Raw genomic sequence first — 72089 nt, 5'->3', positions numbered from 1 at the left:
CATAAAAACATTAGAAAAACACATATGTGGGTTTGGTGCCTACCTGTTTACTGAACATATAAGGAGTAGTTAATGTTTATAATCATCAGACAACGTTAAAGACGTTGTTTTTGGTACCTGTCTGTTTCCCAGATATATTCATACGTGTGTGAATGGGTCAATGAGAGGCAACAAGGATGTGTGAGACACTCCATCTCACTCCTATTGCCTCTCCTCCTGTCCGTATCCCACCTCAGTGCTTCACAGGTAGTGCTCCTGCACATGTATATGCGTCCCCTTCTGACTATTACAGGACTGAATTCTACAAAGTTATGGATGTTATTGACATGCAGCTTGGAGAAAGATTTGAGCAGGAGGGAATGCAAATGTTAAGGCATCTGGAACAAGTTCTCTGAACTGGAAAGACCACATCCATCCCCCACACTTTTGAAAAGCTTGCTACGCCCCTGCTTATGAAGAAGTTATTCTAACTGATACCAAAAACTAATGCACACATTAACTTTAATGTAACCGCAAAGTAACTATTATTGCCTTATAATTTATAGGGTTGATATCAGTTATGAGTAGATCGAAATAATGCACAAAATAAGCACATATGCACATATTGCAATAATGGCATTGCAACAACTGCTGAATTACTCATAATTGTATAAGGATGTAGTGCCAATATTTTTTTAAATGTCAAGTAGCAATAGTAATAGCAGTGGGAATTTGGGTCCTCACCATCAGTAGAATTAAGATTTCCAACTGCTGCAGAACAGAATCTGGCAATGAAATCTTCACAGTTGAACTTCCTTCCCATGAATCGAAGTCTGGAGACAGGAAAGCCCAGAACATTGCAAAGGTGATTAAGATATTGTACTGGAGCAATAGAAGAACCTAGATGTAATAGTACATGTATTATAGCCCATTCTCTTCTGTTTTAAAAGTGTTAATGGTTATGCACTTTAGATGTAGGCTACCATACACACATATTGGAGTATATGACTCCTTGACATGGTGAAGTTGAGTTATTTGTAGGAAATAAATCCATAATATCAAGTAAGTCCATAAGATAGTTTTGTTTTCCTGTTTGGAGAGCAGGAAGATTGAGTGATTGAGGTGTGGAAGCTGTGGGACCAGATGGCCAGCAACATTGTGGACACAGAGGTGAGTACCAGAATAAACAGTACAGTTTTCTGTACCAGTCCCTTAAATTCAAGTTTGTTCATATGTTGAAAAACAATTCTTAATATCAAATACATCGATCCAAAAATAATTTTGTGATTTCAGTTCAATTCAGTTCAATTTTATTTGTGTAAGGCCATATCATAACACAAGTTATCTCAGGGCACTTTCCATAGAGAGCAGGTCTAGGGTTACCTGCCTCGACTGGTTCACTTGAGAGAAAGAGAAGGAGAGAGAGAACACACAGAAACAAACAACAGAACTGATCATACTAATACAGTAGTGATAACAGTCAATAGGCGATATGAGGGGGGTTGCTGTCCCCCTTGTTAGCAAAATTACCAAAAAGCATCCCCCTTGTTAACCTGCCATTACTCTCCATCCCCTAGTAGCAGATAGTGTGTTACAAATCACAAGTGGCCGCGATCAGCTCCGGATCAGCTCCGGCGCACAGTGGAGTCGAGCCGTGCACGGCTGCTTTGCATTTTGACTATTTTGACGGAAGCCGCAACAAGCTGCAAAGAGCAGATCACGCCGGCAGGAATGGCAGAGACACAGGAATGGCATAGAGCATCTGGTCAATTTTCAAAATAAAACACCCTGTGCAGACTCCTGATTGTATAAAAATGAAAAATGACTGGATCAACAAAATCTGAGCAAGTCAACAAATTTGGGCAGACAAAAGGCTCAGCTTCTGAAACGCTCCCACTGGGGTTCTCTCAAATGATTTTCACAGACTTGTTCTTTATTCATAGACTCCATTCCCTTTGCTGGTTATATCAGGGGTGCAAATATTTCATGTTTATTTTCAAATCAAATCAAATCAAATCAAATTTTATTTGTATAGCCCAAATTCACAAATCACAGTTTGCCTCAGAGGGCTTTACAATCTGTACAGAGACGACACCCTCTGTCCTTCGACCCTTCAGTAATGTTCAAGTTTTTTCAGAGATTAGTTTTTTCTGACAGTTTAATATCAATAGTAACTTTGCCATTTATGTTCTAAAACTAAAAGTTACTTTTTATAAGTGTTTTTAGTGTGCCTGTTCAGAACATGGTGGTTTATGTTATGTTGGTAATTGTCATTTTTTAGTGAGGTAGCTGTTACATTTCCTGACACCAGCTGTTTTATCCCCGTTGAAGCGCACTCTGCTAGACAAACTATATCATTACACAAATTTTAAATTACCCCAAACATGTTTTTCTCCATTACAGTTTTTAAATATAAGGTTTTCATATTGGTGCATATCGGACAATATTACACCGATACCGATATATCTGCGATAGGCTAATATCAGCCGAAAAATCGGCCTACCAATAAATCAGTCGGGCTCTACTATTTTGCACAATGTTCACTGTGTGTCCTTCTAGGAATTTAGATGGTAAAAAATTCCAAGGGGTCATGTAACTTAAAATTACCCTGCTTGTAGTGTATTGGGAGAAACATGAGAAAACCCTGCCTGAATAAACTCAGTCCACTGCATACAATTTAAAGGTGTATTTACTCATGACTTTAATACAGTTTTTAAAAGATTGTAGTAGGGAGAGAAGGAAGATACCTGGATAAAATGAAATTGTAGACTTAGAAATGTCAGTTATGGTTAAAGCGTCCTGCAACATTGTCCTTTGGGAGGTGTACATAGGTGTGTCAGGGAGGTGCTCCCATTGGGCCATCCCCCCTGTTAAAAATTAACAAATCACCTACTGATAACAGTAATAGGACAGTAATCAAATTAATAAACATAACAGAAAAAGTAATTACAGTACTTACAGTGGTAATAATAGTAACAGTAATAAATAACAATGATGATGAGACGAGTAATGATGATTGATCACGGGTCAGTTGAAGACAGCCTTAGATCCAGACTCTGCAGCGCTGGAGGCAGAAACACCTGTAGACAGTGACAGGAGGACACAGGAGAGAGAAGAGGAAGAACAGCACTACAGAAGAGGGAAAGGCTCAGTTAGTAACAGGCATTGATAAATGGGGATGAATATGAATAGAGATTGAGAGGGACAGGAAGGGAGAGGGGTTTGGTGCATCATGGGAAATCCCCCCAGCAGTCTAGGCCTATGGCAACATAACTATGGGATTGTTCAAGGCTTAACCTTGCCTAACTATAAGCTTTATCAAAAAGGAAGGTCTTGAGTCTGCTCTTGAACAAGGAGAGAGAGGGGAGAGTATGCCTCCTTTTCTACTCTCTGAGACTCTAGGAACCATGAATGCACTCTGGGAGTGCAGTGCTCTGGTGCGGTAGTAGGGGACTTGAAGATATGAGCTCCTATTGCTCAAAAAGACATCTGTGATGAGTTACGAAAGCATGGAAGGAGACCTCAAGAGTACAGACAAAGATACAGACTACGAGACGATTGAGAAGAAGGACCTTGTGAGTAGCAGTTGAATATGAATGAAAAGCACCACTGTAAACAACTGTAAGGTCGTAACCCTAACCCTAAGGAGATGTAGGGTCACATGACCTGACAGTACGAAAATGTCGGGTTTGATACTGAGATAATAGGTGTGACCAAACATCCTGTTCTTCACATGGTAGAAGTTAGAAGTTACCATGGGGTTACTGTGGTGTGTGTAGTGTGGATGAATAGTGTGGTAGGAACTGGTTTTATTGCTGCATGGTAGCACGAGTACAAATCACTTTTCTTTTTAACTTTCAGGATCAACAACTCCCACAGATAGTAGGGATGTGCGTATCAATCCAGAAAAATCGATACTTCCGATCTAGACGTGTGTTTTTTAGAATCGATCTTCCCATCAAAATATCGATCCTGTTGTGTTTGCAGACACAGATAAGAACGGTAATATTGAGACACTACACTGTATGGCCAGTGAGTGGCGCTGTAAGATGGTGATAGTGGATTAAGACTGGATAGAGAAGTACGGAGTGTTCAGAAAAGAGATGCTACGAGATGTACATGTACCCTGCTACTAAGAGTTCAGTAAAGTAACTAAACTGTTCGTCTGGCTCCTCTACTTTACTCACCTACACCACAAATTGGCGACGAGGATGAGCGCTTCTGTACCGAGTCCACCGCCCTTCCTTCCTCATGTGGGTGAGCCGCAAATACTGTTCGAGACGTGGCGGAAGATTTTCGACAACTACATGCTCGTCATTCATGCAAGAGGAGACGCATGGCCGGATGCAAGGCAACGTGCAGTGTTACTTCATTGCCTGGGTCCGGAAGGACAACTACTTTTCTACACTTTGCCAGACCAAGGTACGACATATGAGGACGCCATGTCCACCCTCGAGAAACACTTTGTACCGAAAGTTAATGTTGTGGCCTGCAGACACACATTCAGACAACGCACTCAACGAGCGGATGAGACGGCATCACAGTATGTGGCAGCTTTGAGAGCATTAGCTTCATCGTGTAGTTTTGGACAGATGGAAAACAAGATGATCCGTGATCAGCTGATTTCAAATGTTTACCTCGCTGCTGTGAGAGACAAATTACTGCTAGAGGACGACCTCACTCTGGAGAAAGCTCACACAATCGCATGCCAGGTGGAGGCAGCGGTTAAAAACGCCACACTGCTTTCTTCAACTAAAACGGTCCCGACCGCGCTAGTGCAAGCTGTCGGTGCAGCCAAGGAGCATTTCCGAGGGCAAAGAGGAGCTCGCCATGCCAAAGCCCCAGCTCCAGACCGTGATAAAAAGAGGAACACAAACCAACAGCAACGTAAGTGCTTCAGATGTGACTCCAACAAGCTCTTGGCTAATGATAAAAACTGTCCAGCTGCTTCAGTAAACTGCAATAAATGTGGCAAAAAGGGGCATTTCGCCAAAATATGTAAATCTACTGTAAGTGAAGTAAGAGAAGTTGTAGTCCCTGAGCTAGCTGTACTGTGGATGGATAACGTTAAACTTACTGCAGCAACTTATGATAAAATCACCTGCAATGTCAATGTTGAAGCACCAGAGGGAAATTCTCATGTCCTGGAGTTGATTGTTGATACGGGAGCATCTGTGTCTATTCTGCCAGAGACAATGTACAGACAATGTTTTGCAGATTGCTCACTGACAGAACCTCAAGTCAAACTGGTCACTTATGCTAGACGTGAGGTACCTGTTATTGGTTGCCTGCCAGCAAAAGCAGCCATAGCAGAGCAAGGCAGCAGGGTCCCAGCCTCCTTCCACATTGTTAAAGCTGGATCACCTCTGCTGGGCCTGGACCTGATTAAAGCGCTCAATGTCAACATTGTTGGAGGCAAGGTGAACTACAGCAAGGAAACTGATTCAAACTTACCTGCTAATGACATCCAAAAATCCACAGTGCAGATGGTTGAGTTAGCTCCACCGCATCAGCTTGGATGTGTCAAAGGGTTCATTCATAAAGTACAAGTTAACAACACAGTGCATCCAGTACGTCAAAAGTTGAGACGCCTACCACTGAGAATACGTAAGGAGGTGTCAGCAGAGCTCAACCGCCTACTTCAAGCTGGCTTCATAGAACGTGTGGATGCGTCTGAGTGGGTGAGTCCCCTGGTCGTGGCACGGAAACGTGGGGGAGGGCTGCGACTGTGTGTTGACCTGTGTGAGCCCAATAAGAGTGTCATCATGGACTGTTATCCTCTCCCTCATATGGAGGACATATTTACAGAACTGGCAGGTGCTACACACTACAGCCAAATCGACCTGAGTTCTGCTTACCAGGAACTGCCTTTGCACCCTGACAGCCGAAATCTCACGGCATTCATAACACATGATGGTGTCTTCAGATTTACACGAGTATCTTTTGGCCTGGCTTCAGCACCGTCTGCATTTCAGAAAATGATGCAGACCATCCTGAAGGATTTGCCAGGAGTTCAGAACTACTTGGATGACATCATAATTTATGGTGACTCAAAAGAGATGCATGATCAACATCTACAAGCTGTTCTGCAGCGACTGAGAGATACTGGCCTTCAGATCAACTTCAACAAAAGCTCGTTTGGTCAGACCTGCATTCCATTCCTTGGACATGTCATTTCAAAGGAGGGTCTGCGCCCGAGCCCAGATCATCTGACTGCCATCGCTGAAGCTCCTGCTCCAAAAGACATGGCAGCACTACGCTCTTTCCTCGGCTTGACTTCCTGGTTCAGCAAGTTTCTTTCGAACTATGCAACACTGGTTGAGCCACTACGACAGCTGCTCAGACCAAATGCTCAGGCTGAACTTCAATGGGACACGGCAGCAGATGAAAGCTTCGCTAAGCTGAAAACTTGAGAGTCCAGCGCTTGCCATCTATAACCCAAAGCTTCCGACCTTCATTACGACAGATGCCTCAGACTACGGGTTAGGAGCTGTCCTGACGCAGCTGCATTCAGACAATGCTGAACACATTGTTGCCTTTGCTTCCCGTACACTTTCAGCTGCCGAGAGGAAGTACTCCACAACAGAAAAAGAGGCCCTAGCCTGTGTATGGGCTGTGGAACGTTGGCGTATATATGTGTGGGGGCACAGATTCACACTTAGAACCGACCATCAAGCTCTTACCACCCTTCTCAACACCAAAGGCATGAACAGAGCTGGCATGAGGATCGCCAGATGGTCAGCGAGACTGATGTGTTTTCAGTACGATGTGCAGTACCGCCCAGGTTCACAGAATGTTATGGCAGACTTTCTTTCACGTGTTCCCCTCGCCAACTCCAACATTGCTGCGGAAGCTGAGCAAGAGTTATTCGCGGAGATTGCTGAGATTTCTCCTCTCCTGTCAGCCCTGCCACTTGCAGATTTCAAAGCTGAATGTGAGGACTGCCCTGAACTTACAAAGCTGAGACAGGTCATTCAGTCAGGATGGCCTAAGACGAAAAAGTCTCTTCCAAGTGATGTGCAGCTGTACTTCCTAATGCGATATGAACTTGCTGTTGAGGCACCACTGATCTTCCGTGGAACTCGCCTGGTAGTGCGTAAGTCTCTTCGACAGAGGATAGTACAACTGGCACACGAAGGGCACCAGGGCGTGGTCCGCACGAAACAACGCCTCAGAGACCTTTACTGGTGGCCACACATGGACGACCTAGTTCACACAGTTCTGTCATCCTGTACGATCTGTCAGTCATGTGACAAAACAGCCAAAACTCCTCCTGCCCCAATGCAGCCTGTTGAATTTCCAGGGGGCCCTTTTCAGCATGTGGCTGTGGACATTGTCGGCCCGTTTGAACGTGGGACTTATGACTGCAGATTTGCCATTACTCTCATTGACTATTTCAGTAAATGGCCGGAAGTTGCCTTTACTTCATCTGCAACTACAGACACAATCATAACATTCCTGTCTTCCATCTTTGCACGTGAGGGAAATCCCTGTGCCATTACAACTGATAATGGCCCACAGTTTACGTCCTCTGCCTTTGCTGAGTTTCTCACAGAGAGGGGCATCAAACACATCAGAACAAGTGTTTACCATCCTCAAGCTAACGGAGGTGTCGAGCGCTTTAACAGAGTGCTCAAGGACTGTATTCAGAAGCTCAAGCAGCCCAACGCCCATGGAAACCAGCAGTCACTGAAATGCTACACAGCTACAGAGCAACAGCTCATGCGACAACTGGTGAATCCCCTTTCCAGCTTCTGAGAGGACGACCGATGTGGACAAAATTAAATGTTCTGCTAAACCCTGAACACAGAGAAAAATATGGTCACATTGCAGCCAGAGTTGCCCTACAGCAGGAAAAGAGCAAACGCTACACGGACATGAAACGAGGTGCGAAACCTCCCAAGGTCACAGTCGGTGATAATGTCCGGGTACGCAAGCCTTTTCATGTTGGAAAAGGAGAGAGACAGTACACTGATCCCATGTCTGTGGAGCAACAGACAGGATTGAGCACCTTCATCCTGAGCAACGGGAAAAGGTGGAATGCAGCACGCCTTTCTCTCTGCCCAAAGAGCAAAGAGGAGGAACAGAGAGCTGGTACAGTACAGACCACCAGTCCAGCTGAGACCATAACAAGACAAACTGCTCAGAGAGAGAGACAGAAACCAGCCTGGACCAAAGACTATCATACTTGCCAACTCTCCCGATTCACGCGGGAGACTCCCGATTTTTAACCCTATCTCCCGTGATGCTCCCGGTCAGTAATTTCTCCCGTTAATCTCCTGATTTTACAGTGAAGGAAACAAGTAACATTGTGGGGGATTTGTCGCAGTATCTGGCAACCCTGGCCTGCATGCGCGTATGAGGCAAGCCGGCGACGTGACTCAGTCACTCGCTGGAGGCAGTGATACGCCAAGTAGCGTTGATACTGCCGGAAAATAATAATAAGAAGAAGTCACTGGCTGGTAGTTGACAGAGATGGATAGAGTCAGAGAAAGACTGACACCTGACACTCCGCCAAAGAAACGAAAAACTGAAAAAGAAAAAAAGAAATATGCGTCCAGATTTAACACAGCGTGGACCGAGACCTTCCCCTGGGTTAGAGCGAGCCGGTGTAGTACCCACCATGCGTTTTGTAAGGCTTGTCATGTTGATTTTAATGTGGAGCACGGCGGAAAAAATGATTTGATGAAGCATGCTAGCACTGCTAAACATAAAGTAGCCATAGAAGGACAGAGGGGAATGCCAAAGATGGACTCATTCTTCATTAGAGGACAGACGGAGGCTGATCTAGTGACCAAGGCAGAATGTAAAATGGCCAGGCTGATTGCAAAAAACAACTTGCCAATGGCATTCAGCGATGAGTTCAGCAAAAGTGTTGCTGCCATGTTTCCTGATTCAGTCATCGCCAAGAAGTACTCCTCTGGGAGAACAAAAACAACACAGATTATCAAAGGTAAGAAACATGATTAGCTATTTCTTTTAATGTATGTTTCACAAAGCGGTTTTTGAAACAAGGCAAAGGAAAAACGTTTTACCTTGACTTGAGATGCTGGTGTAGTTTTGCTAATATTCTATTGCTGGCTGGCTAGCTACCAGCAACATGGCTAGCTGGCTTAGTGATAAGCTACCAGCAAGTTATATTATATGTAAACAAAAGCAATAAGGTGAGCAACCAACGAAATAAAGCTGTGCTCTTTCCCTTCTCATTACTCTCTCCATAATAGTAACTATTTCTTTTTAATTACGCTTATTTGTGGGGTAGGCTTACTATATTGCTGGATGGAGAATATACATGCCAAATTGAGGCAATTTGAACCATATCATCTCAATTAATAGTGAATTGAAAAATCATTTTGTAACTTTGCAGGAGCCATCACCTTGGAGCTGGATGACCAAGTCACCAAGACATGCCAGACTAAACCATTTGCTCTTCTTTGTGATGAGTCCAACAACATAAAGCAAGACCAGATATTCGTGATACTGGCCAGGGTCTACTGTGAGGCTGAGATGCAGGTACTGGAATGTCTGTTGAGTTGAATGTCTGATTTTGATTATATTTTTAGTTTATGTTCATGATTATTGTGTCTTGTAAGCCCATAAGGGCTGGACATCCTATTTGTGGTGCATGATGACACTTAAAAAAATATTCCAATTCCAAAAATGCAGGTGGCCACCAGGTTCTTAGACATGCCAGTTTGCAACATGGGGAATGCTGAGAACCTGTATGAGAAGCTAGCATCCACTTTGAGGTGAGCTTTGTGTGAAAGCATAACATTACCATGCTTTAATTACCGGTAGGATTACTCTTCAGAGTAGAAAAGCACTATATTAATGCATTTCATTTATCATGTATGTATATTTCAATTCTTTCATGAAATGTTTTTGTTAGGGAAAGGAACATTCCTTGGGAGGGGCTCATAGCCTTTAACTCCGACAATGCCAGCGTAATGAAGGGCAGACACAATTCAGTGATCACCAGACTTCGGAGCAGCCAACCACATGTCCAAGACTTGGGCTGCATATGCCACCTGGTGCAGCTTGCCACGGGTTGTGGCGTCAAGGCCATACCTCTTCCAGTGGAGGACTTCTTAGTCGGTATATACTACCACTTTGACAAGAGGTAAATATATTGAGTATTATTTATTTCCACACATTGTATTGGGTACTTTTACTTAAGTAAATGATTTCAATACTTCTCCCACCACTGACCTTATACCATTTTGTTCCTTGCTATGAATATTACAAACCTTACCAATTTAATATTTTACTATCTCTTTCCTTCAGCGCAAAGAGGTGTGAGTTGTATAAAGAATTTGTGCACTTCACCGACTCTGACTCCCTCAAGCTCCTGAGGTACTGCTCCACCAGGTGGCTCAGCCTCCTCACCTGCATTCAGCGAGTGCTCAACCAGTGGGCAGCTCTACAAGCCTACTTTGAGAGCCATGATGAGGTGGAGAGGAACGCCAAAATCCGTGCCCTGGCAGGACATCTCCGTGACCCTGAGATGAAAGCGTACTTCTTTTTCCTGAGTGTGGCTCTAAAGCCCTTAGCAGACTTCAACACATCCTTTCAGGTGGGTAGCTTATGGATATGATATAATAATGAAAACATGATATACAGTATGTATTTCCTATGCCTTTTATTTACATGATTTTTCTTCTATTTCCCCACAGTCAGACCAGGTCATGATTCACAAACTAGAAAGAGAGATGTGCAAGCTAGTCAAGCGATTCCTCGGATACCTTGTTCCAGCAAGGGCAATCATGGACATCCCACTGAAGGAAATCCAGTATGGAAAGGAAAACCAGCTTGCTGATGAAGACCTTTTCATCGGAACAGCGACAAAGGAATTCATCAGAAATGAAGACCTTACACCCACAACGGAGAGGAGATTCTTTCAGTGAGTACACTACTGCTTCTCATTTGATATTATGAACTCAAATTATTTTTAATAGTAATATACTATTAATGAAAGCTGTAGGTGTCCCCTAAAATAATCATCAGTATTGCACATCTTATTTCAACTTTTAGGGCAGTGAGAGCCTTCTATGAAGCATCTATTGGAAAGATGCTGAAGTCCTTCCCCATTGAGAACCAAATGCTCAACGGCCTCAGGAGCTGGACCCAACCTATCGGCTCGACATCACTCCAGACACAGGTAGGATTATGCTTGGTTTTGATAGTTAAGTGAAGATAGGAAGAGAGGTCATGAAGTCAAGCATCATTCCACTTTTTTAATTTTCAGTGGAAAGGCTAGTGGTCCTGTTTCCTCAACTAGGCCTGTCAGGAGATGCAGATAAGCTGAGGGAAGAGTTGGTGGACTACCAAGTGGCAGATAGCAAGGAGCTTCCACAGGAAGAGAGAGTCGACAGGTTCTGGGGTCTGTTAGGGAAATATGAGAGGTTCACAGGTCTGGCATCTCTGATGAAGGCTATGCTCTGCATCCCTCATAGTAATGCTAGCTCAGAGAGGTCCTTCAGTATGGTCAGAAAAATTCTGACTGAAAATAGAATGAACATGGATAACTCTACTCTTTGTGCCCTCATGTCCTGCAAGATCAACCATACCACCCCTGGCTACAAGTATGATCCCTCGAAGAAGGTTCTCGCCGCTGCCAAGCATGCCACCTACGAGTACAACAAGTCCTTGAGTGACAAAGGGAACAAGGATTAAGGCTTGGACATTCACACACTCACTAAGATGCACACAATTCAGTGTCCAGTTAGTGTTGTTTGTAAGGCAACTCTTTTGCACATTGTGTACAATATTGTATTTCTGTACACATTCTTTTTCAGTACTTTTGAGATTTTGAGGAGGGAAGGTGTATCTATTTTTAATTTGATGTGCAATAAATACTGCGTTCTAAATGCATTGCAGTGTAACCGCCTTATTATTTAGCCTTCTGGTACTCATTTCAACAATTAAAACTGCTCATTTTTTCATTGTCCTCAATGGTAAACAGAATCATGTATTGAATATCAAAGAAACAACATTTTCAGAACAAGGTTCCTTCATCAGGTTTAAAATACAAGGCAAGAAATTATGACAATTTATACGCACACCTGGCGAAGGAACCTTGTTCCTTGGGCCGATACACCGATGAAAAAAATCTCCCTATTTTTCACAACCCAATGTTGGCAAGTATGGACTATGTGTTGAAATAGCTCCAAGCCTAAAGCAAAACAAATGTGAAGTTGATTAAGTGACAGTAATGTGAATTTCAGTTGCTACATTTTGAATTGATATAGGTCACATTTTCAGTTATTCTTATGAAGTAAGGTCAAGTGAAATGCCTGAAGAATTTATTTTGGTCTACTTTATATGTATACAGCATTTGTTTATGTTTGGAAATACCTGACGTACGGTACAGTCACTTTTCTAAGTATGGTATATAGAAAGATATGATTTCAGGTTACAATAACACTGTTACAGTTGTAATATTACATTAACAGACTGAATAGAACAAGCTGGGAAATGTTGAACATTAAGTTACGTGGTAATGTTACCTTACAGAAGAAGAAAATGTTTACTACTGCTGCTAAAAGTTGTTCATATGGAGAAGTAGTATTTCTATGAGTAACAGGGGAGTTGTTGTGTTTACAGACACAGATAAGAACGGTAATATTGAGACACTACACTGTATGGCCAGTGAGTGGCGCTGTAAGATGGTGATAGTGGATTAAGACTGGATAGAGAAGCACGAAGGAGAGTTCAGAAAGCGATGCTACGAGATATACATGTACCCTGCTACTAAGAGTTCAGTAAAGTAACTAAACTGTTCGTCTGGCTCCTCTACTTTACTCACCTACACCACAGATCCCAAGTCCGCTTTTACAAGATAATACTTAATAATACTTAATACTTTTGTGACACCGAATCTGTAATCAATTCTAAAAAAGTAAAAAGTGAAATCTGTAGTCAGTATTTGTGTAGGATATAGGAACTGCTTTTCCTCCGCTCTCTCCTCATGCTTGGCGCCCGCGCACTGATACGCGCGCACACGCCAGCAGCCCTGTCAGTCACATCATCACAGGGGAGAATAAGTGAAGCTCTGCAGTATGGCAGACAGAAAAAGAAACATAGTTTCGCGTTATTTCACTCCAGTGAAAGCAAATGAAGCAACTTGTGACATGTGTCGAAAGTCTGTGAGGTATTGTGGCAACCTAAATCTAAACAAACACTTGAAGATGAACCACATAGAAAAGCATGACGAGTTACAGCGGAGGCGATTAGAGGAGCGTGAGAGAGAGGGAGCGCAGGGAAATGACCCCACACCTGCCGCCCGAATGAGACAGACCTCTATGATGGAAAGCCCTTCGGAGAGGCAGGCAATATCCAGGTATATAGTGAAAATACGTCACAGTGCCCATCACAGGCCTATAGACGTAGATTAGATAATTTACATAAAATACCAGAATGTATTTTGTCAATTTTGCATTAAAACATAATCTTTATTTTTTTTATTATTATTTTAGTGTTTAGTTAGAAAAACAACGTTGCCTTCCAGAACAATATGTAGTAAATTTAACTCGTATTCCTGCCATCATCTTAACACAATTCAGTGTCACTTTTATCAAAAGTTGGATAATGCATTGTATAATTAAACTTGTACTACTTAAATGGCACATTCAAGTGAACCTGTAGCTATTAAGTCTATTGTTGGTTGTGTTTGAGTTATACTTCCCATAAAAAGACTTCCTTATACATCAAAAATATTTTAATTTTTTATAGATGACTCCCAAAGAGCTGCAGAGATTACAAGAAGTCTGGGAGAAATTATCGTAAAGGACCTACAGCCAATATCAATAGTAGAAGACAGAGGTTTTAAGGCATTTGTTAAGACTCTTGATCCCCGCTACAAAATCCCAAGCCGCAAACATATGATGGAATGCACAATTACAGACTTGTACAACGACTGTAAAGAGAAAGTAAAGGCAGCTCTACAACGTGCACACAGTGTGGTTCTCACAACAGATATGTGGACTTCGTGGTCCACAGAAGCATATTTGACTGTGTCCTGTCATTTCATTGACAACTGGCAAATGCAAGAGTTTGTTTTGGAAACTCGTTGTTTCCTTGGTCAGCACACAGCAGACAACATCAGTCTAGAGCTGAAAAGAATCACAGATGAATGGGCCATAACTCAGAAGGTGATAGCAGTTGTCACAGACAACGGTGCTAATATGGTTTCTGCAGTTCACAAGGCTGGGTGGAAGCACTACCCTTGCATCGCTCACACCTTAAACCTTGTCATAAAAGATGCAATAAAAGCGGTCCCTGAAGTTGCTCAGCTCTTGACAAAATGCAGCAGCATAGTCTCCTTTTTCCACCATAGCACAAAGGCTACAGAGAAGCTGAAGCAGATCCAAAAACAACTGAAGGTTGCAGAGCATAAACTGATCCAATCAGTGGAAACTAGGTGGAATTCAGTTTTCTACATGTTAGAGAGGCTCCATGAACAGAGGGAAACCGTGATCACAGTCCTTTGTCTACTTGGGAAGAACTCTTTTTGCTTAAATGATGAAGAGCTCTCCATGATCCACCTAATTGTTGAGGCCTTGAGACCCTTTGAGGAGGTGACAAGAGAGGTTTCAGCAGAAAAATATGTCTGTGTGTCAAAAGTTATCCCCCTTGTATCACTTCTTCACAGAGCAAATGCAGCCACTGAGCGTCAAGGTCTCTTTCAGCAGAGCTGGCACTGCAATCTCAACGCAGATTCCATGGGATTGAAACCTACCACAGTCTTGCTGCCAGCACTTTCTTGGATGTCAGGTTTTTAAACCTTGCATTCCGTGACAAAGACAATGTAGAAAACATGAAAAAGCGACTCCTCGCTGAAATGCAGGAAACTTATCAGCTAACCTCAGAGTCGTCTTCTGCAGCCCCACCAGCAGCTGCCTCAGCACCTGGGCCGAGCTCTGCCTCACCAGGGAGTGCTGCACCTTCTTCCAGCTCTGCCCCAGTGAAAAAAGGGATATGGGCCGATTTTGACACCGCACAACGGGTACTGATGCACTTATTGAAATACGTCGCTACGCGGAGGAAAAGCCAGTTCCAAGGGACCAGGACCCATTACTTTGGTGGCAAAGTCACGAGCAAGCCTTCCCATCCCTAAGCAGACTTGCAACCAAGTACCTCAGAATCACTGCTTCATCTGTACCCTCAGAGAGGATATTTTCCAAGGCAGGAGAGTTAGTGAGCCAGAGAAGAAACAGACTGAAGAGGGATCATGTCAACATGCTGTTGTTTCTTAACAAAAACATGTAAATAGGAAATGATAGAGAATGTAAAATGTGACCTTTGTTGTCAAAGTTCAAGTTCAAGTTCTGTCAAGTTCTAACCTGAAGACCATTCCGTCTGGTCCAAAAAGAATTATATTGAAGTCAAAGTAACTGTTCTTATTTTCATTTTTTTTTTTTTTTTGAGAGAGATTTTTTTTAAAATGTGATTTGCTCAGATTTTCAGTTGACCTGTTGATTTTCAGTTGACATGTGGATTTGCACAGATTGTCTTTAATTGCTCTGATTAAAGAGAAAACAAAATCAGATTTTTGGCAGCTTGTTCAATTCTTATGCATATGTATAAAATACATTTTTCATAATCACATTCACAAGTGTTCATTGTAAAAGTCATAATTTACATATACACAAGTGGACGTCTAAGTATCAATATCAATATCGGGATACTAGCCTTGGTATTACTTGGTATCAGATCGAAAGGAAAAACAGTGGTATCGCACATCCCTAACAGATAGTTACTTCCCCTTTCTTTCTTCTTCCTTCACTATCTCACAGTGCCCCCTTGTGGCAGAACGTGAACTCAGGAATCTAAGTGAACACAACAGTGTGTTGCTCTAATAAACATGTATCATGTATGAGAATATGGAAGGAGGGCTCAAGACTATGGACAAAGAGATGCAGCAAGAGGACTTTGTGAGTAATACTCTGATATATATGTAAAACACATTGAGTGCATGTCTCTGTCTATTGATTTGTCTGATGCTGTGACGGAAACAGTAAACAACTGTAATCTCCTCAGTCCTCTGGTCCTTTCAGGACCAAAACCAGTGATTGGATATACAGTTCAGTTAATGTGGTGAACTGAAGTTTTTCAATATACTGATGATGAAAACGTGGAACTTTGGCACTTATAATGAAATTAAGAACTCAAATTCCATCTCTGTGTCCTCTGAGTTAAATAATGTATTGAATATTCTTCAGTCGCTGTTGCTGTTTTCCCCATTAAAATGGAAGTCAGCTGGATCCCTGAAACATGGTACACGAGCTGGTGATGAAACTAAAGTGAGTGGTATAAAAATGGGCTTGATGTGTACATAAATTACAGGTATACATCAACTTGCACACAAGTCTAACTTAAACTCATGTAGAGGTCATGCGCCATGTGTTGTCTGATCAGGGTCTGGATTACTAGGCGTGTTTATTCTGAAAAATGTGTTGATGAAGGTTTGACCCCTTTTGACATTTGAACAGGAGAAAATTACCCATTTCTCTATGGAGAGAATTATGTTCCTTCATTATCTAATCAAATAGAATAGATTTGAAACGAAAAACTTTTATTTGATTTGATTTGATTTGAGAGCAAAAGAGAATAAGTAGTAAAAAATATGAGAGAGCATATTTCTTCAACTTCAAACCTTTGCTTGCTAATCAGTCCTCTTTGCTTGCGGGTTATAAAGTTTTGTTTGCAAATCAGTCCTCTTTGCTTGCAAGTTCTAAAGTTTTGCTTGCGAATTTAACTGCACTTGATGGGCGGGGCCTACGCTGGTGGATGAGAGAAGAGTTTCTATTGATTGGTTTGACCTGGCTCCTGCGCCAGCTACGCCTTCCGCATTACACCTACTTCTCCCTTGTGCTGTGCTGCTTGGAGGTAAGTTGATAGCCTGTTGCTCTTGAAACGTTTCCCATAAGTAATGAATTGTGCTATATGTCATTGGCATATGTACAGGCTACAGCCTGTCGTACATTCACAACAACAACAACAACAATTTAACAAATTCACACCCATATTTCTAACCAGCCAGCATTACTGGTCTATACAGGAGTAGCTGTGTCAGACGGTCCGACTTAAATGACACTGAATGATGCTTTTGACCTCCGAGATGTAGAATGTGTAGGCTATAGAAGAGAAACGCAAATATCAGCACCACTGATCTGTATAATCAGACCAAAGGACATTGTTAAATTATTCATCATGTGTGTTTGTTGACATTAGAACAGCTGTAGTGAGAACCGGATCCAGGAGGAGTAGCGGCAGCCCACTACACAGTGGAAACTGGCACCGCGTTCAGCTGTAGTTTAGTAATCCACAGTAGTATTGTTGTGTGGGAACCGTGACGTTTTGGCACCGCGAGTACCATGCAACACTAAATGTTTAAATCACAGCCCTACGTTGTATACGCCTCCCTGTAATTCACTCACTTAGGCTACTCTGCTCAGGCCGTAACTAGCAGAGACAACCATGTTGCTGCCAATCAGTGTGCTTGCAGCAGCAGGGCATTATAATTCATAACTTGTGTTGTTGTTGTTGTTGTTGTTGTTGTTGTTGTGACTGTACGGCAGGCTGTAGCCAACGATATATAGCGCAATTCATTACTTATGGGAAACGTTTCAAAAGCAACGGGCTATCAACTTACCTCCAAGTAGAGCTTAGATCAGGCCCAAAAAATCAAACCCGATCCTACCCGAGCCTGTTTACGTTGTGTCCAAGCCCGGCCTGGCCCGGCCCGGCCCGTCACATTAACTGTAATTATGAGCCCGATTTAAACGCGCCAATTTTTTTAATACGTGGTGTAACAGTCAGAGTTATTCAATGTAGCGCCACTAGGTGGCACCTCCTTTTGTTCAGTGGGTAATGTAACCTGTACGATGAAGAAGAGCAGGTGTACTTCCGCTCCCCTAGAGAAAGGATACTGCCGACAGAGCAAAGACTCCCCATTTTATTTTGTTAAGTGTTGGTGCAAGAACCTCTGCCTGGATTATTTGCATGTATGCCTGTAAAATCTAGTGCCGTAGAGACCTGGCATGGTATGGTCAGTATTATGAATAAAAGTGCCGTGCAGAAACCCCCACATGTTGCCTGCTGTCTCTTGAGTAAACGGAGGCACCCGCACTAAAGTGGACCATCACCTTCGCCTTCACCAGCCCACATTACAGTGGGCTGTTATAACTGATGTTCTCAACTACAACTCCGAGTTGTTTGAACTACAGAAATCTGTTTACAATCATCTTAATGAATAATGCAACAAGGACGAAGCATGTAAACTGCGTTGTTTGTTCATTCAGAACGTAATGGATCACAAATGAATAAAGTAATGATTTAAAAAAAAAAAAACATACACAAATGCCTGATCAAGGGCCCGGCCCGGCCTGAGGATAGTCTGGGCTCGGGCTTGGCCAGAGAATCTAAACTCTACCTCCAAGCAGCACAGCACAAGGGAGAAGTAGGTGTAATGCGAAAAGCGTAGCTGGCGCTGGAGCCAGGTCAAACCAACCAATAGAAATTCTTCTCTTATCCACCAGCGTAGGCCTCGCCCATCAAATCAAATCAAATTAAAAAAAAGGCCCTTTTAACAGGGAAAAAAATGCGGAAGAAACCTCAGGGAGAGCCACAGAGGAGGGATCCCTCTCCCAGGACGGACAGACGTGCAATAGATGTCGCATGTACAGAGCAGATCAACGAGATCACAATGTATTCAATTATAAGCGATGGTTGACAGGAGTGAAAGTACATAAAGATGTATTACAGCAATAATAATGAAATGCACATGGAAATGTGATTACTAGTGATAACAGTAGTAGTGATTAATGGTAAGGATAGTATGTAGTAATGCATTACAATAATAGTAGTGGAACGTATGTAACAGATGTGACTAATATTAGCGACAGTAGTGGTGGGTGTCAGGCAGGGTCATGGCAGTAGGCGCATCCACGATCCGGCAGGGTCATAGCAGTAGGCGCATCCACGATCAGGCAGCGCCATGGCAGTGGGCGCATCCACGGTCAGGCAGGGCCATAGCAGTGGGCGCATCAAGTGCAGTTGATTTGCAAGCAAAACTTTAGAACTTGCAAGCAAAGAGGACTGATTTGCAAACAAAACTTTATAACTCGCAAGCAAAGTGGACTGATTAGCAAGCAAAGGTTTTTGACTTTAAAGCAAAGAGGACTGATTTATAAGCAAAATGGTCCGGGTATGAAAGTATAATCCGTTTTTCTGTCAAAACCAAAAAACCAATAAACTGAAACAGCGCCCCTTTTTCCTTCTTTCGTTTTGAATCAAAAACGAAAAAAACAAAACCAAATAACGGCCGAAATTTGGTTTTTGCAAATTCATTTTTTCGTTTTTCGTTTCTTTTTTTCATGAATATGATGGCGAATATGACGGCAGACAGACCGGAAGCGGAAGTGAAGTGTAAAACTGTCAAAATAATAGTTTAGCGTGCTGGCGCTAACTTCTTAGCATATTATAGACTACCATCCTCTTTCTACACCATATGGTTCACATTTATTTTACTTCTATGAAACTATAACAGCTGGTTGTTTGGAAGAACGTGTTAGGCCTATAATTATAATTTTATGCAGTTTATTCGACAATGCTGTAAACCAACAACCACGCCCCTTCCAGGAGGCTATCGTGGAACTGATCACTGTGTCGCGGCAGCAAGGGTAAAGACAAAAGGAAGAAAACAGATAGCTGTTGCTATCGTTTATTTTGTTTAAATGGGCGAAGGTTGATCTGCAATGCTCAGCTGTCAGAAATTAAAAGCTTGCCTCATTGTCATATTTGGCTGTGATCACTTTTTTGTAGGCTATTCCTCACAGCTCTCCATTAAATCAACCTGCTCCTCCCGACTGAAATGAAGTGATCACAGGCGCAGCTCATCACCGCCGTGACACCAGTTGGGTCTGTCAGGGGATTTAGTTTTTGTTGAGCCGCATCATGAACACAGAGCCTGGCTGTGTTGGCCATTATCCGCCGTGGTAGCCCTGAGGTCTACTATTCATGTAAAAACTGCGCCACCCTGTGGCTAAACAACTGCACTTAAATTCTCATTTTCAAAATCATTCAAGACAGTCTGGCTGCAGACCTGCACTGTCAGGACACCTAGTCTTGACTGTGGGTGACTTGATAGATGTTCTTAATTTAGGCAGGGAACGTAAAGCCTAGCTAATAGTAAAGTTTTTCCACAAAGTGCATTCACACACTCGGCTAAAATTATAATTATAGGCCTAACACGTTCTTCCAAACAACCAGCTGTTATAGTTTCACAGAAGTAAAATAAATGTGAACCATATGGTGTAGAGAGAGGACGGTAGTCTATAATATGCTAAGAAGTTAGCGCCAGCACGCTAAACTATTATTTTGACGGTTTTACACTTCACTTCCGCTTCCGGTCTGTCCTCCGTCATATTTGCCGTCATATTCATAAAAATAAAGAAACAAAAAACGAAAAAAATGAATTTGCAAAAACCAAATTTCAGCCGTTATTTGGTTTTGGTTTTTTGGTTTTCTCGTTTTTTGATGCTGACAGCAAAAACCGTTTTACCGTTTTTGATTCAAAACGAAAAAAGGAAAAAGTGGCGCTGTTTCCGTTTATTCGTTTTTTTGGTTTTGACAGAAAAACGGATTATACTTTCATACCCAGACCCAAAATGGTTGTATGTTTTTACTTACAAACATTAGTTTTGATTGAAGTTGAAGAAATTTGCTCTCTAACATTTGTCTTTAAATTGCAACCTGTTCTGTTTCGATCTAAAAAATAATAATAAATTGATTGCCACTTTCTCTCACATCTCTTTTTTGGTTTCAATTCTATTCTATTTGATTGAATAAAAAAAGGAACAAAATTCTCTCCATATTTCTCGGTATGAGCACACTCTGTATGAGAACTTTAACACAAAATTGTACAAATTCCATGATGTATCTTTTAAAGCAGAAACCCATTATTACATTTGTACTTGAACCCAATTCCTGTCCTCTCCATGTGTCCCTCTAGTTAGAAAAGTGCTATCCCCATTAAAAGAGAAGTTGACTGGATTCTCAAGATGTGGTTACAGTTATAAGTTAACTTGCACACAAGTCTAGGGTAAAATCATGCAGAGCTCACGTATCTAGGTTGTCTAATCAGGGTCTGGATTACCAGGCAAAGGTTATCTGATTATTCTGAAAAATGTGTTGATGAAGGTTTGACCCCTTTTTACATTTGAACAGGAAAAAATTACTTATTTTATCAGTATGAACACTTTTAATACAAAATTGTGCAATTTCTGTGATGTATCTTTTTAAGCAGAAGCCCATGAGGGAGGGTGTGTCCGAAATTGATCCTTGCAGCCTTGATGAGGAGGGCAGTAAGACGGATGAGGTGAGAGTACCATCAGTGTCATTCAGTGTAGTGTAGTGGTTCTGAATCCAGGTCTTCAAGGCCACAGAACATTTTATTTTTTCATCTTGTATTTTTAACAGTCAGTGATTATGTCAGGGGTCTTGTCTTAGCCAGGACTTGGTTGCTTGATGTTGACTGGCTAAAGACAGTTGATGTAATGAAACAAGTGTCAGAGTATGGTGAAGTGGAAAACCTTCAGTGCTGTTGATGTAGAGGACGAAAGATTTAGGGCGAATCCTGGAGCGTTTACCCTATTGGTGCAGTTCGTTTGGGAAGGTGTGAACACATCAATCGCACTCGGGTGCGGACCAAAACAACTGGACCGAGACCTTGTTGAAGAGGTGGTCTCGGTCAGATTTCAAACAAACTCTGGTACGATTCGTTTGTGGTGAGAACATGATCCAACCTCGATCCGACCCAACTGCAGGAAGCATTAAGCATGTTTTCGACTAAACCACCTCCCATAGCCTGCTATGCTGTGCATTATGGGTAGAATAGCCTTTACAACATGCAGCATGAACAATGATGTACTCCAACAGAAAGTCTCCTCTGTCAAATGGAGCAGATGTGAAGATGCCAAGACCTATTTGAGACACAAAAAACAAAGTAGTGACATATAGTAAAATCATAATTTAAAGTTTAATCATGACTAAAAAGTCAGAAGATTCAACTTACCTTTGAAGGCATTGATGTATTTGATGTCAAGTCCCACTTTGTCCTTTCCAGTAGTCACATAAAATTTTGCATCTTCCTTTGGATTTATGCGTCTTCACCTTTGCCTGTTTCACTGGCAGGTGTCATTAGACTGATGATGATAGATAATCATGATCAGAAAAATAAAACAGCTTGTACACTACTGATAACATCGTTACTGAATCCAGACTTACTTTTACACTGCTTAACAAATTAATTTACTACATGTGCACATATTTATATAGCACAAAACAAGCTTACAAAGTCCTTCACAGAAGAAGAAAAAACATCAGATAAATAAACACAGATAACAAAACCAACTCCCGGGAACCTCTAGTAGGCCTCATGGACTATGATCACCATCTAAAAGTCCTACAGACAGGGCTAGGAGAGCAAAATGTTTGAACTGACATTCGCCAGCAACATAGCAGCTTAGCCAGACACACATTTCATATAAACTATAAAAATAAAGGGGGAAAAAAACAGGAGAAAAGTTATCAGTCAACTGTGCTGTTACTTTAATGGGGGATGCACATGTGAGATTCACAACGGTGTCAAGTCAATTGATGTGGCTGCAGAACCACTTCTAATAAGCATGAAAGAGGAAGATATCACATCAATACACAAGATGAGCAAGACGGGTGAGGTAATTCAGACATTAAACTCATTTGGTCAAATGCTCTAGTTGGATGAGCTGATGACATGTCATGGCACTGTAAAAAAAGATGGTGGTGTGAAACTGGAATAATGCACCCTAAAGTAAAATGTCATTGGCCATTTTAAACCTCACTTTGGGGCAAAGTCTAAGTCGATCTGAACTATCGCGAGTCTTGTTCATCTTGTCCGGCGCGGCTTCCGTTGTGCAATCGGCTGTGAGGGAGACTCGCGTTAACGCGGAGTGTGCCTCCATTGGACGAGCAGTATGGAGGAATTTTACAAAGTTTTTGTGTAGTTTTATGGACCTTTTCCTCTCGGGCACAATTGACGCTCGTTATTAGGGCTGAGTACCGAACTTCGGGTCTTTAATGGCACCGACCGAAATGCTTCTGTAGTACCGAGTATCAAAATATGCCTTGTCTTTCGATGCCAAGTTTCGGTTCCCAGAGGTTAATCACGGGATCAAGATCTGATAATGCTGCCGATGATTGGCTGTAACGTTACGGCATGCCGGAAGTGTTTGACTGCAAGACAAGCGGACCGACCATCCTCCTCTCAGCACTTAAGTCCGCCTGTGCAGGGCTCTATACTGCGAGTATTTCACTCGCATTTGCCCCTTGAAAAATGTATGTGCGAACCGGGAAAATGATTTTGGAGTACAGTGTGCGAGCAAAGGTCACAAGTTACCATCACAACCACAAGTTACCAGCCCTTTTCACACAGACGCCGCATTATCGCCGTAGCGGCGGTTCGCCAATTCTCCACCATTGGTTGTTCACACAGAGCCGAGCAGCTCCAGCGTAAAAGACGAACCAGAGCATAATTCACACAGAAAGTCGGCGTCTGTGAGGGTTGACATACAGTTGGTGAGTTTAAGTTTTTTGACAGCGACAGATGCTGTTTTTCGGCCAGAAATGTGACGAAGAGTCGGTCGGACAGACAGGAGGCCAGAGGCTTTTCCTCATATAAGTTGCCGAAGACACGACCAGTTACTACCTTACAGTTGTATGGTCATGTGATGTTGCTTTGTGGGACATTTCTCTATATTTTGTTGAGTGATGGACCTGTTCAGTTATCAGACAGGGAACACAAAAATCATTGTTTTGCAAAAAAAAAAAGTTTTGTGTTGCCTGCAATGAAAAAAATTATATCAAATACTGTAAGTCTGTTGAAAAACAGCTGAAAAATAAAACTCAAGATTTGTACTGTAATGTGTTATGTAATAGTATTTGTGTTAGAACTAATATTATAAAATTGGTATCGAAAAAAGTATCGTTCAGGAACCGGTATAGAAATGAAGGTATCGGTATTGGTGCCGGTATCGAACATTTTTGATTGATACTCAGCCCTACTCGTTATATGGATTATTCCTGCCGGAGAGTACCCCCCTCGGGTCTCCAGCTGCACTTTGAGGAAAAAGAAACTACACCGGACTTCTCATCAGCATGAGGGTGAGTCGATAATGACTGAATTTTGTTTTAGAGTGAACTATTCCTTTAAAGCTATCTACAACCAGTGGGATTGAGACCTGTTGCCCAGGAGCTCAGCACGTCCCTGATCCGGAAGCAAAACTGACTGTGGACTCTTTTAATGGACTCTTAAAAGTATCTTTTAATTCATATTATTGACCTTGTAATAAAATAATATATTTGTAGAAGAACATTCCCCTCTGGTCTCTGCTGTTTGGGGTGGTTGCTCCCCTAACAGAAATAATTGTGGTCTTGCACCCTGTCCCAGTCACTCCACTCGGTGACAGATACACTAATAATAAATAATTTAATTTCTTTTTTTTTTTTTATTAATCACTGGCGATCAATAAAGCACTCGCTTTATGTGACGGGGCACCACCTCCATGGTTTGTCTGTTTGAATAATCCGGGGGGAATTAATCAAATCCGACTGGACAAGATTAACTTGTAACAATTCTAATCAATTTCAGATCAATTTATTCAATCTCATAGCTGAAGTAGTGATTTCTACAGTATCCATCGGTTCTCCACATTAAAAACAAACCTGCACAGACAACGACATACGGCTAAATATGTTTAACTAGATAAATCAGGGTGAATAAATGAAATGGTAATTTAAACAACAAAAGATAACAGTAAATTTGGAGTCTGTAATGATAAAGGTAATGGGATTATATGAACATGTGCGGATGGTAAGATCGCGGGTCGGGTGAAGCCTTCAAATATTACAAGAATAATTTTAGTACTAACAAAACCCTAACCGAATTTCTCTTAAGATAAACAGATATGAATCAGAAGCCAAAAGACACCAACTCGTGTTTCATGTGTGAATCAAGCTGTTATGAGCGATGGAGAACCTACTTTCTTAGCAGAGTTGTGGAGTCAGCAGCGGCAGGTTTCTCTCCAGTGATTTGCGACTCTAGCTGGCAGTCCCGGTCCAATGGCCGAGTGTCGCAGCTCGTCCGGTATCCGCCGGTTGGCGACCTCGGTCCGATGTCGTAGGAAGAGTGCAGCTCGTCCATTACCGAGCCGGTGACAATTTTGGCTCAATGCCCAGCGGGATGGTACTGCTAGTGAGCGTTGGGTTCAGAGCCGGTATGGCTTGTCAAAGAGTTTCTTTCGCTGGAAACCGCTTGCACGGTTTAGGACAGCAAGTTGCTGTAGTGTCGTGATGATGATTTTAATAAAGATGTACTTCTTTGTTCCTTCGAGTGGCTCTCAGGCTGTGACTTTGTAAACTAAATTTAACTTCTTGAATAAAATAACTGAGGATGATACATTCCGTTATTACTCAATACAAGATAATTTAAATTAAGTTCACTTCCTCTAAATCAGGTTACAATACTTAACTGTATAAAACAAATTAAAACAGAACTTCGTTCTGCTAGAAACTTAATAAAAAGAAGTTAATGTGGTGAAAAATATAGTGAGAAAAATCAACGAGTGAGCACTTCGGCTGAGATCGCTGTCTTGAAGCGTGTTTCAAAGTAAAAAAATAAAGAGCGGAAAAATTAAAAGAAGAGGGTTTTTAAGAGTAAGAGATTTCAAGAGAGAGCGTTAAGAGTAAGAGTAGAGAGAAGTGATGTCTCTGTTTTGTTGTCTCCAAATGGCAGGCGTGCCTGGGGGCAGGGCTGCCGGCTTTTTGTCTCCAAGTAGATAGTAGAAAGTGTGAAAATTCACAGGAACTTACTAAAACTAAACTATAGTTTTAAATGTTTCAAAACCATGCTTCACCTTCCACAGAATGTCACCATGGCCTAATATGTGGACTTTGTCTTACACGAAATCATGTCATTATTAAAACCACTTTAACATTCAAAAAGGAATTAAAACTGGATCAAAACATCTAAACACACTTGATTATACAGAAGAACTAACCACTCATATATTTCTTACTTATTAAACAGGGCATATCAATTCACTGGTAATAATCCAAAAATGTATTAACAAGATGATTAAAAAGTTCTTCCCATTCATACCAGGACTCATCCTTAGAGGGTACTGTGGTTCCACGGAACACAGGACATTTTACACGTTGAATTTGATCTCAGTCAATCTTAATCGTAGGGAAATGTAAGAAAATCAGATTAAATAACTTTTCTGTTTAATAATTTTTTTTTTTTAAATTAGGAAGATGAGGTTCTGGCTTAATAGCTATTTAGAATCTTGTTGAAATCTGGAGAAGTGTGGGGAACTTCACAGTGGAATGCAACCGATGAGAAAAACAAGATTGTAAATTTCTGAGCTGTTGACCCAGATCAGTAACGAAGAGGGGGGTTTTACCTTCACTCTGGAAATGTGTGTGTGTGTGTATGTTAATTTGGATCAGGAGAGAACATAGCAAATAAGCAATTGTAAATGAGATGAACAATGGCTAAGACATAAAATAACACATGATTGTCACAGTTCTTCTGTTCCTCTTGATATCTGGAGAGTGGATTAATTTGATGATGAACCTCTACTTGTCCTCCTTGCCAGGTGAAGAGGATAGCTCATATCTGTAAAGGAATGTTTGCCTTTCAGAAAACAAAACCGCAATTAAAAGCAGAGGCAAGGGACATGTTTTCCTACATTTGTAAAAGGACTTTTTTTTTACTCTGGTATGGTTAGTCCCTATTCAACGTGTAAAACCAAAATACCTTAAGAACATTCTCGTGTCCATGTTGAAGGATAAAATTTACAGGTTTATGGCCACTGATTAGAAAAGACAGACCTAGTTTACATTTCCCTAAAGATAGCCATTTCACACAAAGAAGAATAAACCAGACTTGAATCTGAGCCAAGTAATCCATCTGTGATTTAGTCAGGTTTTAGCAATACTGCTGAGACCATGGAATGTTTTGAAAGCCTGACGCTGAACACTCACGCTGATCAGCTATTCAAAAGCCATTGCATTTACAAACTGCATCAGAACACTTTATACCAGAAACAAACAACAAGAAACATGCATGTTGTTACAAGGACAGGCTTACTTTTAGTGCCAAATTAGGGCATGCATGACACACCAAGTTCTCCTGTTCACAAATACATTACCACAAATTAATAATTTAGACTTTCTCAAAAGACACCCTAGACTGTGATGGAGTACATGGCAAGTTAGTTTCGAATAAGGTGATTTCCTTACAATTCTATTTTTAAACATGGGAAATTAATTTGACATTCAACAATTTCAGGAACAGTGTTTTGCTGAGAAATCAGACTTTAGGAAAAAAAACAATGCTTCAGTACCAGCCTTTTCATTGTATTCTCCATACTATTTAAGCTGAATTTTCCTTTTGAGGGCTGTAATGCGGTTATAAACACAACATTTCAACTTCTGTCAATTCCGACTCTTCAGAGCTTGTGGTTCAGCCCTTAAACATTTCTCGCATTCACTCTTTGATGGTACAATACAAAAATGGATGAATCGATTCATTCGTCTCTCTACTGCCTCTACTTCTGCTTGCTGCCAGGGTGTTCCTTTACCTGTAAGTGAGGACAAAAACAAATGTTTAAATAAAAGTAAATGGAAGGAGCTACAGTTCCTATAAGTTGTAAGTCTTGTATGAGTATATGTATACCTACATCTATAGTAAAAGTGAAATTATGAGGCTGGTCAGACCTGGTATTACCATATGTCCTAAGTGATCTGATATAAACAGCTCTGTCTGTCAGTTCACAACTGACATTAACATGCGTCCGAGTGACCACTTGTGATCACATCTCACTTTACTGCACTATACAGATTAACACGTACATCACCAAATCACAAATAATTGAGAATTTGTCAGAGACAGTGTTTCACAAAGTTTCTCCCAATTCAACAACTCACAAAATTGAGCTTTTTTTTCAGGGAGTTTGGGGACTTTCTCCATGGGTGACAAACAAGAAGCCTACATTGGTTACTGTTTACTGTATTTTTAATATTTGACATGTTCACCGTCAATACAATGGTGCCCACTACCACTACTGTCGCTAATATTAGTCACATCTCTGTTACATACGTTCCACTACTATTATCGTACTGCATTGCTACATACCATCCTTGCCATTGATCATTACTACTGTTATCACTAGTAATCACATTTCCATGTGCATTTCATCATTATTGCTGTAATACATCTTTGTGTACTTTCACTCCTGTCAACCATCGCTTATAATTGAATACATTGTGATCTCGTTGATCTGCTCTGTACATGCGACATCTATTGCACGTCTGTCCGTCCTGGGAGAGGGATCCCTCCTCTGTGGCTCTCCCTGAGGTTTCTTCCGCATTTTTTCCCTGTTAAAAGGGCCTTTTTTGGGGCAAGTTTTTCCTCACTCGAATCGAGGGTCGAAGGACAGAGGGTGTCGTCTCTGTACAGATTGTAAAGCCCTCTGAGGCAAACTGTGATTTGTGAATTTGGGCTATACAAATAAAATTTGATTTGATTTGATTTGATTTGCATGGTAATGGTAAGCTGGTAATTTGAGGGGCAGAGGTTGCATTAGACTTTGTCAGTGTCCGCCATTTTGGTGGACAAGGTCCTTAAATATCATAATATAGTTTTGTGGTCATTTGATATACGGGGAAAAAAAACAAAACTACAGAAAAGTGACCACATGTCCTTAAATTCTGTCAGTTGATTTGATAAACCTGATAGACATTCCATTTCAAACACCATTTCCCTTTATACAAATGGCAGCAGCAGAATTTTTTTTTTTTAAACTTTTTTTTTATTGGGTTTTGCAGACGTATACATTTGTATCAAAACATTTACAAGGAGTTAAGTATACATTTTTTCTTTTTAGAAAAACAACAGAAAGAAAAAGAGGTCACTGAGGCATTGCTGCATGCCCGAACAACTTGTATAAAACTAGAACAACCACAAAGAAGAAAATTAAATACAAAAAGTTGAAAAGTAGGACTAGGACAGAAATAGACAATTAGAAAGAAAAAGGAAAAAAAAGAAAAAGAAAAGAAAAAGAAACAAATAAGAAATACAGGCACATCAATCAGGTAACAGTAAACTGCAATACAGAAAGCAACAGAAATCCCAAGTCAAAGTAGCGACATATAACCCTCATCACAGCAGAAATAACATATCCACCTCTCTCTAAAAATCTCAGTCCAGTAATTATACAGACCCTTTCCAAAAAATTAGAATATCACGAAGAAGTTTATTTATTTCCATAATTCCATTCAAAAAGTTAAACTTTCATAGATTATAGATTCAGGGCCCACAATTTAAACGATTTCAAGTATTTATTTGTACATAATTTGGACTTCCATCTCATAAAACCCACGAAAACAGGAATTCAAAAAATTAGAATACTGTGAAGAAATCAGCCCAAATTTTGCAGGGCACGAATGTTTTAAACTTAGTGTCACACACTAATCATCTACTAAACTCAAAGCACCTGCACAGGTTTCCCCAGGTGTCATTAAATTGCTTCACTTTGGTTCAATCATCATTGATACCCTCCATAGGATGGGTAAGCCACAAAAGTTCATAGCTAAGGAGGCTGGCTGTTCACAGAGTGCGGTGTCCAAGCATATCAATGGAAAGTCTAGTGGAAGGGCGAAATGTGGCAGGAGAAGATGCACCAGCAGAAGAGATGACCGTGGGCTTCAGCGGATTATCAAACAGAGAAGATTCAAGAATCTGGCAGAAATCCAGAAAGAGTGGAATGAGGCGGGAGTCACAGCTTCAAAAACCACCACATTCAGACACATCCGGGAGATGGGCTACAACTGTCGGGTTCCTCGGGTCAAGCCACTGCTGAGCCTGAGCCAACGTAGGAAGCGTCTCAACTGGGCCAAGGAGAAGAAGGACTGTACTGTTGGCCAGTGGTCCAAGGTCCTCTTTTCAGATGAAAGTAAAGTGTGCCTTTCATTCGGGAACCAAGGTCCAAGGGTTTGGAGGAAGACGTGTGAGGACCTAAACCCCATTGAGAATCTATGGGGTATTATCAAGAGGAAAATTAGGGGCACCAGACCCAAAAACAAAGAAGAGCTGACAGCAAGCATCAAGGAAATCTGGGCTTCCATAACTCCCAGGCAATGCCACAGGCTGATTGCCTCAATGCCACGGCGCATCGAGGCAGTGATTAAGGCAAAGGGATTCCCAACCAAGTATTGAAGATTGACATATCGTTTTGAAAGTACCATATTTTGGTTGATTTGATGTGATCCTAATTTATTTCTTTTTTTTCCTGCAAAAACTGAGAAGTAAATGGTGATTTCTTCACAGTATTCTAATTTTTTGAATTCCTGTTTCCGTGGGAGCCAGAAGCACAAATTATGTACAAATAAACAAATACATACTTGAAATCTTTTAAATTGTGGGCCCTGAATCTATAATCTATGAAAGTTTAACTTTTTGAATGGAATTATGGAAATAAATAAACTTTTCCATGATATTCTAATTTTTTGGAAAGGGTCTTTATAGAGATGGACAATGCCAGAGCATTTGCAGGAGATTGCTGACACCTATCACAAGTTGGGGTTACCTATCACACCCTCATAAATGTTATTCAGTGCAAATTAGTATACTGTACCTATTATACCTGGTTTGACTGGCTAAGACTGTATTGCACAAATAGAAGATTTATGTACCCGTCTCAAAATCTCTGTCCAGACTTCCTCTGATATCGCTATCCCCAGGTCCTCCTCCCAGAGAGACTTTATTAAGCCTAAGGGCTCTGAACGTAAAAGAATCATTTGGTTATAGATATGAGATAGAGCCTTTAAGAGTGGTGATTGGTATCAAGAAAATCATCCAAAGCTGAGTCAGAGGGTAAATTAGGAAAGCTAGGAAAAGTGTCATGACAATGCTTCGGACTTGTAAATATCTAAAGAAATGTTGCTTAGAAAGTGAGAATTTGTCTGGAAGTTGCTGAAATGAAGCAAAGACATTATTGATATACAGGTCTTTAAAGTTATGAATGCCAAAATGTGTCCACCTTAAGAAAACCCTGTCTATAAGGGAAGGAGGAAATGCATGGTTAGCTGCAAGTGGTGCATACATAAAGAAAGTCTGTAGGCCAAAGTAGCGCTTAAACTGAACCCAGATCCTGAGTGAGGTCTTAATCACATTTTTGGTGTAGGGAAAAGTGGAGGAGTGGATAGGGGAGTGCACTAAGGCTTTCAGGGAGACTGGCTTTGCTGAACTTGCCTCCATAACCAGCCATGCTGGGGGAGGATCAAAAGCCTCATATTGAAGCCAGTATTTAAGAATCCTGATATTGGTAGCCCAATAATAGAATCTAAGATTTGGCAGGGCCAGCCCTCCCAGTGGCTTCTGTCTTTGTAAATATTGTTTGCGCAGCTTAGGAATCTTTTTATTCCAGATAAATTCTGAAATCAGGCTATCTAGTTTATGGAAAAAAAGACTGAGGGAGGAAGATTGGTAAGCACTGGAACAGGTAGGAGAGTCTTGGGAGTATAGGGAGTATATTCATTTTAACGGAGTTGACACATGCAATCAAAGACAGATTGAGCAGAGACCATCATTCAAAGTCTTTCTGGATTCGGGTCAATAGGGGGGCAAAGTTAGCTTTGTAGAGGTCTTCAAATGTATGTGTAACATGGACTACAAGATATACAAAACTATAATGGGCAACTTTAAAGGGGAAATTTTCCAGGGGATACATCTTAGCAGCGGGGTTAATGGGAAATATCTCACTTTTGTTCAGATTTAACTCGTAACCAGATATTTGACCAAATGAATGAAGGGTGGCAAGAGCAACGGGAACTGATACAGGCAGGTCAGAAACATATAAAAGTAGGTCATCTGCATAAAGGGAAACTCTCAGCTGAGTATGGTTGCTAAATATGCCTGTAATAAGGGGATTAGACCAAGGGCTATCGAGAGAGGTTCATTTGCGATTGCGAATAATAAGGGGTTCAAAGGACAGTCCTGTCTAGTAGAGCGATAAAGGCGAAAATATTCTGATTGGATATTATTTGTCCTGACTGAAGCTTGTGGGGCTGAATAGAGCAACTTAATCCATGAAATAGTTCTCCAAGGCATAGAAGAGGTAATCCCACTGAACCCTATCGAATACCTCTTCGGCATTTAACGAAACTATGGCTTCAGGACGTTGTAAAGTACACAAACGTCTAAGGTTAGAGAAAGAGTGCCTATTTCGAATGAACCCCGTTTGGTCCAAGGAAATGATAGAAGGGAGGAAGGATTCCAGGCGTAGGGCTAATAGTTTGGATAACAATTTAAAATCAGCATTCGATAAACTTAATGGACGATAAGAGGTGCAGTCTAATGGGTCCTTGCCTTTTTTAAGGAGAAGGGAAATGGAGGCTTGATTGAGAGTTTGAGGAAGGCGGCCCGATTCAGATGATTCATTGAACATATCCAATAACAAAGGGGCAAAAACTTTTGCCAAAACTTTTTGAAAATTTGGAGGGAAAGCCATCTGGCCCAGGACTCTTCCCATTTTGCAGAGATGAAGCAGCTGTATTAAGTTCAGTAATAGTGATTGGCCTCTCTAACTCTTCCGCAGCTGCTTGCTCAAGCGAGGGTATGACCAAATTTTTTTTTTAAAAATGTCAAAATCAGGAGTGACATCTTGATCAGATGAATAGAGAGACGTGTAAAATTCCTTAAACACATTGTTAATTTCCATGCGTTCAGTGGTGTTACATGAGTTAGTCTGAATTTGTGGGATAAGGTGAGATGCTGATGCCTGACGTAATTGGTGCTCTAACCATTTGCTGGCCTTATCTCCATGCTCATAGAACTGGGACTCTGTTTGTAGGAGAAGTTCAGTAGTACGTCGTGTCGTCAGAACATCGAATTCTGCCTGTAAACAGAGGCGCTATTTATATAGCTCTGGAGGTTTGCAAGTAGCATACAACCTGTCAAGTTTAGATATAAGTTGTGTCAGCTTAGTTAATTTTTTCTTTCTAAGTTTCTTCTCATAACCTGTGTAGGAGATTATCTCCCCCCGATGTATGCCTTTAAGGCCTCCCATAGTACCGAGGCAGATACATCGGGTGTTTTATTAAAACTCACAAAAAAATCAATTTGTTGTGAGACAAAGTTAACAAAATTATCATTTGAAAATAAGCGTGTATTGAGACGCCATGGTGCATGCGTAGAATTAAAGTTCTTAAAGCATATATTCATATCAAATCAAACTATTTATATAGCACTTTTCATACACGGGCGTGCAGCACAAAGTGCTTTACACATGAAAGATAAAACAATAATAAAGAAAGCGCCTCCCTCCCACCCTCCATACTGCACACACACACACACACACACACACACACACACACAACTGACAATTGGGAGACATGGCAAGGCACTGAGGATTGAGGAAGCGCCACCTTTGGGGTCGTCCATATTGGGAGGAGTCACAGGCTGTGCCACAGGGGGCACCAGTGCTCAGGCCCCCCGACCCCAACAGACCCGAGGCCGGGCCGAAGGGACCCAAGGACAGCACCCCCAGCAGCAGCCCAGACACAACTAACCCTAACCCTAACCCTGTGGAGGACCCCCTGGGGAAACACTGGAGTTAAACCTTAAAGACTAAAAACATAAGATAGGATAAAAACCCCGACAAAAGATAAGTAAATAGAGTGAACAGTTAAAGGATAAAAATACATACGATAATGAATAAAATAAAGTAATACCGCAGATAAATAAAACAAATACAATTTTTTGGCTGTTCCACAGGTGGGGGCCATAGTGGCTAAATGCCACCTTACCATGGGTTTTAGTTCTTGGTTTTGGTATGGATAAAAGGCCGGTGCCAGAGGACCTCAGTTTCTGCAAGGGTTGATATGGTAAAAGCAGGTCAGATAAGTAGCAGGGCGCAAGGCCATTAAGACATTTAAAAAACAGTAAAAGAACCTTAAAATCAATCCTGAAGTGGACGGGGAGCCAATGCAGCGACTCTAAAATCGGTGTAATGTGCTTCCGCCCTCTGGTCCTCGTCAGCACGCGTGCGGCTGAGTTTTGTAATAGTTGGAGATTTAAAATACTCTTTTTGGGAAGACCAGAGAACAGGGCATTACAGTAATCTAAGCGACAGGAAATAAAAGCATGCATTAGCACCTCCGTACTGGCCTGGGAGAGAAACGGGCGGACTCTGGCTATGTTCTTTAGATGATAAAAACCTATTCTCGTCATATTTTTTATATGTGGAATAAAATTCAGCTCAGAATCAAAAATCACACCCAGACTTTTTACTGACTGTGTTGGATTAAGATCTTGTAGTTTTGGTAAAAAAGTTTCTCGCTCTGGCCTTCAGGACCTATAACTAAAACCTCAGTTTTGTCCTGGTTGAGCTGTAGGAAATTCACTGCCATCCATGACTTGATGTCTACAATGCAGTTAAAAAGGGCATCAATTTGCCCTGTGTCATCAGGAGACAACAATGTACAGTTGTGTATCATCAGCGTAACTATGGAAGCTGATGCCGTGTCTCCTGAATTGACCCTTGGGGAACCCCACATCCACTTTAGTTGCCTCGTAGTAATAGGGGCGTGATCAGAAATAACAATAGCATCATATTTACAGTTCGATACCGATGACAGCAGTCTATTATCAACCAAAAAATAATCAAAAGGTGAAAGTGTGATGGACCTGAGAAAAGAAAGAATATTCCCTCTTAGAAGGGTTGAAAAAGCATCAGACGTCGGTGACAGCAAATTCCTTCATAAAGGACTGGATTTCCTTAGCCGACTTCAATGGAGCGCAAGCTCTGGAGGAGGAACGGTCCAGCTGATGGTCAAGCCAGCAATTAAAGTCTCCACCTAATATTAATAGAGGTGGGTGCAATTCATCGATGTGGCGATGCATCGCGATGCGTCACGTGACGATTCGGCATCGATTAATTAACGTCGATGCTTTGCTAGGTCCGCGCATTTAGACAGAAGGCGGCAAATTGGCGGTCTGTTTTGGTCCGCCAATTTGACGCCTCTGAGGGTACACTTACTGCCGCCTCCATTGCTATCTAAATCCGAGGCGTCAATGTCCCGGCAATTGCGGGACATAGGCGGAGGTGTCGATAACGTGCACTGTTGTGCGACCCGCAGCCGGGAGTTTTAAAACCAGGAAACAGCTGATCACAGCAGTCAGTTCATCACTTCATCCGCGGATGTCAAGATGAGCAACTGGAAAGCCGCTGAGATCCGGGAGATGCTACCGTCTCCTTGGTCTCTGTAGCTGACAGCTAGCGGACACAACCAAACAGCTAGTAAATCAAATCAAATCAAATCAAATTTTATTTGTATAGCCCAAATTCACAAATCACAGTTTGCCTCAGAGGGCTTTACAATCTGTACAGAGACGACACCCTCTGTCCTTCGACCCTCGATTCGAGTGAGGAAAAACTTGCCCCAAAAAAAAGGCCCTTTTAACAGGGAAAAAAAAAATGCGGAAGAAACCTCAGGGAGAGCCACAGAGGAGGGATCCCTCTCCCAGGACAGTAGTAGCTGCTGACTGTCAGCTGTTGTGTAGCGGCAAGTTACGAACGGTCGCTACTTTCAAATTAAAAGCCCCCCGCTAAGAACCCAGTTCTAAAATCCAATGGGGTGCAATGTAAAGCTCTTATTTTGAAGACAACTTTGTTGTCACTGATCACTGCCCAACTTCGTGCTTCACGCCACGTCACGTCACATGTTTACGCCTCATTAAATCCAGGGCTTGACTGTTTTCAGTGTTTTCCGCCAATAGAGGGGGCTCTCCTGCAAGTGGAGCTTTCCCTGGTCAAAGTTAAGTAGGTCAAAGTGCAAATGTTTACATAGTCATAAAATAAAATATTTTGTGTCTTTGAAAAATACAAGTCAAATGTTCAAAAAACCTTGTTATTTACTTTATGAGTGTAGTTTTAGGAGACTGAGTTAATTGATAGGCTATTTATTTACAAATATAGCCACAGATGAAGACAAAATCAATCTTGTATGGAAAAAAGCATAAAAAATTGCAATAATCGAAGAATCGTGGCCAATAATCGAATCGAAGCTCCCATAATCGAAATCGAAACGAATCGTGAGGTACCCTTGTTGGAACACCCCTAAATGTTAAGTGATGTGACGACAAATCAGAGCGATTTAGAAAAAGGCTTTTACAGAAAGCATCGTTGTCACAATTGGGAGCATAAATGTTAGCCAAAACCACCCGGGTGTTGTGGAATCTTGCCAGCAACTATGATAAATCTGCCTATTAGGGTCAGAGATGGTAATGGAACGCACAAAGGGAACAGATTTATGTAACAAGATGGCTGCACCCCGAGATTTGCCTTGAAATGAGAAATGATAAGTCTGACCTACCCATCCCCTCTTCAATTTAGAATGGTCCGAGTCTCTGAGGTGGGTCTCTTGCAAAAAAATCAAAACGGCACCAAGATGGTAAAGATGGTGCAGTATCTTACTTAGTTTTATAGGATTATTGAGCCCTTTACAGTTGAAACTAGTGAATCTAATGGCACACTCACTGGCTGAAGTTGCATTAGATGGGGTCATAGCCAGCTAACAGGAGTATTATGTAAGAGATATTATGATGATCTGAGGCAAAGCTGGAAGTGAAAACTTGACTGATGTAAGACAAGAAGAAACAAAACAAAAAGAGACAGAAACAGAAAAAGAATAAACCTTTCCTCTTGAAGAGAGCCTATAATAAACAACTGAAGAACTACAACTAATTAGGCGTTGGAACTGTAACATGGGGTAAAGTCAATGAAATTACACTGTAATAAATGTACTTATAACCAAGCCAGGTAACTAAAGCTGACTAATAAATCAATACATTAAACAATCCTATTGAACAATAATACGAACATTAAGCAATAAAGAACACTTGCAGCATCTCACAATCAATTGTGTCATAACAGTAAGGCACCTATAGTGCTACAGTTTTTGCCTGAGGTATTCCTGCATTCAAGTGGTCACTAGGGCTGGGCGATATATCGATATGAAAAATATATCGATATATTTTTAAATGTGATATGGAATTAGACCATATCGCATATATCGATATAGTTCCTTGCTCCAGGCAAGCTGCTGACCCGGAGCTCTCTGCACTGCTCCCCCCGCCCCTCCTTTTTTACCACAGAGGGGGGAGGGGCAGGAACACACACTCCGGCACTCTTCAACAAACATGGAGGAAGCAACAACGTCTGCGGAGCACACACATCCCTAAACTTGTGTATGAAAGACACGTAGACTTGTAGTTCATCAGACTGGACATTTGACAGGACTACAGACGGTAAGGGGAGACGATTAGCCCGGGTCAACTTCCTTAGCCGCTGTCGGACACCGCCTTTCTTTCCCCTCTTCCTCCTCCTCGTCTCACTCCAAGTGTTTGTAGAGGTGCGCATAAAGTCATTGTTGCAGTTAAAAACATATTCGTCACTGGAAGGGGAAAAGTCCACAGTTAGATCCACTGGGAGACCATGGGATTGAAATCCGAAAAGGATGTCACGACTGTATTGAATCCTACTTGTGTGAGGAGGATTGACAACCAGTCCCAGTGTGAGATTCAGCGTGGCCATCAGGAAAAGTAAAAATACTATCTACCATCTTCGACCCAAGCGCTACAAAACTATCTGAAAAGTGCGCATAAGAGCGTTAAAGACAGGATGCCACTGGTTTGGAAGTTAGTAAACACTGTTGAGTTAATAAACAACTAAAAACACACACACGCCAACGCCTTCTGCCGGTCGCCACAAGAGCAGCGCCCAATATATATACACTCACCGGCCACTTTATTAGGTACACCTGTCCAACTGCTCGTTAACGCAAATTTCTAATCAGCCAATCACATGGCAGCAACTCAATGCATTTAGGCATGTAGACGAGGGCCGTTTCTCAATACCCAGTACGCAAGTTCGAACTTGTGAACTCCGGGAGTCTGGACTTGCGGAGTTCAGTTGGAAGAACGAACTCCCGGGGAACGGGAGGACGGGAGAACGGGAGGACGGTCTTTCTGCAATTGGAACAGGAACGTACTTGATGACGTCATCGTCATCGTCTTCGCTGGTTTCGGCACTTCAACTTCTGGTTATTTTCTGATTAAAATAAAAAATAAACCCAATAAAAAAACTCCGTTTCATTTGTATATTTTAATATATATTATATGCAGATATAATATAGAATTTTCTTTTTATACAGATATGAATATAGAATTTCAGAAAAGTGGCTATATAAAGGGCGAGTGGCGGGAAAATATTGTGGGTTTTATTGTAGTGGACAGAGCAGTGACGCAGCGGCAATTGAAGCACTAACTATCTATTTATTTTGTTATTCATACTGTTATCGTTAATATTGTTGTCAAATTGACGACATATGGCGCAGTTGGTCGCTACTTTAATCGCCGGGGCGATGTACAAGGAAGCGGAAGACGAAGCGGACTGTTTGAGGAGGAGCATCCGCCGGAGGAGTGCCGGCATTCGGCGACAGACAGAGAGGAGGCGTGCCATCCTGGCATGTCTCTCTGGAAAAGTTAGTTTGTGTAATCATAACATTTTATTTAGTCCTAATTTAAAAAAATGACGTGACCTTTTTGAAAATTGCTGTTATGTTTAACTACAACACCTATAGGTTTGTTCACATAACTATATAATGCATAGAATTTCAAGTCTAACAGTTTTATTGTATGTGGTCCCTGTCAAATTAACTCAACTACTTTTACTACATTGATTACTATACATGATTAAAAACAGACTTCATAATAATAAATCGATGATTACATACAATATAATAATAAATAACTAATAAATCAAATATTTCCTCTGATATAGGACCAAGGCCCTGTGCATATGTATGCACAGCTGAATGACCAGGTGCCTATCCTGGCCACATTCTTTTCTGGGGCTGAAGTGAAGCTGGCGTTCAGGCTCTCCAGGGACAGCATCACGGTGCTGCTCCAGATGTTGCCCCGGGAGAAGAGCCATGGATGGAGCCATGAGCTGGAGGTGCTGGTGACACTCTACTGGCTCGCCTGTGGAGCGTCGTACCGGGTCACCTCCAATGTCTTCTCTGTACCACAAGCCACTGTGTGCAGGATTGTGCACAGGGTTGTGGAGGAAATGATGACCATCCTGCCTAGAGTGATCCACTTCCCCAGGGCTGAGCAGATGGCAGAGGTGGGGGCTGGCTTTGCGCTGCTTGCCGTGCATGAGGCATTTCAGGCTGCTGCTGGTGCCATCGACGGGTGCCATATAAAGATTGTTCCTCCTGCTGAGCCACAAAAAAAAAAGCTATATAAATAGAAAGCTCTTCCCCTCCATTATACTCCAGGGAATGTGTGATGCCAAAGGCTCTTTCCTGGACATTTATGTAGGTCAGCCAGGGTCAGTGCATGATGCACTGGTCCTCCGGAGGTCACCATTGTACCACCAGGCCCTGTATCCACCAGCTGGATACTTTCTACTGGGAGATGGAGGGTACCCATGCCTGCAGCGCCCTGTGGCCATCATGACCCCGTATCGCCAGCCTGTAGCAAGTATGAAAACATACACAGACACGCACACACAGATAATTTGGGGAGTTTCAAATACACTATACATTTTCACATTTTACATTTAAATATTTCTTTCTAACCTTGAATAGCCCAAGTTGAAGCCCGCTTCAACAGGCACCATTCAAGGGCAAGGAACATAATTGAGCGCACCTTTGGGATCCTCAAGACAAGGTGGCGCTCAATCTTCCTGAGGGCCCTTGATGGCCCGTGTTTGCCCCAAAGGTGGTTGGTGCCTGCTGCATCCTCCACAACATATGTGTTGTAGCTGAGGACATCCTGGAGGAGGAGATGGAGCAAGAGGAGGACGAGATGGTGGAGGTCCCCGGCGGCGAGGCTGACCCAGGAATTGAAGAGGGGGATGAAAGGGGCCTGGCAGGGAGGGAGGTCCGGGGACGTCTGGCTGCCCAGCTCTCTGCTCCTCGGGACCTGCCTGCATGTCTGGGTGAACATGATTACATCTAGAGAGTAAATATTCACTCGCGCTCTCTAGATGTAGTCATGTTCACTTGGGAGTGTGTAAATATGTACATATGGTTAGATGTCAATGTATATATTGTGTAAATCAGATGAATATAGATTGTATAGGTGTAAATATGTTGTACATATGTAGTATGTATTTTTTTTATATTGTATTTTTTTCAGGTTAGCCCAAATTTAAATTCAATGAAATCACTGTAAATAATATTTTTTCTTTTCAATGTAATTGGTTTTGTTTTTTTGGTTCATTCTAATTTAAACACAACTGTAAATAAAAGTATATATGTTGTCTATCCAATGTTCTTTTTTGTATAAATGTAAATAATTACACATATTGAATATGTACAGTATCGCTTAAATATGAATTGTCTCAAACACATTTTAAACAAAATTTAATAAACACAAGAACACAGAACAAAAAATAATTAAATATCACAACACACAACTAAAACTTATTTACAAGCCTCTCAAACAATGAGAGGTACCTCTCGGTCCTGTCAGCTGCTGCCCTCTCCCTCTCCTCCTCCCTAACCAAGGCCTCTCTCTCTCTCTCATCCTCTCTCTCAGCTTGTCTTTTCAAAAAGTCCAACAGTTCATTCTCCCTCTTCCTCTTTCGTCCTGTCCTGCTTTCCTCTCTTTCCTCTCTCACTTCATCTTCCTCTGCAGAGGTAGAGGCCGGGGTGCTGCTGACCACGCCACCTGGCGTGGCACTGGCCACAACCAGGGGCGGGTTGATGGCATGCTGCCCCTGGAGTACAGCGTCCATGAGGCTGTACCACTGCCAGATGGCAGCGGTCACACTCCCGGCCTCTACCCCTTTCCCAGTTGGTGGGTCTTTTAACTCCTAGAAATAAGTTATTAATCATTACATTGTGACACTGAAAGTCTTTGTTTGGTTTAATTTATGACATGAGAAAAAGTATTTTTTTCAAAAATCTGAAAAATCCAACAGAGCTTTCCATCACCATTTTAAACACAAAGATATAATTGGTACCTTATACTTGTCCTTCAGATTGTTCCTTTTTTTTTTTTGCCTGTTTGGCAGTGATGGGAAGGCCACATATTCTAACAAAGTCCCTTGGAAAATACATAAATACATTAAATTGCATACTCCTCCATAATATGGTTTATGACTGGCAAAGTCGAACCCTTCCCCAGATATACAGGCTATGATGAAAATAATATACTCACTCCCATCCCGTCTTTGCAGAGTTTTTACGCCCTGTGAAAAGGGCCTTGTTCTCCGAGCACCATTTGATCAGGGCCCGGGTCTCCTCAGCTGTCCCTTGAATGAAATTACGGTCGACAGATTTAATACACAAAACCGTACATTTTTACACTTCTGATGTGTTTAAGTAGTCAAGCTAATAGGGAACAACAGGGAGTATGAGCGGATAACGTTACGCGTTTTGGTCGGCGACAAGTGCTTCATGTTAAATGAAATATAAAACTTAAATAAAACCCTCGCACCCCACACAGACCAATTTATCCGGTATCAAAAACCCTAAAGTATTTCGTTTCAGACACTTACCCATTAAATGCAAAGTGAACGGTCACGTTTTACCACTACAACGATACAGAACCAGCGGGCGGCTGATTTCAGAGGGTCACGCCGGGACACGGCTGTAATCTGCGGGGTAGCAGTAATGCTAAGCACCCGGGCCAATTTGCTAGCAGCTAGCGGAGTACGATAGCTGTTAGCGGGTGGTTACCACCGAAAACGTCGAAGCAAAAACTACGTGCGGCAGTAATGAATCGACCACAGCACTAATTTGCTGTTATAACAATTACATTCTCGTACAAAAAATTAAAACTTACATTTCGTGACCCTAAATCAAACGTTTAAAACTTGTAACTTACAGTTGTGAGTCCGCTCCTCGGCCATTGCTATCACGAAATGCATTCTGGGATACGTAACTTCCAAAAGTCCACACAAGTCTCCACCGATGCATCCTCGATGAAACGGGTGGGGCGAGAACACATCCGGGGTATTCGACCGTACTTGGCCAGATGCGAACTTTGAATTGGAACAGTACTTGGTCCGGCGCTAATGACGTTTCTCAAGTCCACAAGAACAGAAGTACAGAGAAGAACGCATATTGAGAAACGGCCATGGTCAAGACGATCTGCTGCAGTTCAAACCGAGCATCAGAATGGGGAAGAAAGGTGATTTAAGTGACTTTGAACGTGGCATGGTTGTTGGTGCCAGACGGGCTGGTCTGAGTATTTCAGAAACTGCTGATCTACTGGGATTTTCACGCACAACCATCTCTAGGGTTTACAGAGAATGGTCCGAAAAAGAGAAAATATCCAGTGAGCGGCAGTTCTGTGGGCGCAAATGCCTTGTTGATGCCAGAGGTCAGAGGAGAATGGCCAGACTGGTTCGAGCTGATAGAAAGGCAACAGTAACTCAAATAACCACTCGTTACAACCGAGGTATGCAGAAGAGCATCTCTGAACGCACAACACGTCGAACCTTGAGGCGGATGGGCTACAGCAGCAGAAGACCACACCGGGTGCCACTCCTGTCAGCTAAGAACAGGAAACTGAGGTTACAATTCGCACAGGCTCACCAAAATTGGACAATAGAAGATTGGAAAAACGTTGCCTGGTCTGATGAGTCTCGATTTCTGCTGCGACATTCGGATGGTAGGGTCAGAATTTGGCGTCAACAACATGACAGCATGGATCCATCCTGCCTTGTATCAACGGTTCAGGCTGGTGGTGGTGGTGTAATGGTGTGGGGGATATTTTCTTGGCACACTTTGGCCCATTAGTACCAATTGAGCATCGTGTCAATGCCACAGCCTGAGTATTGTTGCTGACCATGTCCATCCCTTTATGACCACAGTGTACCCATCTTCTGATGGCTACTTCCAGCAGGATAACGCGCCATGTCATAAAGCGCGAATCATCTCAGACTGGTTTCTTGAACATGACAATGAGTTCACTGTACTCAAATGGCCTCCACAGTCACCAGATCTCAATCCAATAGAGCACCTTTGGGATGTGGTGGAACAGGAGAGTCGCATCATGGATGTGCAGCCGACAAATCTGCAGCAACTGCGTGATGCTATCATGTCAATATGGACCAAACTCTCTGAGGAATGTTTCCAGTACCTTGTTGAATCTATGCCACGTAGGATTAAAGCAGTTCTGAAGGCCCGGTACTAGCAAGGTGTACCTAATAAAGTGGCCGGTGAGTGTAAATGCTGCCCTTACTAGTGTTTGTCATATTTTGTTCTTTTGTAATGTTCGTTATTTGCATCTGTGGATTTGTTAGAGAAGAAAATCTGTAATTTGATTTTAATAAGCCTTTTATAGTTGTCAAACTAAAAAAAATTTGATATTGTACTTTACTCATATAAATATATTTATTTCAGAAAAAGATTGGCCTGTTTTTTTTATAGGCTATTTTCATTTAAGATATTTTTTTATTTAAATGTGCACCTTACGGAGCTTTGATTTCAAAAAAGGTACTCCTGTTGTTATACAGTATGTTTACATTTTATTGGTATTTGAACAGCTGAGCATTTATTCATGAACCAGGTGAAGAAACCCGTTTATTATTTTTTCATTTGATTTTGCAACTGTTTACTGAAATAGCCGGTTTCAATAAAACTACTTGCTAAAACTTGCTCTCACTTTGCGGAAAAAATATCAGGATATATATTGTATATCGATATTCAGCCTAAATATATCGGGATATGACTTTTGGTCCACATAGCCCAGCCCTAGTGGTCACCATGAGCCTTGTTGAAGAAAATCAAGACTGGCAGGAGTAAACAAGAAAAATAAATAAATAAATAAATAAAAAAATTGGTGTCATATCAGAACTGTAGTTCACTGAACACATTAAGAAAACATGACATCCAGGATGAATGGCAAGTGTAGTCCTCAGGACTAGTAACAGTAGCAGCCCAATAGCAAGTTAACATGCTAAATAGTGTCAGGAGTGCTGTGATGTAAAGCGTAGAGTGCGATGGGCCCGGTCCAGCATAGGTTTGTTATCAAGACCAAGTATGTCTTGTAGGAGCTGGGCAGCAAACTCGGTAGGATGAGGACCTTCTGTGCCCTCAGGCAGGCCAACTAAACGAACATTATTCCATCTTGAAAGACCCTCCAGGTCCTCGCATTTCTTTGACAGGGAGTCAACAGTGGCGGTTGGTCGGATAGCTCCATGTCGTGAGCATTGTCTGAGCGCTCGAGGTCCGTGATCGATTCGCCATATAAAGCAAGTCTGTTCTTAAAGGGCTCCAAAGCCGCCACGATCTCTCTTAACTGCTGCCGAGATGGTGGTATCAAACTTACTGAGGATGTCCGAGCGCATTTCGTCCATCATCTCCCTCATGTTCGGCAACAGGGTGATGTGGCCGGGTGAGCCATCTCTCCCCTGGTCACTGCATGGCGCTGTGCCAGCCTGTGCAGGTTAATGTGGGGCAGCGCTGCGGGTGATTAAAACCAGGTGTGTTGGTCGCCGCTCTCCCGATCTGCTTCTGCTGTGCGGTGAGTCTGGCGTGTTGGTCGGCGTGCATGTCCGTGTCTCCCCGTCGTGTTATTAAGGTAGGTACCCTTTATTATCTGCTGTTTCATCGCAAATTTATTTGGCTCTGGGGCTTCATCCTCCCGCTGCAGTGCTGGGAGCGACAGTGAGCCGGCGGGCGCGAGCAGGTTGGGTGCAGTAGAGCTCAGAGGTATGCTGCTCGTATTTGTCTGCTGCTGCAGTTTTTCACTTATTGCCCTAGTTGTGACACATTCTCTTTTGCTGTGCAGCGAGGCTGCCGTAACCAGCGGTCCCCCGTTCTCCTAGTTCTGCATCTATCCATTTGGCGTCCTGGTGCGTTCCAGTCATCGGCCACCATGATAAGGGTTGCTGCTGTCCTGGCTCGGCTCCAGGTGGACTGAGATGTGTCATACTGTCTCAGGTCACTGTATGTGGTTACAGCCTCAGGCCCAGTTTGAAGGCGTCACGCCATTATTGTACCCACACCACGAAATCCAGTCCGAGTCCAGCAGAGTTGGCTCACCTGTCTTCTCTTGATTTAACACATTATTTTCCTTTATTAATTTAAATATCAAAGATTGTTTTGTGGATTTAATTTAGGTTGCACTTAGTTTATTATTTGTTTGCTAATAGTTTAGATTGTCTTTATTGCATTAAGCTGATTTTGGGTTAAAATATTATTTTCTTTCTTTGTTTAATATTTGATCCAAACCTAAGTTGGTTTATATTGTGGTGTTAATTTTCTTAAATTCCTTAGTTATAAACTGAATTTGTTATTTCCTTTTTTTTTGTGATATATAAAATATTTCTATTTTGTTCTGATATTTTCTTTGGGTTTCTTTGGTATTAATTAATTGATTAATTGTGTATTTGGTTTCCTTTTCTTGCTTTTTAAACCGTAGATTCCCCCAGAGGTCCCCACACTGTGCCTTGTGTTAATTTTGTGTTTTTCTTGTTTTACAACAGGTGCTGAGGCCCAAGCGAGTGGCAGTCCTCCCCTGGTGGTGGTGTTTGACACAGTCTTTTGGTTGCAGTGCACTGTTGGTTTATAGTTTGGATTTTGTCCCTTTTTGAGTTCCCTGCCGCCATGGTGAGCCCCAGCTCACCATTGTTTCTTTTGCCAGTGTGGTGGCTCTATCTGCATATTCCCCCTTGGGTCAGCTAAGCCTGCAACCCTCCTTTAGTCATTTTAAGCCATTTTGTTAAAGTATATTTCTTTGAAACCACGTCCTCTGGCCCTCGTGATTGTACAAACCTGTGTTGGCTAGGGCTGCAACGATTAGTCGACGTAATCGATTATGTCAACAATAAAAATTTGTCGACGCAAAACTTTTGCGTTATACCGATGCCTAGAGTCTTATGCCGTTCCTCGGAGAGGTGGCCAAAGTTATGCCGATTGCTGCTCAGCGGCTTATACCGATGCCTAGCCTTATGCCGTTCCTCGGAGAGGTGGCCAAATTTATGTCGATTGCTGCTCAGCGGCTTATACCGATGCCTAGAGCCTTATGCCGTTCCTCGTAGAGGTGGCCAAATTTATGTCGATTGCTGCTCAGTGGCTTATACCGATCCCCAGACTCTTATACCGTTCCTAGGAGTGGTGTGCCGCTGTTGTGCCGCTGTTATGCCGCTGATATTCCGCCGACACATGACGGTGTGTGCTGCTAGAGAGCGTTATGCTTCTGAGAGACTGCTGGATGGGTACCGTCCCCTGATGGATATGCAAATGTAGTGCCGCTGGGCTGGTTTTACGACAAGTGCTGCCATAAATGTATACATTGTTGTAGTCTTTTTTAACAATGCTAACTTAACACATTGCCGTAAATAAAGGAACGTAGGCTATGTGTTTCTTTTGGATGTTATGTTGGTGGGATGTAGGCATATAGACAGTAATTACACGTGGGATTCTTGCAATATGATAGCAAAGTAATATGTCTAAATTTGGGCCAATACACTACTTAAAGCTAATGAAAGCGATAGCCTTAGCTAACATGGCTACTGTAAGCCCAGCCACCGTAGCCAGTCTGACTAATCGATAGCAGAAACTTTGAGCCAACCAACTAAACAATACTTCCTGACAGGCTTCCTTTACTAGGAGAACACAACAATACATTACTTCGTATAAAAAATTCAGTCTGAATCATTGTATCAAACAACTGTTGGAAATTAATGTATTGGGGTATTTTCTATGATCCACCTTCAGATAGTCTGAAATGACAATCCACATATGTATTGTTTACACCACATATTACTGTTAATTCAAACATTTGCTTGAGAGTGAAGATTCAGTTAGATAGACATACTAGTACATTACTAGTATATGAAATGTGTTTCTATGAGTATTTTAGGCTAATTGGACAGGGTAAATACATAACAAACATTAGAGGGTGTAGTCATTTTTTATTGTCAAAAACTCTCCATAACACAAACAGATAACCATTGTTGAACAGGTCAGGAACGATTAGTTGCTGGAGGGTGAATGGTTCAGCAGAGAGACCTGGTGAAAGTAGGAGGAGGAAGATGAGAGAAATGAGAGAGAGTGAGGGGGACAGAAAAAAACAGAGCTTGCAGAAAAGCTTGAAGAAAATTTACAAAAAAGTCTAGTTCGTTGCTTTCTTCTTGGCAGAACACAAATGAACCATTAGTACTACACTAGGGATGAGAGATTCATTAAGCCTGACAATGACACACTGAAAGGATAATGGTAACAGGTGTGAGGCATATTAAAAACAGTGACTTCAAACTACAAAAATATAGTCTAGAAATGGTTGTTTTGGTGTTAGAGGGTTATTGACACTGTGACTGATCTAACTATTAATCACAGTCATGGCCTGTGGGAAGTTTTGGGCCAATGAAAACCCTCATATGTGGACAAACAAAAATTCTGCTGCAGGCACAGGTTTGGAGAGGTGACCATGACCACTGGGCTGAACAGCGTGCATGCTATAGATAATGTGTGAAACATCAACCGCTAAAAAGGCAACTCATACTGAGTAGCGTTTGAGAAGAATGCTTAGTATTTTTACTTAAGTATGATTTTTTTTGCAGTTGGCTGCAGACTGCAGTTGGCCTCACAAAACAATGCCCGGTCCCCCACTGACACTGACACTGAAAATGACTCTTACCTCTTGCTTGACCCCCACTGACACCATATCTCTTTCACTTTGTTATCACTTATGGTTCTGTCTGTCTCGTTATCATGTTGTCTATTTATTGTTTATTGTTTGGCACACATAGCTTCGAGACCAAAACAAATTCCTTGTATGTGAAAACCTACTTGGCAATAAACTTCTTTCTCATTCTGATTCTGATTTTAAGACCAGAAGTTGAAATTGAGTTTTAGTTTTAATATTTTAGTAATGTAACTGTATTCATACTTTAACACAGATTTTCAGTACTCTTTCTACCACTGGGTTCCTCGTACAGAGCTCACAGCGCTTACCAGAGGGGAGGAGTTTGAACAGGTTGTGTCCAGTTGTGCACAAATGTTTCCTACCCGTTTTAATCGCCTGGTTCCTCTGTCGGAGCGCAGGTATGGCTACAGAACCCTGGGTGAGGTGGCTCACTGTAGTACCCACGACTCTCTCCTCTACTATGGAGCCAGAACGGTGACTTTAAAATTTGGCATCCAAAAAAAAAATTGGCATTGAAAACAAAACCAGTACTGAAAAAGGAAACATTGGCATTGAAACATTTGTATTGAAAACAGTTGTATTGGCATTGAAACAAGTATTGGCACTGAAAAAGGAAACTAATTAAAATAATTAAAATCTGAAAATCTTATTATTTTATTTTATTGGGATTTTTTGTATTTTTCAATGACAATCTTGAGATTTTTTCTTCATGTCACTTTTTTTTCAGTGACAGATTTTTTTACAATGTCAGTATTTTTTCAGTGTCACTGATTTTCAGTTTCAACTTTCTGTCACTGTTTTGGCGTCGAGAGGGAGGGGTCTGAGGGGAGGGGCAAGTAGAGCGTGGTTTGCATATAATTTGCATATCGGCATCCTGAAGAAGTGCGCAACCCGCCATCAGCCCGAAGCCTCTGGCATGGTGGCATTGCTAAAATGTCCAGTCCACCGGGAACTTCCAAACCGCAAGTAAGTCTGTTTTTTTTCTCTGCTATTTACATGTTTATTCACATGCAACCTGGCCTGTTTGGTTAGCTTTTAACGGCCGTTATGTTGTTTTTGTAGAGGTCCGCTGGAACATGTAAGTTTCTAACATTAGCCGTGTTGGCTAACTTAACCTGTGGTTAATGCAGGATCAAAAATAAACACCCGCCAAGCGCCGAACACGGCTAAAAGTCGGTTTTGGCAGAAAAATAAATTAATGTCATGTGTCACCGGCCTGGCGGTAAATACTTGTTGCTGCCAAGTAATAATACATCACAACAGCGGCTAACAGTAACATAGCCTGGGACGTTAACATTGACATGATAAACAGCAGGGCTTCGGCTGTGTAGTTAAGCTACTGACATCCCCAGCACACGCACACACACACCATACAGAGTCTCATCTTTGAGCCGCTAGCTCAGCTTCAACGCAGGTATGCCACAATAACTCTTACAAGGGCCGCGAATTTGCTTCTGGTGACGATAAAAATGTTCCAGCGGACTCTGTTTCCAGCGCGGTCATGGAGAGTCTGAGCAGCTAACTTACTGAGCTGTGACTACCAGCTCTGCTTTTCTCAGTTTACCTGCCACTGACAGATGAGCCAGAAAGTTAAATGTGGACCCTGAGTAAATGGTAGCTAATGTTAAGTCTCCAGCCCTGTGATGTTTTGCCGTTGTGTTTTTCACAAAGACCCTGGCCGAGTGAAAGTTAACTTTAAACGGCTGTTGTGCTGGTTTGGCAGCGGTCCACTGAAACCAATGCTAAGTTATTAGGTGTTGGCTAGCTAATCTGTGGTTAATGATAGTTAGCGTTAATTCTCCAGCCCTGTGATGTCTCTTTTCTTTTTCTTTAGGAGTTAGAGGCCAGTGTTATTGCTGCTGCACAAGGCCTCATAAACGTGCTAACGCAAAATATTCAGCAGCATCACACCCCAGCACAGCAGAATCCAGTGCAGTCACATGAGCAACAGAATCGACAAGCACAAACCCGGAATATTACTTCAGTTCAAGGGAGGTGTTGTTGAAGTTGAGAGAGATGGCAGATTCGCGACCCCAACAGATGACGGTAAGTTAATCAAAATATGTTTACCTATTAACTTTTATATATTTGGCTTTTTGCGCTGACGATCCAAGGAAATGACAAGTTTCTTTAAATAACATCTTTTGTTATTTCATGAATTGCACTGAGTTCTGCTTAGCTAATTTGAAATCAAAATTAAAGTTTTGCATTTGCTCATATGTGGAAAGGGGGGTTTCTAACATTAAATTATTTGATTTAAACGTAATTAATATTTAATTAAATGTGCGCCAATTCAACATTTCTATAGCTGTATGGCAGATCTAAGGTAGAGTAGCTTGTCATGGCAACTTGAGCTCTGATAAATGTGTCATCACATTAGTGTTTTTTTTTTTTTATATTAATTACAGGAACCTTCGATTGTGAGGCAGTTCATGGAGAGAATGCTGAGAAGGCTTCAGGAAGTTCTGCGACGTCAGCCTGTGGATTTGGATTATTTGCACTTTGTTTTAAGTCATGAAGTGGGACTTCTACGCTCTTTTGCCAATGTAGTAGAGCTGCCTCAAGATGTTGTTCGTGCTTTATCTGACTTATTAAGACTTCTTCGTTTACAAGAGGAGAGTTATCCAGCTGCCACCTATGTAGAGGTTCTGGGGGGTGGTAGGGGACAGCCAAAACTTGCAATTTCTAAAGAATGTCTCCAAAACCTTATCGACATGCAGTTGTCCATCCCCTGTGTAGCTAAGCTCCTGGGTGTCTGCAAAAGGACAGTATATCGGCGGATGCGTGAGTATGGACTATCAGTTACGGGATCATACAGCAATATCACAGATATGGAGCTGGACAATCTTGTGCGCTCAGTTAAATTGAGGATGCCGCACATAGGCTATAGAATGATGAAGGGCGAACTGCAAGCGATGGGACACCGAGTCAGATGGGAGCAGGTTTCAGCATCCATGCACAGGGTGGATTCTGCAGGGATCTTGGAGAGAATGGCACGTTTAGGCTGTGTTGCTAGAAGAACATATTCTGTCAAGGGTCCCCACTCACTGGTCCACGTGGACACAAACCACAAACTTATCAGGTGTGTGTGTGTGTTTGTTATGTTTTACAAGAATATTGTTATAATATGTTCATATATTTATATGTATAAATGTTGAAATTGTTTGCAGAGGGAGTCTTGCTTGAGCTTTTACAAATAAGTTCTATTCATGTTTGAAGGATGCTGGTAGATTTTGTATGCTATTACAACATAGGCTATAGATTGCTGGAGCTGTATTACAACAAAACAAACTTTTGTAATACAGTTTATTAATTAAGCTGCACATACAGTTAGTTTGTGCCCCCATTCTATAAAATTTCAACATGTGAATGGGTAGCTATTTAATGATTGTTGCTTAGTGACTCTTAGTCCATTCCACACTGTGTGGATCAGCATGCATGCTGTAAATTAAGAACATTCCTGAAGAAGCCTTGATCATTTTAGCATGGTTCTTTAAGGTTCTTTAATTCAGCGTTAGGCAGTAAATGCAGTAGTTTACCATAAAAAAACAGGATGAGGATGTCATACAGTCAGGAAAAAGTCTACTGTGCCACACATAATGAAACATGGTTATGTGTACAACATTGGTTTAACTGTTACATGAAATAAAGGAGGGAAAAAACAGTCATTTACACACTGAGGCTAGTTTCATTTCATCATATTATAGGGGGATGTCCCGTCTAAAGTGCAGCTTTTACAAATAATTGGACTTCACTCTATGAGACCATCTCAAGAACATCATCTTGAATACTGACAGTTTTTCTTTAAGGTCTTTGCAGTTGTCTCCAGTGAATGTGTAGTCCTCTTTGGACAGTGTGAAATTAATTAATTAAGAAATTATTTAATAAAGTGATGGTAGATGTCTTGTATACCCCCCTAGTAAACCATCCATTTAATATTGTGGAAAATATACCGGAGGATGCTGCCCATCTTTGCTGATTAAACCTTTTTGAATACCCTAATTTTTTTTATTGTAATTTGGTTAAAGCAGAATCATGAAGATAACTTTTTTTTGACAGTATAACTGCACAGTGAGAAAAGAAACATGCAATTCTGTAGGGAAAAGATTCTAAATGTTACATGGGTTCATGGTAAGTTAACATGAAACTTGAAAACCTGGGAAATACCTTGTATGAAAATCTGAATTGACCCACTTAATGATTTGTGTATGTAGAGCTATTATAATTTTAAGAGTTGATACACTTTCTGATAATTTATTTTTCCTTTCAGATATGGTATTGTTATCTTCGCTGGAATTGATGGTTATTCACGAAAGGTAAACATTTGACACTTTTTCAAAAAGCAATGCGGCTGAGCCTAGTATTACCATATTCTATTTAGTGTGGCACATTCACGCAAGTATTTTGTCACTATACTCTAGATAATGTACCTGGGTTCTGCGAATAATAACAAGGCATCAACAGCACTTGGCTTCTTCATGAGCTCAGTTGAAAAGTTTGGCTTTCCATTAAGGTAAGAAAACAGCAAGAGCATGATTGTCTTTTTGTCAAAATTCATTGACTGAAAACATTTGACTTTATCTCTGTTTCTTATGTCATAATTTAGAGTTAGAGGAGACCAAGGGGTTGAAAATGTCGGCATTGCTCAATGCATGTTCACTATTCGTGGCTGTGGCAGAGCAAGCAACATATCTGGGAAAAGTGTGCATAATCAAAGGTAAATATCAAAGTTGTGTTTCTTTTAAGTAACCCTAACCCAATGATTTGTTTTTTGATGCCTAAAGCATTAAAGAATTGCATTGCAAAGACCGTAACACCAACATCTCTGTCCTAGTAAATTTGGATAATCCACAGACTCGCTGTAAACAGTCTTCACCAAAAATGATTTATGTAAAAATGATTTCTGTCATAGAAATTCTTGGGAGCAAGTCAATTCTTATTGACGGCCAGCCGGGGAGACTTGCAACAGTAATACAGAGTGAACACTGCAGTACCAAACCAAATCTGAAGGATACATCCTCACAGGAAGCATTTATCCTTCGTAGGCCTACAGAGATGCACTGTGTCCAAATTAGGTTATTGTTCACCACTTTATACATGCGTGAAGAGTCTTGGATTTTTGTTCAAATCAAGACACCATGCTTACCTAAGTTAACTTAAGTCAATGTTTCCCACATATAGACTTTACTTGGGCGGGCCACCCAGGTATATGGATGGCCAGCCCGGGTATATTTGGCAACCCATTCAACGTTTTGCAGAGAAAAATAGAGAAGCAATCTATTATGTTACAATACATGCAACACTTTCTACAGAGAGTCTATCTGTAATGAAACAAAATATAGATGATCTCAACCTTGGGTTACCTAGGAAATGGATAGCAGTGCATCCATATCAAGACAGTTGCGTCAGTCAGTTCACCAAGCAGGCAGAGAGGAGAAACCAAGTCTGACCTACATTTTGAGTGTCCCTGGCTGTGATTCTAATATTAATACGGTGCACTTTTTGTATTTTTGTTCCTTAAGAGTGGAGCGCTTATGGCGTGACGTGTGGATGGCAGTAACAAGGGTATATTATGAGCTACTTCATGGTCTTGAAGAGGAGTGCCTGCTTGATCCCTCCAACAGCCTGCAGTTATTCTGTGCCCAGTACATATTTGTACCACGCCTCCAAATGGACCTAGACACTTTTACAGCTGGGTGGGATAACCATCCTCTGCGTACGGAACAAAACCTGACTCCCAATCAACTTTGGACCATTGGATTTCTCCAGTATCCTGTGGCTGCTCCAGAGAATCTAGAGGTAGACCTCAAAAATGTTGAATCCAAGCTATGTTTAATCAGGTTTACCCATTGTCTCATATTTTAAGATCTGAAACAATTGTGACAAATAATGCAAAAATAGATCAAATCAGAAGTCAAAATATGTTTTAACGACAATGTATATTCAGTATTTTCGTACTCTCAACAAATTAAAATGAATTCTTTGAAGATCAAATGTGTGAAGTATACAAAAGGCAAGTGTTATAACAAAATTACTTGCCATTTATAGGATTTGCAAGATCACTTGTTGGACTTCAACCCTGACAGTTTGAGAGAAGATGCTCCTGCTGCTGCTGCTGCTGCTGGTGGAGTAGTTCTACCACCCATCCAGTGCCCTCTGGGGCCACAGGCTATGGCTGGACTGAGGGCAGCCATCAATCCTATCACTCCCTCCCAGGACAATGGAAGAGACATTTACAAGGCTGCGCTTGACTATGTAACATTTCACTCAAACTTTGCAGGATAACATGCAGTCTGCAATATAGAATAGATGTTCAACAGTTTCTGTGATTTCAAAAAAATTGTTTCTGATTCTTAGACAAATGAAATTGTAATTGCTTGCATGAATAGGTATTTGTGCAGAACTATTGTGGAGATTGTTTAGGATATATAGGTTTTACTATGCAGTATATAAACAACTCAGTCTGTCATGGTAAAAAGAGATCCAGTTTTATTCTGCTGTTACTTGTTTTAAACAACCAAATGTAACCTCCCACAATTTTATTGGCCAAACTTTTAAATCTAGTGTATGCAGATATTTTAAACTGGCGTCTTAAATACCATTAGACAGTTATCTCGCACTGCATTACACATCTACCAAACTCAGTATGTCATGTTTGATATCTTGGTAATGAAGAATTTAAAATAAAGCTATGTGAATTTGAACACTTTCATGCTGTATAATGTGCATCTGTATTGTGTTGGGCTCTTAAGTGAAATGCTGGGGGTTTTTTTCAGTGGAAAACAGCACATTAGTTCCATTTTACAGCATAATACTGTAGACATACTCAAGTAAAACACTTCAGTTAATATTCACAATGAAAAAATGATAAAGGCCACAGACCGCATTATGTCCATATTTATTGTTGTCAAGTTAATTTTTGCTGATGATTTAGTAAAAAATCCAAACCCCCACAAAGTTGATTTCACTTAAATGACATGAATTTGCCATACACATGTTGAAACTAATGTGTATGTGGAAGACTGAACAATTTCAACTTTTCAATAGTACACGTAACCTTGTAATTTGAGGAACAGCATCACATTTCAAGGTTTTACATTACATGTACATTTGTCAGTGCGCTGTAAACAAAATGCAAATACAGAGTTCTTAAATGACCTTTTTTCAAATAAACTGTTAGCAGTGATCCCAAACTAAAAAAACAATGCAATGGGAGAATCAAGTGTGAAGAACCAAACCGTAATATTGAGCTGTTTTTATGGTTTGACTTATCTGTATTTGCTATCTGTATTTTTTTTATTAAGACTCTCACAGAACAATAAATAGCTCACTGAACAGATTTAACAAAAATGCCAAAAAAAATTCACAATACTGGCTGACTTTCAAGTAAACATCAGTGGTCACAAAACATGACCTCTACACACGACCGAAGTCTCTACCCATTCTGATTGCTACTGTCATTATATCTCTGAACTCTGTGCATGTTTTCATATGTTCGACAGGAATAGTTATTGTATTTGTGCAGGCACTTACAAGTGGGAAACAAATGTGGTGACCAGGCATTTTCTCATTACAGTGGTGTTCAAATATTAGATTTATTTTAAAATCTGCCCTCTCTGATGGAAGAAGGGGCTTGTGCCTTTGTCCAGTTAACCACTGCATTACTGTTGGGACAGACAGGCTTGCGTGCTTTTGTTGATTCCAGTGCCCTTCACTTAGCAGCTCCTCTTGGGTCAGAGGCTCACACATTTTCTGGTCTTCATTCTGATCTGCATGATAAAACAAATCAGAGTATTTCATTACAATGGAGTAAAAATCCAACACTGCAAGAAGCCAACCCTATTTACCAATTTGCACGATTAATCCCAAAGGCCTATTTCAACTAACCCTACTGCATTCATTTCTATTTAATATACACTGACATAACTGAAAGATAAAAACAAAAGGTAGGAATAGTCCTAGAATAATGTAATCCAAAAGAATACCAGGTATACAGTATGAAATCTTTTGATTACATTTGTAGTGTACTATGTTGTCACCACAGGCATATGTTTCCATTCAACATTGGAGGGGACACATAAGCTTAAACAATATTCCTGCATTCTGGGAATTTTTTTTTTTCTTAAGAAACATGTATTTTGATCTATTACTTATGTCTTTGGGCTGTGGAGGGCAAAGTCCATAAAGGCTCTAGTGAAGTTCAAAACCTGGACCATTTTGCCATAAGCATTGCCACCCGCCATTACCCACAAAATTAATGTTTCTAAAAAGGAAATCTATTGATGGTCCTTTTTGGTGGAGTGCTATAATAAGTGCCAAATGTAGGTCATGTACATGGAATCATATTCTGCTCTACTCATTTTAGGTAACAGCTGTTTGCATGGCAAATATGTATAGTACTTTAAAATGTGAGAAAGACAGGTTAAGTCAAACCTGTGTTTTCCAGGTCTTGTAGAAAGTCCTGGAGGAAGTTGATGATGGCATTTTCTCTTGCTTGCCTTGGACTTCCCTTCTCACTCAGCTCAGGCACTAGGATACTCATTATGTAATCAGCATCCGGCTGGGGGGGGGGGGCAAAAGGGGGGAAAAAAGGAGGAGGGTTGACTACACATATAGGAACACATAGAAACTTTGAAAAAAGACCACAGGTCCACATTACATATGACTTTGTATTCTTCAAAAACAAAAAAGGTTAAGCAAAGCAATAACAGAAAGTCATAAAAAGATAATGGTATCAATCATAAAGAGATGCAGCTCTACTACTACATCCTGTAGGGTTTCTAAGCATATTATCAAGTCATAGCAGTAAAGCAAATCTGGATGATTTAATGCCCAGAATCCTTACTCTGTCATCGTCCTCTTTGGGGACAAACAGGTTTGAGCAGAGAGTTTGATGCTTCCCAATCACATCCAGAAGGTTGTAGACCTTCATCCCATTTCTAATTTGCTGAAGCATAGGAGTCAGACGCATTGTAGCATGCAGAACAATGGCTCTATTGAGAACAGGGAACAAAGTTTGTCTTGATTTGCAGAAGACCCATAAACAAAAGGGAAATACATGCTTTTTTCCACACAACTAAATTAAGACTAAGACAAGGCTGTACAAATTTATATTTTAAGTTCAAATGCTGCATTTCTAAAAACAGTAATAATACTATTCTGTTATAGTGGCTACTGATGCTGGGTGCATCAAAATGAATTATATAAAAATAAAAATTGTACTCTGGAAAATAAGTACGGACCTTATGATTCTGTCCTTTCGGTCCATCTTTAGCAAACCAGTGTAACCACAACTCACGATTTCATCTGTCAACTGTGTCAGATCAGTTGCTGCCTCCACCTAAAATTACAACAAATTTATTAACAGTATAGCAATGAAATACTGTACACTAAGAAAAGCCTTTAATGGTCTTGCACAGTTGTTCATAGCAGATGTACTCACCTTTTCTATGAGTGAGGCATATTCAAGATCATCCACATCATCTTTGGTCAGCTGCAGAGCATCAAAGTCCCCTGTTGCAAGAAACTGGTAACACCAATTTCTGAAGAAGCATGGTGCTGGGCCACCCTGAGCTAGGCTGACAGAAAACACTTCTCCTGCAGTTCTGCATGTCATCAACAAACAGTGCAGACATTGTAATTGTGACTTTTTACTTTTACTTGCATAAACTGCATAATGTAGGATAACTAGGAAACAATGCAAACCTGTAGAAACCATTTTCTAGGTCACACATAGAGTAGACAGGACTCTTTCCCTTCTTGCCACTGCCCTCAAACAATCGCCTCTCAATGCCATGCATCATTTCTAAATACAATAAATGATGACAGAAAACACCGTTCAGTAAATAAAAAAATATTGTACCTATGAACCTGATTTCAGTAGTGTTTGGTGCGAGAGATTGTCATAAAAGATACATTACCAGTCAAAAATTCTTTGCTTAATGCTCCAGTGTCGATTCCAGCTTCGCCAATGAAAGTCACATTGAGTTTGTTGACAGGGGAGCCCTTCTTCTGTCTCTGCCACTGAATTAGGCCTCTTTGGACGAGGTTGTCCCGGGTGATGCAGATCTTAAAATCTTTGCTTGCATCTACTTGGCTTGCAAGCCACTGGAGGACATCATCGTCACTATTAAAAAGCAGCAAGAAAAAAAGAAAAAAAAAGAGAGAAAAATCAATTACTTAACTTTGAATTTAATGACACCGTAGGAAAACAAATGACTGATGAAAAAAGATGGGGGTAAAAAATCACCTAGACATATCGGCCATAGATACGCTTCCCTCCCGTAGCACACAGCTGTCTGTACTGTAGTTCAACATGTCCTGTAGACTGACAAGGATCAACAAAAACACATTAAAACATTCAATTTGTATGTAATATTCAGTATAATATATCAATGTTTATGTTTCAGCACACCTGAAAAACAATGGTAAAAAGGCATTCTACTGATGTTATTTTGGACCTATGTGTCAACCTAGATGCCCATTGAGTAACCTTGCCATTACACTCTTGTGTTATCACAGCATTTCTTGTGCATTATGAAGGCTAAAATAAAGATGCAAATTATATTTAAATTAATCCCAAATCCCTGATATAGTGCATAGTAGATATATTACAAGGAGACACAGCTTTAACAAAGACAATATGTTGGGGAAATAAAATGTATGATAACATGATAGAATGGCAAACCTTTCCCCACACAGGCTTGCATGCAGAACAATTTCATCTGATGGAAAGCAGCCACAACATATAGGGCATTCCTTTCTATCCTGTAGACAACAGATATTCAAATCAATTGCACAAGGTCTCTGTCTGCAATTTTACATATCTTTCAAGATATCAGCTCAAAATCATTACCTGGCCACAATCTCTGGACTCTTTGTTAGGGTGCGCAAGTGGTGAGTTTGTGACAGAAAGAACCTCGAACTCATTCTGCCAGTCCTGTAAAGTAACAAACAGCTGTATCCATAAATACATAGGAGGAGAAATAATCAATGCTACGACATACATAGAAACAATAAAAATTTCCGGACACTTTTTTGCAAACAGTGTATTATCTCAACTGTCTATAAAAAACATCTGAGGAACTCAGAGCACTTCATGATGTTCTGAATTATTACAGTACAGGGTTTAATTCTTGCTTCGTAAAGTTCAAATGTATCATTGTTAGGAGTATAGTTTATATATAAGATATTGAGATATGTTTTATGTGTTATGAAATAGTGTTACCATCTACAAAACAATGTGATGGTATTTTACCATTTATTACACTGTGATTCCCAAATATATGTACTGTTTCGCCATATCTTCTCTGTTATATGCATTTAACTCATCATCATCATCTGCTGCAGACTCCATACAACCCTCGATGTGCAATGCTAGGATATGCAGAGGCATGTTTTCTTTGCACACTTGGCATGCAGCCTTAGGCATTTTTTGAAATTCAGTGGCATCAGATGGCAGTGGAGTAAGATCAAGGTCCTGCTGCAGTGGAACAATGTACATGGTCGTCTTCCCAGCACCCGAAACACTGCGAATCAGTCTACCTGTATACCCGTCTACATCAGGAGGAATGGCAAGCAATTTTCTTCTACCGTGGCCACCTGCAAATACAGAAAGTGAGAGAAAGAGTTCTGAATGTTGGTGTTCCTGCACCATCCAAAGGAAAGGTGTTTGAAAATGGTATGCACCTGAAGCCTTGTAGAACAACCACCCTTCCACCCCCTCCATTTTGGGATATTCTTCAATGAGAATTTTATTTACCTGAGAAATCAATAACAGAAATGGGAAAAGGCGGTTAAAAAAGGACAGTATAATAAAACGAATAAAAGTATTTATAACTAATACTTTAAATTGTTTTGTATAGTAATAGCATCACAATAACTACTGTATATTGACAAGTTTAATAGTGTGCATGCAGTTGGACTGTAATGCCAAAATTATGATTAACTTAAATTTAAAGAGTGGTTGCAATACCATTGCATGGCTCATATCATCCGTCAAAGTGAGGGACCTCTTCCCCAACCCTGCTTGGCTCAACTCCAGCTCTTCAGGTGCAGAAGGCGTGCTGGTACAGCCCTTATTCACCAAATATACATACACACTGAATGGCTTACAGACTTTCGGCTTCCCTTGAGTGGTTTGTAAGGGTGAAAAGCGGTTTTTGCCTTTCCTTTTGGTAAAGAAGCCAGGAAATGACCTGCATGTGGGAGGTTAACAGATGAAAATAAATCAACATTATGAAATATAATTTTCCATCAAATAAGTCAAACATATGATCACAAATAAATTAAACACCTGGTCATCTCCTCCTGCACTGTTTGTTTTGTTGTTTGTGCTTGTCGATTCTGTTGCTCATGTGACTGCACTGGATTCTGCTGTGCTGGGGTGTGATGCTGCTGAATATTTTGCGTTAGCACGTTTATGAGGCCTTGTGCAGCAGCAATAACACTGGCCTCTAACTCCTAAAGAAAAAGAAAAGAGACATCACAGGGCTGGAGAATTAACGCTAACTATCATTAACCACAGATTAGCTAGCCAACACCTAATAACTTAGCATTGGTTTCAGTGGACCGCTGCCAAACCAGCACAACAGCCGTTTAAAGTTAACTTTCACTCGGCCAGGGTCTTTGTGAAAAACACAACGGCAAAACATCACAGGGCTGGAGACTTAACATTAGCTACCATTTACTCAGGGTCCACATTTAACTTTCTGGCTCATCTGTCAGTGGCAGGTAAACTGAGAAAAGCAGAGCTGGTAGTCACAGCTCAGTAAGTTAGCTGCTCAGACTCTCCATGACCGCGCTGGAAACAGAGTCCGCTGGAACATTTTTATCGTCACCAGAAGCAAATTCGCGGCCCTTGTAAGAGTTATTGTGGCATACCTGCGTTGAAGCTGAGCTAGCGGCTCAAAGATGAGACTCTGTATGGTGTGTGTGTGCGTGTGCTGGGGATGTCAGTAGCTTAACTACACAGCCGAAGCCCTGCTGTTTATCATGTCAATGTTAACGTCCCAGGCTATGTTACTGTTAGCCGCTGTTGTGATGTATTATTACTTGGCAGCAACAAGTATTTACCGCCAGGCCGGTGACACATGACATTAATTTATTTTTCTGCCAAAACCGACTTTTAGCCGTGTTCGGCGCTTGGCGGGTGTTTATTTTTGATCCTGCATTAACCACAGGTTAAGTTAGCCAACACGGCTAATGTTAGAAACTTACATGTTCCAGCGGACCTCTACAAAAACAACATAACGGCCGTTAAAAGCTAACCAAACAGGCCAGGTTGCATGTGAATAAACATGTAAATAGCAGAGAAAAAAAACAGACTTACTTGCGGTTTGGAAGTTCCCGGTGGACTGGACATTTTAGCAATGCCACCATGCCAGAGGCTTCGGGCTGATGGCGGGTTGCGCACTTCTTCAGGATGCCGATATGCAAATTATATGCAAACCACGCTCTACTTGCCCCTCCCCTCAGACCCCTCCCTCTCGACGCCAAAACAGTGACAGAAAGTTGAAACTGAAAATCAGTGACACTGAAAAAATACTGACATTGTAAAAAAATCTGTCACTGAAAAAAAAGTGACATGAAGAAAAAATCTCAAGATTGTCATTGAAAAATACAAAAAATCCCAATAAAATAAAATAATAAGATTTTCAGATTTTAATTATTTTAATTAGTTTCCTTTTTCAGTGCCAATACTTGTTTCAATGCCAATACAACTGTTTTCAATACAAATGTTTCAATGCCAATGTTTCCTTTTTCAGTACTGGTTTTGTTTTCAATGCCAATTTTTTTTTTGGATGCCAAATTTTAAAGTCACCGTTCTGGCTCCATACTCTCCTCCCTTGCCCAATATATCCTTGAAGAAGAAGAGAGATATGAACAGTTAAGGTTGACATTACAACACATTACAGGTGTTTGCTGATATGAAATGTAGCTCAACAAAGCCAAAAAACTGCAACTGAGCGCACTGTTATGAATCAGAAAACTGGCATTTATACCTCCAGGGAAGGATTTGTATAGCAATCCACAGGCAGTGCAAGGTTCAATAGTGTACATGCTTTTGAGTTCTTCTTGAAAAGCAGAAGAAAACTTTTGAAGATTCACAACACCTATTGAGAAAAAAACAACACATTAATACATAATTAAAACACAGAAGGAGGCTAGTGAGGGAGGCCACCAAGACACCTATGACTACTCTGAAGGAGTTAAAAGCTTCAGCAGCTGAAATGGGAGAGACTCTGTATACAACAACTGTTGCCCGGGTTCTTCACCAGCCAAAGCTTATGGGAATACTTTTTATAGGCACTGTATATACATTTGCTTACGTTATTGTTACTTACTTTGTAGCCATCTGTAATGTGCTCTCTTCCGGAACCATTTACTTGATACAATGTCCCTAAACGTCTTGCATACAAGTGCAATCTTTGCGATGGCCATCTCCTTCCATGAGGATGACTTCCAGAAACACCTCCACAAGAAGTTCATCAGAAAGCTGTGCAGACAAATTCAAATAAAATTTTAAAAATTACTGCACCAAAACTTTACTTGAGTATTTATCCAAATTAGAACACTGATGTACTTTGTACCTTTTGGCATATATGTGGATGTGTTGGGTTGCACAAAATGTCAGTGAATGATGATGATCGCTTATGACTGGTAATTACTATGCAAGTAAAAATTGTAGTTATCATTGAATAATAAAGTACCTCCTCAAAGTGCGTTGTGTGAGGCCCTCCTGTTGTCTGCACACATTTGGCACCTGGGGCAGTTCCACTTTCCAACCTGCCAAGTCATGGAAAAGGCATTAAGTTTATTTGTGGAAGCTTGAATATGTAACTGCAGCACTTGAACTCTTTCGTGATTAGTTGAAAAACAGTGGTGTGATGATACACCCAGCTCATGACAGAGACACTACATGATTTTGGGTTCACGAGAATGAGACGTTTTTTGAACACTATTTGCAAAGACAACTTCAATGATGAAATATGTGACTGGAAAAATAGTGTTTGCACAAAATGCAAAACAATGCTGATCCATCGTGAAATGTTTTAAATAGTTCTTATCTTGTAATGAACGTCATTTCAGTTCTAGTGTGTGACCTTGTTACTGAACTCCTTTCCATAAATTCAAATGAGAAATTAATAGATAATAATAATAATAATAATAATAATAATAATAATAATAGTCTCTCAATACTTAAAGTGCAAACACAGACTGACACATTTTTTGTTCAAGCGTGATAAAGACAGCTGGCTACAACTACAACGACAATTTGCGTAAATTGTCGGTCACAGTAGCAACACCATGGTTTAGCATCTGAAGCTCGCAGTCACTCGCAGATGCTTGTAAAACTTCGGCTATGCTATCTGTGGGTGTCTTTGCATAGTGCTCGTGTTAGCCGCAGTGTACGGCACTATTTTGTAGTATTAGTGCTTATAATAGTGCTTACATGTTGTTCCCGTCTTGTCTGTCACCGGGTGCCGCTTATTGCTTCCACCAAGCACTCTAAATGTTGCCAGTTGAACGTCAGACTCCGTTATACGAGCTGCCGCTCTGCATTTGTTCTGTAGCTACTCATATCGCGAGACAGCTTTTAACCTCCACGAAAAATTGTTTAACGATTTTATATCGCGAGATCTCGTGGTACGGGATGATTGTTGATCACTATACTAATTTGTGACATTTGTGATGCTGCAATAATGTCATTGCTTAATGTATTAGAAAATGACATAGACTTTATTTTCTTCAAAATTGCTCTAGGGGCTTCTGTTAGAAATTCAAAATGTTTTTTATTTTGAGATGTGTATTTTTGTGCCATTTTTAGACGTTCTGTTGTTTTAAAAAAATATATTGACACTTTTACACAGTAAATGTTTTTATACAAAAATGGACTACTGTTATCAAATATCCACTTGATTTGACAAATTTGGATGGGTAACGCTACATAAATAGAAGACAGACTTGAAATATTGCCCTATGCTTTACCACTCACCTAACCCTAACCCTAACCCTGACTTGCAAATACTGTTTCTAAATGTTAATACATTACCATTCCATCTTGTTCCACAAAAAGGTGGTACTTAGCAGAATACATTCTGCTTCATACCGGCAGATGCTGAACCGCTGTGTTAGCCACTCGATGACTACCTGGAACAATTTTTTATTTTATTTGTCATTGTGGTTTTATTGTCACAATTCATTTAATCCCCCGGGCAAGAAATAATTAACTTTTTATTTGTCTAACTTGGATACAAAAAATTATGTTGTACTTACCTCTGGCAAAATGACCTCAATTAAGTAGGCATCTCTTTCAGCAACAGCCACTTGTTTGGCAACAAGCCCTTCTAACCTGACAATGAGTTCTCCTGTCTGAAATATTGATAATGACAACATTAATATTTGCCTTTATTTTCATATTGTATGCGTTTCATACGTAGAGACACCATGAACTATTTTTTTCATTTGTAAGGTGTTTATTAATATATTAGCATTACATGCATGTATAATCTTTACCTTTATGTCGTCAAAAACAGACAGGTGGTCAGCATAGAATGCTTTCAGTGTTGGGTCTTATCCTGTGTTCCTGAACAGGTACATTCTGTTTGACAGAATGCGACCTGACAGAAGATCTATCTCCAAACACTGAGAATACAAAATAGTTTAATCAGTCCAAATACCTTTAAAAAGCAACATGTCAGGTTTGAAAAAGGATGTCATTATTCTTTCAAACCAAACCCCAAACCCAAAAAGGGAAATCTGTCAGTAATACCTTGATCTCTTTGTCAGTCAAAATGCTGTCTGCCTGGGTGGATTCCACAATATCTTTATCCCTGCAAGAAGTAAAAGCATGAACTATGAGGTCGGCTTGTAATTGCAATATAGCAAAGACATGTATTTGAGAAAATGTTCCTAATTGACTTTTGAGCTGGAGGACAACACTTAAAAACATTGTAATTTCTTTGAAAGTCAGCTTGCTAAAGTACCGTACTACTAGCACAATTTAAAAACATCACTGTTCAACAAATTATGGTCATATTTCATACAGTAATGACAGAACGATAAAATTACAGCAAATTATTTGAGATATTTTATTAGGTTTTTTTTATTTATTTAATTTTTTTTTTTAGGTTATTTAATGGAACATGAGCATGTGTCATATACTTACAGATATGTAGTCATGTCGCGATCACAACCACAATGGAACTCTCTGGTGGTCCAGTCTCCTTGCACACCTGCGCATTCAAAATGTATCCAACCTCCACAGCTTTTACACTCGAGCCAAGAAAAGTTTTTCACTTGACTGTGGAGTGTTCTACAAGACAAATCGAAACAGTCTATCAGCTTATTCGACTATATTTATCTTAAAACTGTAGACACCTTTATTATGCTCTACTTTTGTATCAAACACCTGGCATTAATCATTACACAAATGCTGCGTATTGCTGTTCAATTTCTTTCTTCAATACCTCTTTGAGCCAGTTACCCGCTGAAACACGCAGGCTTGTTTTTCCCAGGCTAAGCAATGACAGTTGGAGTCGCTTGCTTTTTTTTCCTGTTGCTGAATCCTGTCCTCCTCAAATTTTATTTTTTCCAGGTCTTCTTTGGTGAGTGGGAAAGTCTGTGTGAATGACAAAAAATAAAAAAATAAAAACATAAATAACATTACTCTGAATTCTCTTTGAGTAAACATTGGCTTTAAGCGAAAAGTTTAATATATCTGACCTGAACACTCAGGCCTTTTATCATCTCAGCCGCATTGTGTCTTCTTAGAGTTCGACACTGGTTGAGGGAGAGATCGTCATTGCTGACATCTCTGTTTTGGACCTCATTCTCAGCTGCCTTTTTGTGGGATAAAAACATAGTCACAAATGGCATACAAAACAGTTATTTCTTGTTGTCATCCTGTTTGTGTGTTTTACAAATGATGACAGCTCCTACAAAGCTGAAACAGTTTACTTACCGAGCACACAAAGATCCCACAGTTATCATGGTCTCTCAGCCTCCACTGCTTTGGGAATGTGACCTTCCATCCCTTGAGACCTCCGTGGTTTCTGAAGACATTACTTTGATAACAAAACATAAGGGGTCACATTTCTATGACAGTAATTCCCTTGCCTAAATTTTTGAACCACCCTCTGAATTTTGTGTCTTCACTTCTCACCTCAGAAGAGCCATGTCGTCATCTGTCATTGTTGTTTGAATCCTCAAAGAATCGTACAATCTCAATTCTTTGTTTGAGAAGTCTAGTACCTAAGTCATAAAGATACCAGAAGCACATATATCTGCAGTTACATCTTTTGTTTTGTCTTACAGAGAAAAAGTAATGCTTTTGATAGCCACAGTGATAACTTTCTAACCAAGTTATCGGTGCATTTATACATTTATATATTGTCCATCAGTCTCTGTCTTATCACACCATTAAGGCTATACAAAATAACATATCAATTATACAGTACATCATTACAAATGTTCTTACCTAATGTTCTATGACTTTTTTATTGCAGCATGTCCACTGTGTGAGACCTATATTTATATGCTGGACTTGAGTAAATATGATTGTCTTCTTAAAAGATAAAAATGCATATTTACATGTCAAATATGAGCTCAACTACCATGGGGGAATGCAAAACTCCCCTTTAGTAACTGATAAAATGTCTCACATTACACTTATTATTTGTGTTATTTATTAATATAAGTGTTAAACATTTCTTGCATAGTATTTCAAATATAGCATCATATGTTTATTGCATTCTTCATTCTGAATGCATGTTTGGGTGATAACTTTTATACTACTTTGGCTACTGTTTACCTGCTGTTCACTTTAATTCTTGAAGTAAAATTACACACAAATTTAACATGTTGCTAACACTTTGCTGCAGCAAACATGGTCCAAGCATCTCTTTTGAATAATTATAGTGATATACATGTGTTTAACATCATTTTTATGACATGGTTGATGTGCTGTCATGTTGGCCTACCCAAAGGATAAAGTGGTTTCCAGTCTCAGGAGTGCTGTGACCCACAAGCCTTGGCAGAAATATTCGGTCTGCAGTCTAGTGCAGTGGAGACAATAGCGATTTCAGTATTAAATGTCCATGTTAAAAAGACAGATTGTAAAGACATACATCTTTCAAGAATGGCAAACCCACCTTTAAGTGTTTGACAGTTTTGTCCTGGACATGGCCATTTCTTATCCAGTCCCGACTCCACAGAATGTTGTCAAAGTGAGCCAAACTCACAGACTGTGCAGTGGGGATAAAGATTTATAAGTGTTACTGTCTCCTACCTTTACTGAGGATGTTGTGTTTGTTCAGAATTGACAAAAGCATACACACAAGTACTTCATATTACCTTACTGCAGGCCCGTGTAATCTGTGCCACTCTGAAATTGACAGCCTGAATAAAAAAGATGGTGATATCAGTTTTTGCAGGATTTAGCACATAAAAATTGTCACCACACACTTGAGTGCACACTGACATGAGCCACAGCATTTATCTTTAGTCAGACTGCATGTCTGACTGTAAACATATACGTCTTAATAGATTTAATAATGTTAACAGTACTGTCATACTCACATCATCTGTCAGCCACGGCATCGTCCATGAGGTGTCGTCCAGTAAATCCAGAGGGCAAACACTCTTAATGTCTTTTATTGAAATCTGGAACTTTCTCCCGATTTTAGTCAAAACTTGATTTTCGTCCCGAGATCCAGTTAGAAGACTTTTCAAAGTGCTCTACAAACAGCAGTGTTTTCTATTAGCTTATACAATTCATAATCATTATGGAAGTACAAAATGAGAAAAGTTATGTTCACATTGTACGATTTTCAAACTGTTTTTATGTGAAAAACATCAGATGCAGCTACTAACCTTGTCCTCTTCAGATATGCTGTAGTTGCTGGCCTGAAAAGTGATGTCTTGGACCTTGTCTGCTGGAACAGCAATAGGTGGCGGTGGAAGTGGCAGTGTCCCACTGCGGTGGAAGTGGCAGTGTCCCATATATTATTATTTGGTCTTTACACATGTATAAAGGCACTATTCCTTAACAGCGGTGTTATTTATAATGTAAGGGTGTATTGCATGTCCTCGGTTGTTAAATAATGGAAGAGCAATGCAATAGGTTGCATCCTGTGTGCTGTGATCACAGAAATACAGAATTTTAGTTTTTCACTGTCATAGTTGTGCGGGTGGTTCATAGTGTCACAATGTTTTTTATAATACAACTCCTATATTTCTACTCCCATATACTAAACACACCACTTGAGTCTCCAGCTGGTCCAGAATGCTGCAGCACGTGTACTGACAGGAACTAAGAAAAGAGATCATATTACTCCTGTATTGGCCTCTCTGCACTGGCTCCCTGTGAAATCAAGAATAGAGTTTAAAATCCTTCTCCTCACTTACAAAGCTGTTAATGGTCAGGCACCATCATATCTCCAGGAGCTCATACTACCCTATTACCCAACTAGAGCATTGCGCTCCCAGAACGCAAGCTTACTTGTAGTTCCTAAAGTCTCCAAAAGCAGAATGGGAGCCAGAGCCTTCAGTTATCAAGCTCCTCTTCTGTGGAACCATCTTCCTGTTTTGGTCCGGAAGGCAGACACCCTCTCTACCTTTAAGAGTAGACTTAAGACCTTCCTTTTCGATAGAGCTTATAGTTAGGGCTGGCCCAGGCCTGTCTTGGACCAGCTCTTAGTTATGCTGCTATAGGCCTAGTCCGGGGGACAAATGACACACTGAGCTTCTCTCTCCTCCTCTCCTCTCCATCTGTATACATTATGCCTGTATACATGCCCCATCTCTGCATGTCACTGACTTCACTTCTTCCCCGGAGTCCTTGTGCTCTCTAGTCCTACAGGCTCCCATGGATCCTGGCCGCGCCCGGTTCGTGGATCGTGGATGCGCCTACTGCTATGGCCCTGCCTGATTATGGATGCGCCTACTGCCATGGCCCTGCCTGACACCCACCACTACTGTCGCTAATATTAGTCATATCTCTGTTACATACGTTCCACTACTATTATTGTAATGCAATACTACATACTATCCTTACCGTTAACCACTACTACTGTTATCACTAGTAATCACATTTCCATGTGCATTTCATTGTTGTTGCTGTGATGCCTCTTTATGTGCTTTCATTCCTGTCAACCATCCATTATAATTGTATACATCGTGATCTCGTTGATCTGCTCTGTACATGCGACATCTATTGCACGTCTGTCCGTCCTGGGAAAGGGATCCCTCCTCTGTGGCTCTTCCTGAGGTTTCTTCCGCATTTTTTTTTTCCCCTGTTAAAAGGGCTTTTTTTTGGGGCAAGTTTTTCCTCACTCGAATCGAGGGTCGAAGGACAGAGGGTGTCGTCTCTGTACAGATTGTAAAGCCCTCTGAGGCAAACTGTGATTTGTGAATTTGGGCTATACAAATAAAATTTGATTTGATTTGATTTGACCACTGTTGAAAACATGTAAACAAACCTGAAGACCTGAAGACCAGTGTGCCCAGCGGACCCAATGTCAGGGGCACGGATGACAGTTTTCTGATGTCATCAAGGAATTTGTTGTTAATGCAGCAGTTGTGCATCTCCAACAAAATCCTCACTGTCTGCTTGAAATGTACCTCGTTCATTTGGGTGAGCGAGTACCTGGTAGCTGCTAACTCGCGATTCAGCTGTTCTGCTACAGATGAATTTATTTTGGAGCGTAAATTGGGGCACAAGTTCAAACTCCTTAAACTTTCCTCTGGTCTCTTCTGGTGGAAACGGTCGTACAATGCGTACCTCTCAGTGGTTTTGGTAACTGGATGGGGCAGTATCCATCGGTCATCGTTTTTTGTTGGTGGTTGTAAGGGGGAATGTGTACTGAGGTTTTTTACCCAGGCCATTTCAATTTGGAGTTTCTTTTCTGCTGCACTTGCCAAATTGTCTGTGGTTGGTGGACACAATCGCCCTGCTTCGATTGTTCATGTGTCTGGCAACTTGGCCAGACACATCTGAGATATAGCATGTTGGGAATGCTTTAAAACTAAGCAAACCATCAACATGGTCCCTAGCGGACTCAGTCCAGAACAAAAAGTTCAAATAGTAGACCACTCCATGAGGGCAAGAGAAATGCAGTACTCCACCTGTAAATAATAAAAGAAAGCATAAACATAGAAAAAAAGACCAACGACACATAATCATTTTAAAGACATCTCATTTTGAAGTCTAACCTCCAGTCTTTTGCAGCTTCAAGAAAAGCTTTGGGTACACTTCCTTGAAGTTGACGAGCTCCTCCAATCTGTTCACGAGGTCAGTGACAGATCCCTCATCACTGACACCAAGTGCATTACAGGCCTCTTGCAGGTCTTTCTTTAGAGGCTGTGGGTGTTTTGGACAGTAGTAGTTTTTTTGTATTACATTGTTTAGACAATATAAATGACGAAAATAACTACTGACATTTTCAATATAACACACCTTCTTCAATTCAAGCAGGGACAGAATCGTGTCTTCATCCAACTGCTTTGCTGGCACTTTTGAATCTTCTTTTCTTTTTTTCATGCCTTTCTTTGCCTCTGTTTTTGGCAGCATGTCCCCCTTTCTAACATCCTCCCCCATCCAAGGAGCCAATGTTGAGTATGATGTCTTGGTCTCATATGGGTTTCTAGTTGATGTACCTGGGGATATTTTTAAATGATAAAAATAACTTTCATTAACATTAACAACATACTCTATGTAATTTATAGATATGCAGGCCTGTGTACTGCGTGTGATATGTATGTCCAATTATACTGTTTTCCGGTTACTCTGAATAACGTGTTTTTTCTTTAGCTCACTCACAGTCCTGGCTACCTTGACAAAACTTAAAATGCACAATAAGTGACTTTAAATGAGGGAAAACATACAAATCCCCTCAAAGAAATAACAACACAGAAGACAGCACCTTGGTCCCAAAAATAAAATGTAAATCAGTACATGTGCAGTAAGCCAACAGAAAAGTCCTATATTCATTACTACAAAATATGAAATTGGGCTGATTTTAAATGAGCATTTCTAGCAAAAAGTGTACTGGAAGCATTCATGATCGTTGTTGTGGACTGATGGCTGTGATCTGTATGCACTTTTTATATCAAATGAATTATGTGAATAACAGTTTACTCTGGACAGAACTCACTTAAGGGTATACTCCCTCTTGTGGCATAAGCGAGCAACAATGTGGTAAACTTTTATAACAGGTATGTATAGTCCTGTCCAGCTTTGATTATAATTTTGGCCACAGGCAAGTGATGAGAGATCAGTGTGAATTTTCTGTACAGGCCATTCAATTCTTTTGGATGCATACTTAGAAGAAAAATGAGGGTTGTGAGTGATAAAAAAAATTTAGTCTTATTCTACCAAATTCTATTGTATTTTGTGAAAACGCGAGGATATCTCCCTTTTTCAAATTAGATGACAAACCATAATTAAAAGAACACTCTTTTTTCCAGTTTTCGTTTCAGAATAGGCAATTGATTGATATGAAGGTACACAGATAAGCTAATAATTACCTCACAAAAGTTCACTTGTAGCTTATAAAAACAAATCAAAGTTATGCCAAAAGTGTTTTCAATTTTCCGTACAAGAACAATGTAAATCAAATGTTAACAGTTTCTGTTTGACAAACCCATCCCCTTTCCTTGAGCCATTTTTGTCTTGTCATGTAAATGTGGTTATGGGGCCTAGGATAGGAACTTTAAATGTCTAATGCAATAAACTAACCTGATATAAACCCCTCGGCGATCATTTACTGTCTAGCTGTTCCCATGCGCTGTTGATGTTGATGCTGAGGTCTTCTTCTGTGAGAACCTCTGGATCAGGCCTCTTCTAATGTAGAGACTGCAAAAAGTCATCATATTAGCAACAGCAGTGTAGAATGATATAAACAATAGCTGTTATTGATAATTAGCATAATTGCAAACAACACTAAGTTTAGTTAGATGTTCATGTATACACTGCAGGCTCACCTGGTATGTCAAAGGCTACCTTCCAGTTTGCATCTGCGATAACAACTGGAGGGCAGTCCCCACACTGGTAACAACTGAACATGAATCTGAAGTCTGTCAATGACAGAAAGTGGTGAAAAGCTCTTCGAACAGTTTGGTGGTGGAAACGGTTGTCATTGAAGAATGACAGGGTTGACGGCATGCGACCAGGAGCGGTTTTGTTCTGAGAAATGCATAAAAACCTGAGTCAAAAAAATACATCCAATTGCTGTTGTCACACACAACAGTCCTGAGACATAACTTTTCTGTTACCAATAACCTCAACGACTACTTAAAATAGAGAGTACATTTAATGATGTCATAACAC

At 40.8% G+C, this 72089-nt stretch overlaps 1 protein-coding gene and 2 long non-coding RNA genes across 4 annotated transcripts in view; 1 reads left to right on the top strand and 2 right to left on the bottom strand.

The window, feature by feature from the left end:
- The first annotated feature begins 52448 nt into the window (after positions 1 to 52448).
- LOC311253835 lies at positions 52449 to 54462 on the top strand. The gene is made up of 3 exons (XR_014621956.1): positions 52449 to 52475; positions 53281 to 53557; positions 53807 to 54462. It is a non-coding gene; the product is annotated as an uncharacterized lncRNA (long non-coding RNA).
- Positions 54463 to 55247: 785 nt separating this feature from the next.
- On the bottom strand, positions 55248 to 67776 carry LOC311253834 (uncharacterized protein). Of its 2 annotated transcripts, XM_084384313.1 has the most exons (31): positions 67634 to 67776; positions 67340 to 67498; positions 67115 to 67159; positions 66913 to 67005; positions 66742 to 66816; positions 65925 to 66013; positions 65724 to 65826; positions 65486 to 65602; positions 65230 to 65381; positions 64929 to 65075; positions 64533 to 64593; positions 64277 to 64405; positions 64037 to 64132; positions 63813 to 63910; positions 62470 to 62545; positions 62104 to 62255; positions 61762 to 61872; positions 61089 to 61619; positions 60054 to 60220; positions 59733 to 59955; positions 59447 to 59519; positions 58614 to 59359; positions 58446 to 58525; positions 58008 to 58085; positions 57679 to 57884; positions 57464 to 57563; positions 57201 to 57363; positions 57001 to 57098; positions 56604 to 56751; positions 56192 to 56318; positions 55248 to 55527 (listed from the first exon to the last, which is right to left on the bottom strand). In XM_084384313.1, the coding sequence occupies exons 1-12, from the start codon at positions 67760 to 67762 to the stop codon at positions 64334 to 64336; spliced, it is 1242 nt and encodes a 413-aa protein (XP_084240439.1). In that variant the 5' UTR covers positions 67763 to 67776; the 3' UTR covers positions 55248 to 55527; positions 56192 to 56318; positions 56604 to 56751; positions 57001 to 57098; positions 57201 to 57363; positions 57464 to 57563; positions 57679 to 57884; positions 58008 to 58085; positions 58446 to 58525; positions 58614 to 59359; positions 59447 to 59519; positions 59733 to 59955; positions 60054 to 60220; positions 61089 to 61619; positions 61762 to 61872; positions 62104 to 62255; positions 62470 to 62545; positions 63813 to 63910; positions 64037 to 64132; positions 64277 to 64333. The 2 variants fall into 2 exon arrangements, with proteins under 2 accessions (XP_084240439.1, XP_084240440.1); XM_084384314.1 differs by lacking the exons at positions 55248 to 55527; positions 56192 to 56318; positions 56604 to 56751; ... (6 more) ...; positions 58614 to 59359; positions 59447 to 59519 and having other exon boundaries at positions 59730 to 59955.
- Positions 67777 to 69228: 1452 nt separating this feature from the next.
- LOC311253832 overlaps positions 69229 to 72089 on the bottom strand; it is a 3197-nt gene continuing 336 nt past the window's right edge. The window contains exons 2-6 of the long non-coding RNA XR_014621947.1: positions 71744 to 71945; positions 71499 to 71615; positions 70218 to 70417; positions 69974 to 70121; positions 69229 to 69886 (exon numbers count right to left, since the gene is read on the bottom strand). This is a non-coding gene — a long non-coding RNA (uncharacterized lncRNA). The remainder of the gene's footprint in view (positions 69887 to 69973; positions 70122 to 70217; positions 70418 to 71498; positions 71616 to 71743; positions 71946 to 72089) is intronic.

This window comes from Pagrus pagrus (assembly GCF_965226575.1).
Source record: "Pagrus pagrus genome assembly, contig: HAP1_SCAFFOLD_51, whole genome shotgun sequence".
Lineage (NCBI taxonomy): Eukaryota > Metazoa > Chordata > Actinopteri > Spariformes > Sparidae > Pagrus > Pagrus pagrus.
The sequence above is the reverse complement of the archived record's forward strand: the minus strand, read 5'-3'. Positions and strand labels throughout refer to the sequence as shown.

Bases quoted from the DNA above. Each gene is read 5' to 3' on its own strand.
- LOC311253834 (XM_084384313.1), bottom strand. From the start codon at position 67,762: ATGGGACACTGCCACTTCCACCGCAGTGGGACACTGCCACTTCCACCG. The intron at 67,160-67,339 runs GTGAGTATGACA...TTTTTTATTCAG, and splicing joins TGCCGTGGCTGACAGATGAT to GCTGTCAATTTCAGAGTGGC. The intron at 65,382-65,485 runs GTCAGATATATT...TCATTCACACAG, and splicing joins TAAAAGGCCTGAGTGTTCAG to ACTTTCCCACTCACCAAAGA.